The 72,089-nt window shown below is 44.4% G+C and overlaps 1 protein-coding gene across 1 annotated transcript; it reads left to right on the forward strand.

The window, feature by feature from the left end:
• Positions 1 to 13,954: 13,954 nt before the first annotated feature.
• LOC147879944 (uncharacterized) lies at positions 13,955 to 58,783 on the forward strand. The gene is made up of 4 exons (XM_087371755.1): positions 13,955 to 14,170; positions 38,913 to 39,085; positions 57,714 to 57,915; positions 58,201 to 58,783. Exons 1-4 carry the CDS (start codon positions 14,050 to 14,052, stop codon positions 58,431 to 58,433), a joined length of 729 nt encoding a protein of 242 aa, XP_087227881.1. The 5' UTR covers positions 13,955 to 14,049; the 3' UTR covers positions 58,434 to 58,783.
• Positions 58,784 to 72,089: the final 13,306 nt, after the last annotated feature.

Raw genomic sequence — 72,089 nt, forward strand, 5'->3', positions numbered from 1 at the left:
ATGAGAGAAGCTTATGCTTCTCTCATTCTCTATTTCCGCATAAGCTCCTTCTCTTTTTCCGCATAAGCTCCTCTTTCTCTTTTTATGCATAAGCTCCTTCTCTTTTTCCGCATGAGCATAAGCATGAGCTTATGCTTATGCTATGCATAAGCATAAGCTCATGCTTATGCTCATTTATGAGCATGAGCTTATGCTTAAGTTTTCGCATGAGCTTATGCTTATGCGTGAGCTTATGCAGAAATAGAGAATCAGAGAAGCTTATGCTTCTCTCATTCTCTATTTCCGCATAAGCTCCTTCTCTTTTTCCGCATAAGCTCCTCTTTCTCTTTTTATGCATAAGCTCCTTCTCTTTTTCCGCATGAGCATAAGCTCGTGCTTATGCTCATGCATGAGCATGAGCTATTGCTTAAGTTTCCGCATAAGCTATGCTTATGCATGAGCTTATGCGGAAATAGAGAATGAGAGAAGCTTATGCTTCTCTCATTCTCTATTTCCGCATAAGCTCCTTCTCTTTTTCCGCATAAGCTCCTCTTTCTCTTTTTATGCATAAGCTCCTTTTCTTTTCCGCATGAGCATAAGCAAGAGCTTATGCTTATGCTATGCATAAGCATAAGCATAAGCATAAGCTCATGCTTATGCTCATGCATGAGCATGAGCTTATGCTTAAGTTTCCGCATAAGCTCATGCTTATGCTCATGCATGAGCATGAGCTTATGCTTAAGTTTCCGCATGAGCTTATGCTTAAGTTTCCGCATAAGCTTATGCATGAGCTTATGCGAAAATAGAGAATGAGAGAAGCTTATGCTTCTCTCATTCTCTATGCATAAGCTCCTTCTCTTTTTCCGCATAAGCTCCTCTACGTAACCCCAGCCACCTAGAGGACTCAGGGTTGGAAGACCGTGAGTAGCAAGAATTTCGGATGTATAGGGAGGTGTCTGCACAATTAGCCACCAACACACTCATCCCACACACTATCCCCCCCCAAACACTCCAAATGTACTTCGATGTGCTCATGCACACAAGCTCATTTTCCACCTCGACCTCACTACCTCACTCCCTCCTAATGCCCTCCAAACCATCCTCCATCGTAATCTCGATCATTGCCACCCCATTCTTGCCATGTCTTATTTCTCATTACACCTTCAACCATCTAGCCTCTCTATCCTTCGCCCCTCTGGCCTCCAAACTCTTGCCACCCATCTCATTTCCGCATGAGCATAAGCATGAGCTTATGCTTATGCTATGCTATGCATAAGCATAAGCTCATGCTTATGCTCATGCATGAGCATGAGCTTATGCTTAAGTTTCCGCATGAGCTTATGCTTATGCGTGAGCTTATGCGGAAATAGAGTTTGAGAGAAGCATAAGCTTCTCTCATTCTCTATTTCCGCATAAGCTCCTTCTCTTTTTCCGCATAAGCTCCTCTTTCTCTTTTTATGCATAAGCTCCTTCTCTTTTTCCGCATGAGCATAAGCTCGTGCTTATGCTCATGCATGAGCATGAGCTATTGCTTAAGTTTCCGCATAAGCTCATGCTTATGTGTGAGCTTATGCGGAAATAGAGAATGAGAGAAGCATAAGCTTCTCTCATTCTCTATTTCCGCATAAGCTCACGCATAAGCATGAGCTTATGCGGAAACATGAGCATGAGCTTCTCTTTTTCCGCATAAGCTCACGCATAAGCATGAGCTTCTCTTTTTCCGCAAAAGCTCCTTCTCTTTTTCCGCATGAGCATAAGCATGAGCTTATGCTTATGCTCATATATAAGCATGAGCTTATGCTTATGCTCATACATAAGCATCCGCATAAGCTCATGCTTATGCTCATACATGAGCATGAGCTTATGCAGAAATAGAGAATGAGAGAAGCTTATGCGGAAACTCATTCTCTATTTCCGCATAAGCTCCTTCTCTTTTTCCGCATGAGCTTATGCTTATGCTCATGAGTGAGCATGAGCTTATGCTCATGTTTCCGCATAAGCTCATGCTTATGCGTGAGCTTATGCGGAAATAGAGAATGAGAGAAGCATAAGCTCATTCTCTATTTCCGCATAAGCTCCTTCTCTATTGCCGATGCCTATGCTTTCCGCATAAGCATAAGCATAAGCTCATGCTTATGCTCATGCATGAGCTCAAGCTTATGCTCAAGTTTCCGCATAAGCTCATGCTTATGCATGAGCTTATGCGGAAATAGAGAATGAGAGAAGCTTATGCGGAAACTCATTCTCTATTTCCGCATAAGCTCCTTCTCTTTTTTCGCATGAGCTTATGCTTATGCTCATGAGTGAGCATGAGCTTATGCTCATGTTTCCGCATAAGCTCATGCTTATGCGTGAGCTTATGCGGAAATAGAGAATGAGAGAAGCATAAGCTCATTCTCTATTTTCGCATAAGCTCCTCTTTTTCCGATGCCTATGCTTTCCGCATAAGCATAAGCATAAGCTCATGCTTATGCTCATGCATGAGCTCAAGCTTATGCTCAAGTTTCCGCATAAGCTCATGCTTATGCATGAGCTTATGCGGAAATAGAGAATGAGAGAAGCTTATGCGGAAACTCATTCTCTTTTTCCGCATGAGCTTATGCTTATGCTCATGAGTGAGCATGAGCTTATGCTCATGTTTCCGCATTAGCTCATGCTTATGCGTGAGCTTATGCGGAAATAGAGAATGAGAGAAGCATAAGCTCATTCTCTATTTCCGCATAAGCTCCTTCTCTATTTCCGATGCCTATGCTTTCCGCATAAGCATAAGCATAAGCTCATGCTTATGCTCATGCTTGAGCATGAGCTTATGCTCAAGTTTCCGCATAAGCTCATGCTTATGCATGAGCTTATGCGAAAATAGAGAATGAGAGAAGCTTATGCGGAAACTCATTCTCTATTTCCACATAAGCTCCTCATTCTCTATTTCTTGCTGCTTATGCTCATGCATGAGCATGAGCTTATGCTTAAGTTTCCGCATAAGCTCATGCTTATGCGTGAGCTTATGCGGAAATAGAGAATGAGAGCCGCATAAGCTCATTCTCTATTTCCGCATAAGCTCATTCTCTATTTCCCACTCTATTTCCCCCTTCTCTCATTTCCCCCTTCTCTCCTTCTCTATTTTCCCTCATCTCTTTCCCCTTCTCTATTTCCCCCTTCTCTCATTCTCTATTTCCTCATTCTCATTCTTTTCTTTCCTTTCCATCTTCTTTCCCTCTTTCCTTTCCCTCTTCTTTCCCTCTTTCCTTTCCCTCTTCTTTCCTTTCCCTCTTCTTTCTTCTTGCCTATGCCTATGCCTATGAGAATGCTTACGTTTGTTTTTTGTTTTCTGTTTTCGTGTTTGTGTCTATGTTAGACATGGGATCACGTCGCTCATCCGACGAGTACGGACAGCCTCGCAGGAGGAGAGCTCACGATCTATATGCTCCAGAGGACTTTGATTCCTCTCAGGCGACTACCCCGAGGACTACCCCTGGTCTGACTCCTCTCGGTCCTAGCACTGCGACTACCCCTGGTCCGACCCCTCTTCCACGTAGCACTGCGACTACCCCTCGGGGAACTCCTTTGCTAGCCGCGCATGGCTTTGTCGGGACTCCCGACGAGTTTGTAGCGCAGATGAGTGATGAGGAGGCAGCGAGATTCTTCTCTCTGCTCTCTCAGAGGACCTCCGCAATTCCTTCCCCTACACTGACGGGTGGACGTACTGCCCAGCCATCCCCTCGCGCCCCTTCGACCGCGGGATCATCACCTGCGCATGCCTCCCGCAAGGGAAGGAAGAGTAGGAGGGGCGGCTCATGTTGTGCTGACTCAGGAGATGTAGACGAGTCAGCACACTCACGCTCCTTTAGGTCTCCACTTGGTCCGGAGACACAGTATCAGTCAGGTCCCTTTCCCTCTCCTACTCCCACTGCTACTCCTCGATCCGGAAGCGGTCATGCAGCTTCCACTCCTTCAGACTCTGCTACCGTCAGTCCCCCTTACTCATCAGGGGATCTCTCCTATCAAATCACATCTGCCGGAGAGATAATAGAAGACAAAAAGGGCAAAGCAGTGATGGCCGCCATGAGGAGGTTGATGAGTCATCACTTCAAGAGCGGCATAAATACCGATTGGCGGTATCAAGATGCCCAAAAGAAGCAGGCGGTGATCGATGAGTTAAAACAAAGATACCCTAATCCGCCAAATGTGGAGTTTTAATGACAATTATATGCTCGAGCGCATGGGTTTGGTCCTAAAGCATCGTAGATCAACCTTGCGTACTTCCATTACAAAGGGGTTGGCTAAACCCAGCTGGGCAGACAAAGCTGATTTGAAGTACTTCAAGAAGCAACATAGGGACCATCCCGAAATGTTCGAGGGTCAGAGGAGGGCTGCGAAGAGACGGCTGGACGTCGTAGGTACTTCGCACTTTGGTGCAGGCGGACGGTATGCGTTCGAGGCAATCGTGGTAAGTCTACTTCTTTCCATTTAATGTATTGTTCTATTTGTTTTACTTATATATTACATGCACTTTAGCTAACTCTAACTCTCGTAAATTGGATCCACAGCAAGCTGCGATGGGTCGTCTTCCTACAGATGCAGAGACGCGGCGCGCATTTCGGATAAGAACAAAGCCTTGGTTCATTGAGCAAGAGGCAATGGGAGCGACAGTCGATTGGGCTGAGGTGGCTGCTCGCACGGTATAAGTTTACTCCTACTTGTAATCTCACTTTTTAATTTAAGTTCCAATCTAATTTTCGATTTATATGGTTCACTCGTAGGGTCAAAGCTCAAGCGTCCCATCATCGGAGGCAAGCGATCAACAGGGGCAAGGATCGGACGCAGGTGCCGAGGACGAGGGAACTGTATCGCCCTTTCACAGGGCAATTTTGTTACAAACACTGTTGTATATGTATATGCATTTTTTCCTCATCATTTCACAAGAACAATTTTGTATTACCCTGCAAGCAAGGGAAATTTTGTTATAAAAAACTTTCTTTTTGTAATTACAAAAAAAAAAAAAGATTAGTGGGGCTAAAAAGAGCTAAAAAGCGACGGTTTATAGCGACGCTCCTTTTCCGACGCTTTTAGCGACTTTTATAGCGACCTTTGCGCCCGTGAAAAAAAAAAAATTAATGTAAAAAGCGTCGGTATTTCCGTCGGAAAATGGCCTATGCCTTGTAGTGAGTCTCCTAATAAGTAGTATTGAATCTTCTCTATGCTGGGCTATCATATTCTAATAATATTTAGGAATTCAACATATGCAGGATCTTTGAGATGACGTATGGACGTTTGTAGAAATGAGAAGCTAGCAATTGTCCAAAAGCCAGAGTCACAGATGTGGCACTTTCGACAGTACTAATTCTCTTGAATTTTGCACTTGCACATGAGTGGTAGTTGTGCCATGCCTCCAAACAAGAGCCTTTTTTTTTGTCGAATGGTTGTAGCAATGTTTGATTACAAGCCTTGCACGACTGTTTGACAACCATGTTTAGCATTTGGCAAGTCATCATCAAGATTTCATCAATGATGATGAGGTTTGTAGATTTTAGTCTTGATAGCATAATTTGCACAAGCATGATAGTGCTGCCTTTGTTGGTGATGTTGGCTTTCATAAAATGCATGCAAATATAATTTTCAAACTTCAAAGGATCTAGATTCTCAAGTCCGAGGAGCTTTGCATCCTCTGTTCAAGTTCATTTGTCCCATTGGCTCTATTTTCATAGCATACTTTAAGAGGTAGTATGCTAGGCATGTATTTGTTATTCTTTGAATGTTCACGTGTGCTTGCCAACAATAGTATGCTAGCATGATATGGGACAACGTTTCGATGCTCAAGGGATGGGCAATAATAGAGCCATCTATGTGTAAGAGGATCCAATGTCAGTCTAGTTTCTAAATGAATACCAAATGGAAATCCATATTTGCATCTGTGAGTTTTCAACCATTGCCATTAGAATTTTTAAGTTTCTATGATGCCATAAGGGGATCCAGGTATCGACCCTAGTACTTGATCACCTGTTTCATTATCTCATGTTTAGATACTCTTGGATCCAGTTGTCTTTGTTGATCAATATCTCTTTGTAGCATTGTCATTTGTGTTGAATTTGCAATAATGATTGCTTGTCGAATTTGGTACATCAGTAGCAAGTACGGCTTGTTGAGTGTGAATACTGAGGATAATGAACCTATTTCAAGTACACATTTAAGAATAGCTTACCATCATGGCTACCATGTCCAAAAGGGTACATAAATGGAAATGACGTCGTCTCAATTGTTAATCCTTGAGAATTATATAATCTTGTGTTTGAAACTGATGGGTTGCAGGCACTACATCTACATGCTCCAATAATCACAAACAATTGTCCTCATGTGCAACTCTCATAAGATTGAATGGAGAATCTGTAGAGTCTCTCTCTAGAATGTCAACAATAGCTTTTGAGGAAATGATACTATCCCAAGTTTTGGATGGGACCTTTCATACGTTGACAAGTTTTTTTTTAGGATAGGATTTGTTCTCGAGTTGAAAGCTCGTATTTGCTCAGTTGTTGGATTTTTGCAAATCCGTTGTTGTTGATCCCAACATAATAATGGATTTTCAAGTATTGATCTTTTTTGCAACGTTCCTATTGCTAATTATTTAAATGCTTTTGAAATATTGAAAGATACATCAATGACTGACAACATTTGCATTTGAAATATGTCTGTAATTAGCATATTTCGTATGTAGTCTCGATCATATGGAACTGAGTACATTTTTCTAAAAGGAGACTTTATACAAGCCTCACAAATCATTCTTGTTCTATTTTCTTGAGAAATATCATTCTTGTTCTCAGTATATACACCTCATACACACTGAGAAAAGTATTTGATAGGTCATATGGTACAACCTCAAAATCTAGTATAGATGGTATCACTCGTAATTTTGAGAAGGAATTTGTGGCAAATTCAACTCTACCACAAATTTAGAGCACATGTTTTGCCATTCTTCTAAATGTGTATCGAAGAATGGCCATGATGGAATATTGGGGTGTAATCGTCTTTCTTATTTTGAATACTATTATGATAAGCACATGCTCTCTTTTTAGTAAATGTTCACTTCATTTCTATGAATGACACCAAATATATTATTAAAGTACTTGGTCTTTAGATGTGCTTGTAGATGATTGCTCGTATCAATTGCTCAGGCATGTCAATTGATGATAAGTCACGTCTTCACTCTACATTGCAAATGTAAAGATATATCACGAAAGTGTACAATAAACAAAACACAATTGAAAATGCATGATAAATCTTAGTTTTATTGTTATATATAATTACATAGCATTGTTCAAATCTTGCATATAACCACACATTGATGTGGATAGAAAGTTTGTAGTGTATATGTGAAAGCATGATCATCTTAGCACAAATTTCATAATATATATAACCACATGTTCGTGTAACTATACGTTCATGTGGGGGGAGAGTTGGCATAGTTTCTCTCCAAAAATTATAAGACCAAGGAATGTGCCGTTCCTTGGGATCTTGTATCCTATATTTTGCAAATTGCATAATGTGGAATGTGCTGTTCCTTGGGACCTTGCATTTTGTATTTTGTAAATCGCATAATGTATTTTGCATATTGCATATGTATCTTTCTTTAAAGAATTTTTTGGTTGTTTTTATTTTGATAAAGAAGGTTATAGGAAATAGAATGTACCTGTTTAATGAACGTTCTTGTATGGAATAATGTTTATCACAATCAGTCGCAATACTTCCAGTGTAAATATCTAGAAATGTTACAAATTTATAATATGTACCAAAATTGCTAAGAAATCTCCTTGCCTAAATAATGTGTCAATCTGAAAGCTAAACCTGACAAGTTAAATGCCAAAGCAATTGAGATCTTCGTAAGGTTTTTAATGATCGAATATTGGAATGGAAAAATAAGAGCAGCCTAGCCTACTATAATAGATGTATACGTAGGACTACTATGAGATCTGCATTGAAGTTTGAGAGAAGATAGGAGAAGAAGGAGGCGAAGGAGGCACGCATGGATCAATCACAAGTTGTAACCGAATACATAGAGGTGGGCTAATGAATGGTACATTGCTTCTAAGCAGTTATAATGATGCACAGATTACATGCAACTATACTAATCGAAATCTTTCATCTTACATTCGTTGTCTAGTCAAAATCTTTCATCTCATGTTAGTTGACTAATCCAACCTAGCTTGCATGCGTGTGAACTTTGAAAACCAACTCCGGGGTTCGTTATATGCCATCAAATTCTATCTTTTCGAATTTAGAATTGCTTGCAGCACTATTCAACAGCCATGGCAGATAGTGCCTTTCGCCTTTATGGCATGGGCCCTCTTGCACTGCCTGCTTCCCACTCTACTTGCATCAGATTCCCCTCAAATCTCCTGGGTTGCCACCATAGTGCCCACTTGGCTCGCCAATGCGCATCCGTTTTAAGTAATGCTATCACTCTTAAGCAGGAGCACAAGCAAAGAATAAGCAGCTGCATGAAGATGCTTCAGAAGGTGTTACTCCTCGAAGCAAGGATTTTAATATGTGGTACTCATTTATGGCTAGTAGAGGGTTTGCAAGTGGTACTCATTTATGGCTAGTAGAGGGTTTGCAACAAATACTACAAATGAATGGTACATCGCTTCTAAGCAGCTATAATGATGCACAGATTGAGGCGAAGGAGGCACGCATGGATCAATCACAAGTTGTAACCGAATACATAGAGGTGGGCTAATGAATGGTACATTGCTTCTAAGCAGCTATAATGATGCACAGATTGCATGCAACTATACTAATCGAAATCTTTCATCTTACATTCGTTGTCTAGTCAAAATCTTTCATCTCATGTTAGTTGACTAATCCAACCTAGCTTGCATGCGTGTGAACTTTGAAAACCAACTCCGGGGTTCGTTATATGCCATCAAATTCTATCTTTTCGAATTTAGAATTGCTTGCAGCACTATTCAACAGCCATGGCAGATAGTGCCTTTCGCCTTTATGGCATGGGCCCTCTTGCACTGCCTGCTTCCCACTCTACTTGCATCAGATTCCCCTCAAATCTCCTGGGTTGCCACCATAGTGCCCACTTGGCTCGCCAATGCGCATCCGTTTTAAGTAATGCTATCACTCTTAAGCAGGAGCACAAGCAAAGAATAAGGAGCTGCATGAAGATGCTTCAGAAGGTGTTACTCCTCGAAGCAAGGATTTTAATATGTGGTACTCATTTATGGCTAGTAGAGGGTTTGCAACAAATACTACGTCTGAGTAGCTCACGAACTAGAAGAAGCATTTCCAAAACAATATCTGCACCTGAATTGTCAACAAAGACAAGAGCCCGGCTGTGTGGTTTGGGGGGTGTGAGGTCCTCACAACCTAACCACCTATTGCGGAAAGCATCAAAGTTATCAACTCGCCAAGGCTGATACATTTTGTTGCGAGTGATACGATATACCTCAATGATCACCCCATTGTAGTATAGCTCTACACAAGCTCGAAGCTCCACCCTTGAAGGCTGATGAACATCTTTCCTTCCTCTCGTCCATGACAATCTGCTAATATCAGCATTTGATAGAGTAGAAGTCCCGATCACTTCCGTATAAATCAAACAATCCAAGACCATCATCAGACAAACTCAAGAAGCTTCGATGAAAGAGAAGTATTTCCGTGAGATTGCAATCAGGCAATTCGGCCAAGAGAATAATCACTTCTTGCAAATACTAAACAAGATTCAAATCGACGCACAAACCACGAAAGACCTTCAAATACTAAATAGCCTATTCTTGAGATCACTGAATTGTGTTGTAGGATTGAATGAGATGACTGAATTTGTTGTAGGATTGAATGAGATGGCTGAATTATAGGTAGAAACTGGGCAATCCGATGAGCCACATGATAGCTGTACATGTAGATGTCCTTCCCCGGGCCTAGCCCGCGCTTGCAAAAGAAGCAAAAGGATTTTACTCGCTTGGAAGGATCGAAGCTTACAAAGACATCATCACAGAGCTCCTTGCCGTTGTGACATGAAAGTAGACATGAGCATGACTGCGTTGCCAAAATACCCGGGCAGAAGCTCCTGGCTAAGCCGGCTCCCCATGTTGGCGAGCACACTGAATTTCACTGGAGCTGCATGGGAGCTGCATTCTCCAGCTCACGGGCCCTCGTGATGCGCCACCTCACTGCAATTCAATGCTGGAGACGCAGTCGAGAAGATGGATTCCTGAGTTTCCATCTCCTCATCATCTACACCCACGTTTGCCTTCTTGTTTATGAGCCCTTCAACCCTAATTACCGCACCTCTATGTGCTCCTCCTTGTGCTTCGCTTTCCTCAGCTGAAGCTCCTTACTCCCGTAACAATTTGGTTGCAGCTGAATTTGCTCAATTGAAATGGGTGGCTCTATGTTGGAGAGCGAGTTGAGTAGCATTTCACTGGGGTAACCTGACAAACGAGGCATGGGTGTGCCGATATCATTGGGGAGAGTTTGATTGCAATCACGATGATAGACAGAGTGAGTGCATTCAATGTCATCCTTGCGTTGGGAAACCAATACATGTGCTTCCTTATGCCTTGAACGATATCGGCGACGAAGAAGAGCACAACCCGTGCCTTCACAGCATCTTCCTCCTCTACATCAATTGCAGCAACGACGATCCCAAGACCAGTGACTTTGCTTCCTTTCCTATCACAGGGACAACGCGAGCTCACCAACAAGCTCTCTAACCCCGATCTTGGTTACCTGGGAGACCTCGCTTGCTTCTCTTGCAAAGACACCTTGATAATTCTAGACAAATCCCTCGGGTCCAACACAGACTGCGGACTCTCGATAGAATCCGGGTCCTTATTGATAGTGATTCCAGACAAAGCCCTCGGGTCCAACACAGACCGTAGAATCTTGACAAAATTTGGGCTCATACAGACAGGATTGAAGCCGATCACTTGGCGTGGCGTCCCAAAAGAAAGACTGGGACGCTTCGGTTTCTCGTTCGAATCAAAGGGGTCACCAGGCATGAGCTGTGATCTGTTGGCAGTCCACTGCAGGGGGGCAAGTGCGTTTGCCCATCATATCTCCCATAGTGGGGAAGCAGAAGAAGATCTCGTTGTCGTGTAGCTACGGCTATGGCGAAAAGATCTGAGCTCTGACTATAGCAATTCACAAGCTCTGGGCCTAAAAATGGGCAACGCGAAGAAGATGAAGAAGAACGAGAGAGTAGCAGTGTAGCATGCTAGGCTGAAGATGACAAACTAAAGAACTGAAGAGCTGGAGCGCCTTGGAGCTGAAGACGCAGTAGGCTGAAGACTCTGAAGATGGAGCTGAAGACGCAGTATATTATTAGACAGGCAAAAAGCAAAGCGTCTTTATTAAAGAATCTCAAAATAGCGGGACACATGGCTCGTGGCTCAACCAGAATAGCGTGACACATGGCTTCACTAGAGCTTGAATTTTATATTGATTGCACTATGCTGCCAGCCTAATAATGGTGTTAGCATTATTTCTTAAGTCAAATTAAAGTACTACATACATCGCCTAACACTAGGTAGTTTCCCCCCTTCCCCCCTTTCCCCTTTCTCCCCTTTCTCCCCCTTCCCCCCTTTCCGGCTTCCTATCCCCCCATTTCCCCATTCCCCTCCCCCCTTTCCACCCTTTCCCCTCCCCCCCCTTTACCCTCCCACCTTTCTCCTTTTCCCCCCTCCCCCCCCCCCCCTTTTTACCCTCCGCCCCTCCCTTTCCCCTTCAAGTTTAGCTAATATTTCAAACTTGAAATTTGATAAATTCGCCCAAAAATTAATATAACTTCCTCGTATGAGACCCAAATTTAGGCCTCCAAGTACTTAAATTGATCAGCATAAGCCATCTAGAGCCATCTATATGGTTAGAATTTTCAAATTCCAGCTTATAGAAAATGTGTGGCAAGAAGCTAACCTAAGGGTAGTAGAAGACTTAATCATTAACATTCTTCACTGCCTCAGGTTATTTGCTACAAGCACCTGTCGAAGTCCTGAAAGCAACTCATCTCATCGCTTAAATTCTCAACTCTCAGGCAGCATGTCGCCACAAACGAGACCTACATCGTCATGCTGGTTGAAAGGGGCAAAGTTACTTCTTGTATACACCTCACATGCGACTCACAAACATTGCTGGAAAAGAGCCACAAAAATACATTTACGGATGGAGAACACTATAAGAGCTTAGGAATTTCATGGACAACAATCAACAGGACGTAAACCAATGGAAATGGGGACAAAGACATGAGGGATGATGGTAAATATTATTATCTTTGCTTTTACAAATTCAAATTTCCTTTCCTGTTCCAAAACTCAATACAAGAATGATGCAGGGCTAACAAAGTACTCGATTCGAAAGATCACAAATAAGGACTATCTCATTACTCCAATGGCGTTGAGTATTAATAGAAGCACGAGTTGTAATAGATCAACATTCAGAAGGGATTTCAACTTACTGCCTTGAAGATCTCCAATTTGGCTACAATGCTAGCTTGGACGAGCTCCTCAAAATAGATCGAAAGACTGGAATATGATACTTGTAGAGTTCAACAACATGTTCCAAACTGATCAAGCAAAAAAAGGAAAGGAGTTACTGATTACAATAGAATGTGTGACTCTCATTGTTGATTTCAATTTCACAAAACAAGCATACGGCGTACATTTTGAATTCTTCCTAACTCCACCAAAGACCACGTAATACTGCCACCTACAGGTACGAAACATGCTACCTTCAATTTCATGTACTCATGAAATAGCTCATAGTTCTTCAATATCCTATTACACATAGGAAATGGCGATGAAGACAAAGAAGAAGGCACAGAGGGCCCTTATTACGTATACTGTATTCAATGCATTCCTACAACTAGTGACCTTCACAAATGGCTTGCACAACATAAAACTAACCCTCCTTTGAAAATGAAATATGATGTCAACAGGTACAAACCATTCCACAAGAATTTCAAAGCAGAAGTCCTAGCGACAATAGACAAAAAAAGCAAGGTAGATACACTCGAAGAAAAATCCATAAAAGATTTCAACACAACTGACTCGACACATGGCTATAACAATCTCTGTGGAAATCCGTCATCTACAAAAAAATACTACTTCCTCAAAAACAGGGACATAGTCTAGAGTACTTGCATAAAAGTCCATTTTTGATACATGGACAGGACTTCCAAGTTTGAACTGCTGTTAAGTCATACCTTTGCAGGAGAATTTTGTATTCATTAAATCAGGACCGCTTCTTTTTTTGTATTCATGAACAACATTATTACTATTAAAAGTCCACTTCAATGTAGATCAAGTATTTTTATATTATTGTGCGCCTTAGGACTACTGAATTTTGACACAATAAACTCCTTTTTACATGCTCAAATCATTGGCTCTTTTTGGCACGAATGAGCTTTATGACCATTTGAACGCTTCTTCGTTGTATTCATGAAACTTTGACGAGTTTTGTTGCTCTTATAATATTGCTCCAATATTAATACTATTGAAACTCCACTTCAATGTTGATCATGTATTCCAACTGTTATTGTGCACTTCAAAATTTCAACCTTACTACTTCTCAAGTTCACAAACATCGTACTGCTATGCAACACCGACAAGCATCCACTCATCATTTACTTCCTCTACATAACAGTTGCCTGCCCGGATCTAGTTATTAGATAGTTAAGGTCATGATCCCTAGCCACAATTGCACTTCAGAATGATGAACCTAATAATTCCACTGTTTTTAAAAAAATTATTTTACTCACCTCCCCCCCCCTCCTTTACACCCGTGTGAGCCTATCTAGGGGGCACCCGCCCTGACTCTACCCTGCAAGCACGAGGTCTTGAACATGGGTCGCTGCCCGTAGACAAAATTGGGCTGCGGCTTCTGCAAGTATTCCAAATATTTACACACCTTCTCCATGGATGAACTTGAGGATGGTGACCTCACGCTTGGGTGGGAGACACTTGGTCAAAATGGTTAAGGCAAGGCCTATAGCCGCCTCGTTGCTGACTTGTAGACGTATACGTCCTTAGTGCCATTCTTTTGGCAAGGCCTATGGTGCAGTCTATCACTTTGTAAATGGCTCCTTCGATTTATTATGATGAAGCTTCGTCCATGAATATTGGTTCCCGACACAACCCTTCGACGTCCCGGCGATGTCTCTTACTGATCCTCAGCTCAATGCTTATGTCTCTACCAGGTGCCCATCTGGATCCGTTTGTTACTTGTCCAGTCTCTGCCTTCAAATTTTTCTTGCTTTATGGGACGCCCTCGACACTTGAATTGTTTTGGGAGACACGAAGAGCGAGGGAAAGGTTAAGAACGGAACGAGCCGTTAACTCGTGCAACTAAGCGGATGGCTGTGGCTACCAATTTGGCGACTTGAAATGAGATTGCGAGCTCAGTTAATATTCTTTAACAGGAGAATTTAGACCGCCTCAACTGAAGTTCAGATGCGTTTGCTCTCATGACACTGGTTGCGTTCCCCCCACAATAACTTGAATTGCCACACGCTCCTTTAGGGATTAGACCATTTCCATCACGTTGACCAGCCACTAGGCTAACAAGCTAATAGTGATACTCTCCGCTGCCACGTGTACACACACACACTTTTTTGTGTGGGGTGAAACTATGAACATTATATTATGAAATAACCATTTTAACACACACACACACACACACACACACACACACACACACACACACGTGTGTGTGTGATATTACCGCACGATTTTGCAACAAGAGGACTGATCCCATACAGGGCATCCCAAAAGCTGGAGGCAAAGGCCACATCCTCTGCTGATGGCTGTGTGTGTATACAATACATATTGATAATGTTAGAGCCTGGTTGGAAACAGGACGTAATGAACCAAGCAATTTTGGTTGAGTGGATGTTTTTGAACAATAGAGTCACATGAAATTTTCTTCTGATTGAAATAGGACCGTCTACTCTCTTTGCAATAAGCAAGATAAAAGCCACGTGAAGATTTCAATTTCCTGAAACTCCATGTTTCTGAGCTTTTGCTTTTTGATATTAGCCCTGGATAAACGCGATTTAGTGATATTGAAACCCTCACGTGCCTGACCAATTTTGTCATGTCAGTCATAGAATGGGTAATATGTGCTCAAGCAAAAGAGTGGAGAATCTCCTTTCAATCTCCCGTTGGGCCACTTAGAGATGTTCCAATCCAGCTTAGCCAGCACTGCCTTAATCCATGGCTGCCTGTATATGGAATGCAGATGTACATGAGAGTGGGCCATCTCTCCGTGTCTCCTTATTTTTAGAAGGAAAGGGACAAGCATCTCTGATGCAGAAAACAGGGTGGCAGAGAGAGAGAGAGAGAGAGAGAGAGAGAGAGAGAGAGAGAGGAGAAGGGGTGGGGGAGGGAACAACGTGAAGAGAGAGAATGTCCAGTGACACTAACTTTCCTTGGCCTCTATATGAGTTGCACTATTTCTGCTATTTTCCCTGCAAGCCAATGCTGCTTTTGGTTGCAAGGCTGATTTAGCAGGCTGACGGCCAACACCAGCCAAGGTATGGCAGATTGGCTCAGTCGGTTTGATGCCCTACTGGCTGCCCATTTAGATCCCATCTCCAGCCAGGTTTAACAGATTAGCTCGTGGACTTAATTCCCTACTGGCTGCCCACGTAGCCCTCATCTCCCCAGGCACTTTACATAAGGGCTGAGGCCACTCCGAGATCAGCTCATATACAGTTTTATTGAAGGTTGTGGTTATTCTTTTCTACACATCTTCTTCTGCTGTGTTTTCTGCATCACTCATATTGATAAGCTTTTATTCCAAGATCTTACTTTTGGGAAATCTGCTCCTTCTCGGCTAATTGGGGCTCAGTTCAGCATTGTTGACCTGCTTATGAGGACATTTCACTGGCTGCATCATCTTTTCTTCAACTTGGGGCATACATGACCCATTTTTGATTGAGGTGTACTTGCTTTTGGGCTGGTACTGCTTCTGCCATGAGTGATATATAGTTTCAGCACTTGGATATTGGAGGGATATTCTCCAAGCCAGATTTAGAAGACATGAAGTACATGAAGACAGATTTTATTGCTGGACCTTTTGTAATGGCTTTATCACTTGGGTTCACAACTTGAGTCAAAGCATATATATTTCATCTGAAGGCCCCATGCAAATCTCAAATACTTTTTAAGACTTGTTGCAGAAGAACCTTAAGGGTTTAGACACTGTTTTCCAAAGCTGAAAGTGAACAATTTTGAAAATGGACTGCAGGCATCGAAGGTTTTGCCAGTTGTCCCACATGAGGAGAATTCAGACTCAAAAGTGAGCTGCTAGAATTCACCTCCTGGCACCACCTCCTTCAGTCACCTTCCTGCCTTTGAACTTGAGCAATCCAGCTGTCACGTTCTTCCAGTTGTCCCCCTCATAATGAGTGACCAACTTGGAGTCTTTCAGGCACCATGCTCTGAGGGTCTGTTTCAACCCGTCCTTCCTTTGGCAAGGTCTGCAACAAAAGTACATCTCCAGATAACCTGGACTGCGAACTTTAAACGCACCTGGCTGAACCTGAGTCACCCTCCTTCTCGCAGGGGCACAATCCTCCAGTCGTGGAAGTCGATTCCCAAGAGCTTCTGAATCAGGGTCGTCCTTTAGCAAGGTCCCTGCCTTCAGGTTTCCACACCTGTGAGCCTCCTACTTGGGCTCTGATACCATGTTAGAAATTACCCAACAGAAAGTAGGCACAGCGGAAGACTGATAGTAATGCCCAGGAGCTTACACAGTGTGTGTGGGGGATGTGGAATCACAAACTTCTTAACTTATGTGCATAAAATAGATGTGCAGACTCATCAATAGACAATGAACCAACCAGATAGAGAAACCACCAAAATAATATATTTCCGTCCAAAACTATGGACACAATACAAAAGAGAGAGATCCAGAGTCCCACCAATGGTGTGGTCCTCTGATCTGACCACAAGGTCCTTCTCCTATCTGCCAGTTATCTCTAGACTCGAGCCCGTGTGCTCCTTGTCGAGCGTCTGTAGACTTTCTGTCCAGACTTGATCTCTACACCTTGCTGCCCTGGATGTCAGCCTAGGTGTGGAGCCCTAACTCAGCTTGTCTGCACCTCTTCAGCCTCCTATACACCTCTTGGATGTAGGCCCTATAGGTACTGATCTGTTGCTCCAGTGTGCTGAGGCTCTGCTGCTCCAGATGATCCGATGATCACAACACCTTGCTGCCCTAGAAGACAGCCAAGGTCCAGCCTCTAGGGAACTCAGTCTGCAGCACACCTTCCACTCTCTTTCCTCCCCAGTGTGAGGCCCAAGGGAGTGGCTTCTGGCTGCTCCTGCTCTGGCTGAATGTTGGATATGAAATGAGGCCTAGGGCCTCTCCTTTTATAGGGCTCAAGGCCCCCTTGAACCAACCGACCAGCCAGCCCTAATTGGGCCGACTGGCTGGTTTGTAGCAGCCCTAACCAACCGACTGGTCGGTTGGCTGGTTGGCTGCCTATCCAGCCCTATTTAGGGCCATTTGCTGGTCCTTTGTTCCATGCAGGGCCCAGACCCTTAGGACTGCTTACCCTGCCACCTGCCAGCCCTGCTTGCAGGCCATAGACCTGCCCATATACCTGCTGCAACAGTGCGACTCCATGCTGCTACTGTTCCGCCTCTGTTCAGCCCTTGTCCGGACCCTGGCGCACCCTGCACACCTTCCGTACACTGCCCTGCAGCAGCCTGTACTGATCCGTACAGTGGCTGTCCCCTTTCTCTGGGCAAACCTTGCCCTAGGTCTCCCTCCCCCATGCTCTCCTCATTTGGGGGTTTACAGATGGGGAGGTGACCTTTCCAACACTCACATGTGGGGAAGTGGACAGTATCAAGATGCTCCATCAACTCCAGCTCTTTGGAACAAGTCGGTCTTCGAATCTACAGCTCGTGTTCAGCTCCACCAGCTAAGCCATCCTGGAACACAGGTATAATCCAGGTAGCACCCATCATCCATGGTACCACCATCCTTGATCACAAACACACTTGTGTACTCGAGCAATCCAGGTACAAACATCAGGCACATCCAGCTGTCCCCCAGGACAGCTTGGTTCTTGCCAAGAACCATGCTCCCAACATCTGTTTCAACGTGTCACCACTCTAGCACTATCCGCAACCAAGTACTCCACCTGAACAATGAAACCTCTATGGCTGATCCACATAGATGCCCATGGCCAAGTGTCTCTCTAGAAATCTTGGACCATAAGTTCTAGATGAGCTCACAACTGAGTAACCCTCCGGCAACAATTTACTCTTTAGATCATTAGATGTCCCTGTCTCCACCATAAAGGCTTCAACAGCTTCACCTTGTTCTGCTTCCAGTATTCTGCAAAGAAGCCTTCAAAACTCCTATCCCTCTCAGAGAGTCATGCTTCTCAAAGCAATCATCACTGCTTTCTGACTAAAGTCACACAGTAGGCATTGATGTCCTGTGCAACAAGACTTCCCTCTTTGGCTGCCAGAAAGTCTTTCACCCTCCCATCTCCTTAATGTCTCAGAAACACAAGGCAAACACTTTGCCCAAAGCATGCTATTGAAGTCTGAATGTATGCACAAAGCATATACATACGTTGGATCCACCCATTTGATTGTTTGCCTTGAAAACAAACTAGGTACTTCCCGGGATACCTGCAACATCCATGTGTAATCATGTGCTGCCATCTCAGTATTCTTGTACGCCTTTGTCTCTAATTCTGGAAGTCTCCCCAAAGACATCTCCCTTGTGCAGGGGGTGTGAGCCTTGTTCTGAGAAACAATAAACCGAGCAACCATTGCTGTCCACCTTCACAAAGGCCTATTGTCCCTTTGGCTCATTAGACCATCTCCCAATGTTGGACATAAGACCATGTCACGTAAATCAGCATACCTAATCTCAGCGACACTCTTGAGTTTTCACCAGGAAGAGCTCTCTAGTTTCCGTCACCAGATTTGCCGTTGGTTTTGACTCCTTCGATTGTTGCCTGAACTCCGTCCTCTTCTTTTGATCAACCTTCTTTTTGCAACTTCCCTTGTTCCAAGGTTCCTGCCTCTTCCAGGCTCCTTCAGCCTCCTCTTCTCTAGGCTCTTGCCTCCTCAGTTCAGGCTCCTCTAGCCTCTTCACTCCAGGCCCCTGCCTCTTCGTTTCAGGCTTCTCCTGCCTCCGTGCTCTTAGGCTTCAGCTTTCTTGTTTCCTCCACTAAAAGAAATAATCAGATTTGTGGTCTCTCTTCTTGTTGGGCTTGCCGTTGCCATGCTTGCCCTTTCCTGTGCCCTTATGCTTGCCTTGCGCAATGAAGGCTTTGTCATTTCCACTCTCCCCATCATACATCTGTGCCAATATGGCCCCCATCTCCTCAAAGGTGTGCGGCCTTGACCTTTGTGAAGTTGTAATGCTAGTTACAAAAAGTCTTGAAGCTTCTTGGCAACATGTTGAGCATGAGCATCGGCATTTGTACCGGGTTCCTTATGACTAACGGCACCGACTTGATCCACTTTCCTGAGGCAATCTTCTAGGTGTCACCGTCCTCCATTCTCATGGTGAACAATTTGTTCTAGAGGTTGAGGATCCTTGACGTATTGTTCGTTTCATTTAGTTCCTTCAGGTTGTCCCATGCTTCTTGTAGCGAATACTCCTATAGCGGAAGATTGTGTACAAGGAAAAACATAGTGCTTAATTCAAATCTCACGTCTTTCCTTTTGCGCACACATATGTAGATATAGATAGATGCAGATACAGACAATGAACCCTGCACAAGAGAGTAGAAAGAATACACATGTATTGCTCCAAAGATGCTCAATATTCCACAATCTAGCACATAAGGTACTGCCTAGATCTAGATCCCTGGCACCTCAAAACTGTCTTCTACCTCCTCTTGGCACCTCCAAAACTCTATCAACATGTTTACTCCTATGGAGCTTCAGTGGGCTTCTGCGATATTGCTCCGTTAGACCTCTTGTTGCTCTGCAATGTAGCCTAGTGAGGTATTGATTTTGTACTATGAAATTCGATATCAAAGAAGACTAGGCAAGGCCCACCAAACTGTTTGAACAACAGCAAGAGACTTGCATGAGCTTCGAGCAGCTACACACGAGTAGGCGCCACCAAACAGGCACCTTCAAAAATGTACACGAACAACTGCTGCAACCTTGGAGCTTCAAAGTGGTTTGCGAGTCTTGGGCAAGTGCTTCATGGGTCCATATGACACAGAGATCATGCTCCCATGATACAGAGATGAGACCGTGAGACCCAATAGGAGTCAGAGAGTGATTCTTGTTTTTTTTCAGTCAGATAGTGTGGCCAGCATTTCTCAGGGAGACTACACAACTAAGACCTAGAGAGAGAGAGAGACATGATAGTTCCGCCAGCGTGTTGACACACGTATGAGGCTAGGAGACCTTCCCTCCATGTTCGCTGCTCCATGGGTGGGCACAGCCGATGGGAGTTACAGTGGCAGTTGACTAACGTGTTGGGGAGTTATAGTGGCACTTGACTGATGGAGTCACGTTTTGCAGGCTGCAATGACGCGTTCGGAGCCCCATGAGAGACGAGTTCACCTTTTAGCCGGATGAACTTTGAAGTTACTCGACCCGTCTAGGTTCCTCTCCCTCCCCCTTCTCTCTCTCTCTCCCCTTGCTTTCTCTCTCCCTCCCCCATTCTCTCTATTAGTCGAACTTACAATGCCCCCTCCCCCCCCACCACTTCCCTTCCCTCTTGAAGACTACTCACTAAAGTTAGTCGACCCCTTCTCTCTTCCTCCCTTTGAACTTTGTCTTTGTTTGTGTGTGTGTGTGTGTAGACAACGAGGAGATAGCTGGCATGAGGGTAGCATGGATCAGTGGGAAGAAACGGCACGGAGCAGTAGAGCAGCGAAAGACACAGAGTCCACGTACAATGCAAGTGGTGACCAAGGTACGAACGATGGAGGTCCAGCCCCTCCCAGCTTTACTCAGAGGTGATCGCCCAAGCCGAGGTGTCACTCTCGATATGGCCCACCGGATACAGAGATCATGGAGAAACCCCCCCCCACACACACACACAAACTGGGCCACAGTGAGAGACGATTCCACAGACTCAAATATGTGACATTTCGTGGCCCCGGAGAGCCACCATGGCACCTGAGTATGTTTTCCCACCATTAGTTTTGAGCACTTGAGTTTTTGAGTTTCGAGGTTTTGAGCAGAGCACTCAACAAGGGCCTTAGCATGCCCTTTGCCTCAGCCCATAGTGGCTTGTATGAGTTATCTTTTTTAATTGTACTTTGTCTCATAGGCCCGATAGGCTCCCCGAAGATGTTGATACATCTTTCTCACTTTCTCTTCTCTACTTTGGCAATCACTCCCATCCATCCTCCATCCCTCCAACCACTTGCACATATATCTAGTGAATGCCCAAACTCATCCTCTAAAAACAAAAAAATGCAGCCTTACAAACGGGAAATCATCCCGATGGACAGCTATGCAATGCATAAATATCTTGGGGAGGACATCTCAATTTCAAAAGGCATTTAAACTGCAAGCTAAGAACCAGCTCACATGATCTAGAAGTGGAGAAGGATAGATGGATGCGGCCTAGGATTTCAAGAGAGGCAAGGTTATGCAAAATCTGCCCTACAAAGGAGGTAGAAGATGAGAAGCACGTGCTCTTAAAATGTCAAGCATACACACACATCAGGGAGAATCATGGGAACAATAGATGTAAGCTGAAGAATCTATTGGAACAGCCAGCCCACGAGTTTGGAAGCTACCTAAAAGGAATATTGCAACACCGCAGCAAAGTTCTCGGACTAGCACAAAAAAAAACCCAGCAAATACTCACAATGTAGAAAAATTTGTGAGAATTTTATTTCAATGGTTGTAATTGACCACTATTTAGTCTAATAGTGATCATCAGTCCCATTGATCCTTAGGGTCTCAAGAGGACTTCAATATTATATCATATCATATCATTCTCTCTCTCTCTCTCTCTCTCTCCCCCCCCCCCCCCCCCCTCCCTGCCTCCCTCTCTCTCCGCTCAGCCTCTCCATTCCCCTAGCCTCTCCCTCCGCCTCCGCTCAGCCTCTCCCTCCCACTGGTAAGGGAAAAAAAAAAGAAAGACAACCAGGAATTATGTACTTCACCACGTCAGATAGCTGAGACTTCATAGGGATCAGCTGCAATGTGGGCTCGTAGATGATGAGCTTATGAACCGGATTCTAGAGTATGTGTCTTTGTAATAGGCACCGAGACAAACCCCCACAAAAGAAAAACTGACTTAACATGGATCACACAGACTCAAAGAGAGACAAAAGACTACACAGCCCGAAACAGACTGAACTTAGAACCGAACTTCCCCCCAAAACTCAGAAAACAGTCAGCCTCAGAATACTATGAACCCACAGCCCACACTCCTAAGCTTCCATTCAAGAACAACAGTTCATAATTCCTGCAAGCTGCAACAGCGCCTCCTAATCTCCCTCTCTATCAGTATTCAGAAATCTCCCACAATCAAATCAACATAAGATCACAACCATGTCAAAGAGGCTTTCGATTCCTTTAGGATAACTTCTGTTCCCTCACAAAGCAGAAGATCAGTGATTGACGAACATCTGCAGCAAGCATCAATTGCCTAACTCCTTCAGAGCAACCATCATCGATGCAGGTCACGATCCATTGCACCTTAGCCTGCAATTCCTTGGTCCCTCTATCTCTTTGCATACAGAGTTCATGGAGTCTCTGTCGCTCAAAATCCTTCAGCTAGCAGACAACGAACACAGCTATGCCTTAATCTGTGTTAATCCATAGATCATCACCAACTATGCACAAACCCAACGGAAGACACTTCCAGCAATAGCCCTGCTGCCTTCATTTCTCACGGAGAGACTAGCTCACATTTATAGCGTCACCCGCACAGCCATGTAGCTTCCTCAATCAGAAAAAAACAGAGCCCTTCCATATGATCTCAGCCAGACCACGATTCTCTGCATCAGCTCACGTGCAAACAACGACTGTCCTACCTACGCAGTAGCTATGCTCAGCCAATGAACAACAGCTCGTAATCTCTGGAGATCCCTAGCGCCCAGGTCTTCTCAGCGCACACACCCTCTTTCATCTACGAGAGCCCCCTTCATTTTTCGTCGTTCAGCCTCCTCTTCTATATAAGATTTGCATTTCTTCAGAGATATCCTCATCCATGAGGTCTTCCGGCTTGTCTGGTTTTATCACAGTAGGTCCACAGCTGCCTACACTCATGATCCTATGAAAGTATTTCTTTAGTCTGAAGCCATTGACTCTATTCTTATGCTGCTGACCATCCAAATCCTCAAGTTGATATGATCCATTTTTGAATTTCTTCATCACACGAAAAGGTCCATCCCATTTGGTCACAAATTTCTTCTTGAAGGTAGAATCGAGACTACTGTTGTATCTCAAAACTAGATCACCCTCCTTGATTTTCTTATCCCTGAATTTCCTGTTTGCTCTCTTCTGATTCTCCTCTTGAATTAAAGCATAATGTTCCACTGCCTGCAAATCCAATAAGCGGTTATGGAAAGTAGAATTTGAATCCTCGTTTATCTTCATTAACATCTGTAATGCAGGAATTTCTACTTCCAAGGGTAATGGAGCTTCTTTCCCGTAAACAAGATGAAATGGTGAAAACTGGGTGCCTTCTTTTATTGCAACTCTGTAAGCCCATAAGCCCAGTGCAAAGCAAGATCCCACTCCTTCTCATAGGTTCTCATGATCTTTCCCATGATATTAGTACACACACCATTAAATTTTTCATTCATCCCATTACATTGAGGGTAATAGGGACTTGCATATCTGTGTTTAATCTTCAGCTTTCTACATAATAAATCCATCAGTTCACTCTTGAAACCTGGACCTCTATCAGAAAGCAACTCCAGTGGCACACCAAATCTACAGCAAATATCCTCATACACAAATTTACATACAGATTTCGCATTGACAGCCCGTACTGCTCGTGCTTCAGCCCATCTCGTCAAATAATCCACAGCTGTCAGCATATAACAATTTCCCCTGGCTGTCATGGGTAGAGGACCGATGGCATCTATTCCCCATTTCTAAAAAATATTATAAGCAAGCATGATAAGTTCTGGATGTAAGATCCTGTTACTCATTTGCTGACACTGTAGGCATGACGTGCACCAATGTCTTATGTCTCTTTGGAGGGATGGCCACACATATCCTTCTATAAGTATTTTCCTCAGCATGATTTTGAAAGCAAAATGTCCTCCACATACTCCCTCATGATTAGCTTGTAGAATATGAAAAACTTCCTCATGCCAGGGAATTCTTTTGAGCACTAGATCAGCCCCTTTCAATTTTTCTTGCGCAAAAAGTAGTGCTAGTTATATTGCTTGAAAACGAGAGTACAAGAGGGCCTAAAGGCCAGCGGGCTGTAATCACAAAACGGATACAGCCCGTGGTAACAAAATAATAATTACAAGCCTCTCAGGGCATAATCATCGGAGTGTGGACAAACAGCCACGGTGGGGGGGAGTAATGCCACTGAAGACTCTGAGCAAAGTGCTGGAAGAACAGCTCTTGATGGTCTTAGTCGCGAAGGAAGCGCCGTTTCTTCTCCTTCCCTGCCCGGGACTCCCTTTGAATCCGATCCCACTGACCCTTGAGTGTGTGAATGATCGTGCTCTAAATGTCTGCTAGGGTCTGGGTAGCAGAAGAAGCTTGATCTCCTAAGGTCTGCGCGCATCTGGAAGTCCAGATATGCCAGCCTACAATACTCCCTATGATCTCCCAAACTGGGTGCCGAGTCATCGCTCCTGCATCTGTCTCTGTCAGATGCCAAGGGAAGCTGTCCATGTATGCCCAGGTGGCCTGAGCGTGATGAAGAAAACTGGATCCTGCCTAGAGAACTCATAAGCCAACTGATGTCCCATCTCGGTGCTGCACCAGCAAACGGCTCCCCAAGTGACCGGTCCTAGCTCGGGTGCAGCCCTCGCTAAGATCCCCATGACTCCGTTCCATGCTGTCTGAGCATGCGAGCAGCTCCAAAGGCAGTGCTTCAGGGACGACTCCTCCTGAAAACACATCTGGCAGTGCCCCTCCTGCCCCATCTGCCTCAGCCATCTGCCAACTGGTAGCCCCTTGTGGGCCACCATCCAAAGAAAGTAAGAGATCTTCCTTGGCCGCCAGCTTGCCCAAAGAGTCTTCAAGAATGTGCGAAGAAAAACCAGAGATATCCCTTGGGCATACCAACTATGTGCCTGTGTGGGTAGCTTGCGCTTGAGAGCCCCAAGAGCACGCCTACCAGTACGCGCACTGTATGAGAAGAAGGGGGTAGGGTTCTCTGAGGTCTCCAGTAGTGGCCAGCGTCACTCCCCTGGGTCCCACTCCACCTTTGTCAAGGAGTGGCCCTCCCAAATCCAGAGTCTCTAGTCGTGGTCCTGCATAATCAGGGGGTCTATATGCCACGTTTTCCTTTGCATCCCTATGATGCGAAGGCGCTGCCAGGGAAGCTGGGGGTCGATCACGGCCTCTCTGCTCTGGAGACGGCTATCATCGGCGACGGAGAAGAAGTGAATCGAGGAGTCTGAGAAAAGGCCTGCAACCGCCAAAGGAATGCCATGGGGTGTGAACTGCCCTAGCCACCCTCATCTCCCGGGAGGAGCTGTCTGGTGATCATGGGAATCCTCCAACCTGCAGGAATAGTAGCATCGATCTCCGCTCGCTGAGCCTGGATCCCACGTGCCGTACCTACTGCTGTTGCCAGCTCGCTTGGGTTCAACTGGCTATAGACGTCCCTCCAAACCCGGAGCGAGCGCGCAGGCCCACGCGCCCAGAGCGCCCATGGGATATGGGATCTCTCTCCAAGCTGGCGACTTGTATCATCTATCACGTGGCTGCTCCAGATCAGGGGTTGTCTGTCTATCTCCTCTCGGTAGCTGGGGGGAACCTGAGAGAGGTTGTGCCGCAACTTCCTCTAGACCGAGATGAGGCCACATAGGAAGGGGGAACGGGGCCGAGTCAGTGGGGCTGAAGTGAAAATCCACTAGATAGACGGGTGCCAATCACCCCCTCTCTGGGGGATACACGCGCTGAGACCATGCTGAAGCAAGAGCTTCCACGTCTGCCCTCCCGGGGTCAGACCGCGGATGACTAACTTGCCAAGTAATGCCTGACTCTACAGTTCTGGATCTATGATGCCAAGACCGCCCTCTGTCTGGGGGAGAATGACCGTCCGCCAGGCGACCCGGGCTCTGGTGGTGTCGGAACCATCTGAGCCAGACCAAAGAAAGTTCCGCACCAGTCTCCTCAGCTGGGCTACACACGATCTCGAGAAACACCAGCAAGATGCCGCGTACCAAGCAGTGGCAAGAAAGACCTGATTGACCACAAGGGCCCTGCCTGCCAAAGATAGCCGAGCTGTGCTCCAGAAGGCTAGCTTTCGTCGTATGGAGACTAGGACCGGTAAGAACAGCTGAGCCGGCGTGATATCCAGACCTACCTGGAATCCCAGGTAACGTGTCGTCTGTCCTCTAGGGATCCAGCGAAACCCCAGGAAAATACCCCACTGTGAGCTGGCTCCCGGATCGGTAAGAAAACCAACTGACTTATGCCAGTTGATTTTCGCCCCAGCAGCTAGGCAAAAAACCTCTAAAGACAGTCTCACTCGCTCCAGTGACTCGATATCATCCTGCACATACAGGGCCGTGTCGTGTGCATACTCGGAGTCGTGAAGTTCTGCATCGTCCCGAATAGGGAGGCGCATCCCTCGAAGACCAGTGGTACAGGCTCGTAGGAAGTGAGTCATGGCCTCCGCAAAAAATAGGAAGAGGTAGGGCGCAAGCGGGCAGCCCTGACGCACCGAGCGCTGGAGGGTGAATCTCTCCCCCATCCTGCCGCTGATGATAACCCGGCTGGAGGTCGATCTGTAGAGACTAGCAATACCTCTGATCCACTCGTCCGGGAAACCGAACCGAGAGAGTGTACCTTCCAAGAAGGATCACTCTACCCTATCGTACGCCTTCTCAAAGTCAAGGAGGAGTATGGCAAGGTGCTGGCCACTATGCTGGGCCCACTCCGTCGCCTCTGAGAATGTGAAAATGTTGTCCAAAATGCTGCGATCTTGGACAAAACCAGTCTGGGTGTCATGGATCAAGTCATTTTGAATCTTTAAAAAATTTATTTTCTGTGCAGAATTTGATGATTCTGACACCGCAGACGCGTCCGGAACGGCCCAAAACCCCAAGAACGGCACTGGAAACGCTGGAATCGGACATCCGGAGGCCCGGAAACGGCCAAAAAAGGCCGAAAAACGCGATTTGCAGCAAAATGCGATATGGCACTTTTGAAATTTCAAAAGGTGCCAGATCGCATTTTGCTGCAAATCCCACTTTTCGACCTTTTTTGGCCGTTTTCGGGCCTCCGGATGTGCGATTCCAGCGTTTCCAGTGCCGTTCTTGGGGTTTTGGGCCGTTCCGATCGCGTTTGCGGTGTCAGAATCACCAAATTTTGCACAGAAAAGTGTTGCTCTTATATGAACATTGAATGTAAAGCATGTGAAAGAATATATTTATTCCTTTTCACACTGACATTTCTCACGCAAGTATCCATATTTTCTTGCTTTTGTAGAGAGAGAAAAGAGAAAATAGTGAATTTCTTACAGGGCCCCAAAATGAGCTCCCTTTTTTCCTAATGCTCCCACAGGTCCACTATCCTGCTGCGAACCGCTGCTTTGGAGTAGATGGAGTCTGGGATCCGGCACAAGCGTGGAGGTAAGGAGTGAGAGGCTGAGTCCAGGACTAGGATGACTGGGGCATGGTCAGAGAGGGTCGTCCCTAAAACCACTCCTGACTCTCCACCTCTGCCTAGCGCCCAATCGCTGACATTGAAACGGTCCAACCGCTCCATAAGTCTGCCTCCCTCCCTCCTGTAACCCCAAGAGAAGTCCAGACTCCCTGTCCATCTGCAAAAGGAAGGATCCCTCCAACTATCCCGACCTCCCACAGCGAACAAGGAGTCCCAATCCGCCTGCTCTGCCTGAGCTATACCGAGGAACTTTGGGCCCCGTCCCTACTGATCCTCTAAAGTCTCAAGGTTATTGAAGTCCTCTCCTATAATCCAAGAATCCATGTCTGGCAATAAGTCAGTCAAAGAGCTCCAGAAAGTGGCTCTCCGTCTGAGGTCGGTCGGGGCATAGATATTGAGGATGCCGATGCGGGATCCCTCAATATTCAAGCCCACCCAAAGCGCTCGTCCTGGGATCAAGGTGCCAAAACCACACACATGCTGAACTAGAGAAGCGTCGATGGAGGTACAGACACCCCCGCTCCTCCCCTGCTTGCCAATCGAAGGTTCCTAGTAGGTGTGGGAGCGTCCTGTGAGGACCTTCCCACACTTACTGGTTTGAGAAGCCGAAAGCTTGTGTTCTTGCAATAGGAGCACATCTACCCTTCCCACCAAGGTTGGCTGGAGCTCTTGCTTGAGCACCATCTTCCTGGGGCCGCGGGTTCCTGATGAGTGGAACCCGTTGACGTTCCAAGAGATAATGCGTATACTCATGAAGAGGGGAGATGGGCCACAAACAGCTGTCTGCTTGCGGTCGATGTCGAGGTGGTCGGAGGATGTTCAGTGTGCAGACGAAGGCGCTTCTGTGAGGGTTTCGAAGGAGAGGCCGGATCATTGGACCCATCCTCTAAAACCTTCAACAGAGGGGAGAGGCCCTTCGTCCCATGGTGGTAAGCTCTCTCTAGCCAACTCGAAGCCTTCGCCAGGGAAATACTGTAGAAGCCCGCTACCTCTGAGGTCCTCCAAGGGCGGAGCCCTTCCGTGTAGATCCACTCTAGAGGCGGTCGAATGATGACCAAAAGGCGGAATCGTTTGGCGCTGTGGTGCCATCTCAGGCGAACGTCACCCTCCTTCCACTGCTGCTGAAGAAGCTCCGCTGCTCTGCTACCGATCCAGTCCTGCACTTGCTCCTGGGACTGATCTTGAATCGTCTCCCAAACATTTTCATTCGTCCATTGCTCATTCCCGTCACTGGTGATAGTTCCCGCTTCCACCTTCCTTTGAACTTTCAAATGTTGTGCCGCCTTTCGTGCGAAAGGTCTACCATGCGGGGGGAGGAGAGGTGGTGGAGTGGGGAGCGAATGGCGAAGGGGGGAAGGAAAGGAGGAGGGAGGGGGAGGGCAGCGCAGCGCAGGGCGGGGAAGAGGAGGGAGGGGAGGGGAGGGTGTGGCAACACAGCGCGAGGGGGGGCGGGGAAGAAAGGAGAGGAGGGAGGGAGGGGGGGGGGTGGCAGCGTTGCGCAACGGTGGGGAAGGGGAGGAAGGGGGCGGGGGGGTGGTAGCGCAACGCGAGGGGGGGGAGGCGAGGAGAGGACGGAGGGGCGGAGAAGGAAGGAGAGGGGGGGGGGGATGGCGGGCGGAGAAGGAGGAGAGGGGGACGGAGGAGGCGTGGCAGCTGCGAGCTGGGAGGCGGCGGAGAGAGAGGAGGGGGAGGGGAGAGGGGGCCGCGCAGCGCGAGGGGGGGGTAGACGGGAGCAGGGGAGGGGTGGGAGCATTCGCAAGAGCGATCTTTTGAGTGATCAGCCCCTTTCATGTAAAGAACATCATCTATCAGACAATAATAAGTACAGCTTTTAATAAATCTGTATTTTCTTTGTTTCGGAACTTCTTTAGGCACTTTACCAGTTAACAGGAAGCTTTCCTTACAAGCTAATGTCTCCCTTCCTTTGTAAGGGCTCCTGCACTCCTACTGCATCAACATAAGCTGCTGTAATTTCTTGCGCAGCATCATGTGCATTGACATTCTTACCTCTTTCAATATGCTGGAGTGTCCAGGCATCCAATCGATTTAACAGTTTCTTCACCACACTTATCCATCTCTTCAAATGAACATGCTTAACCTTCCAGACACCTAAAATTTGCTTCACAACCAACAGAGCATCTCCCTTAATCATGAGTCTCTTAATACCCAGACTAATGCATACTTTCAAACCTTCGAAGAGGGCTGCATATTCAGCTTCATTATTACTGCTGGCTTCAAGCTAAATTCTCATTTTCCGAATCTCATTTCCTCCAGGATCATAAATGACAATTCCTCCTGTACTTTTATTTAAAACTTTTTTGTAAGATCCATCAAATTGTAAAACAAATGCATCCTCCAGTACTTTTTCTTCATTCATGTCAGTGTTCTTCTCCACATCTTCAACTAAAATAGGTCCTTCCTTATAGGTGAGGAGATCAGCCAAGGAAGCTCTGGTAGAGTTCTCAACCAAGAAGGTAAAAGAGTACTCCTGTAACTCTACTATCCATTTAATCATGCTCCTGGAGATGTTTGTACTATTCAACATATGAGACAGTAGTGAACATGAGGTGAGAACCACAAAAGCCCTGGACAATAGATAAGACCGAAATCTCCTACAAGCATACAAGAGGCTAGCCAGGACCAATTCAGCCACTGAATACTTCCTTTCTACTTCACTCTTCATCCTATTGGCATAATAGACTGGCCTCATATATCTGGAACCCTCTCCCTGCTGCAAAAGAATAGCACCAATAGCATCTGGTCCTATAGACGGATTCACATAAAAAGTGTTGGAATAATCTGGTGGCTTTACACTTGAAATACTTGAAATATGAGTCAAGGATTCCTTAACTGCCTCAAACACCTCTTCACTCTCTGTCGTCCATTTCAGAGGCTCAGATTTTACCACCTGCTGAAGAGGATACAAAATCTGAGATAACATATGAATAAATCTCGACAGATACTTCACCTTCTGGAGAAAGGTATGCAACTGCTTGGTATTCTCAGGAGAGGACAGCATAACTAAAGCTTTTACTTTACCTGGATTTGGCTCAATCCCATTCTCAGATACAATATGCCCCAATATTTTAATGCTGGTCTGAGCTAACTGAGTCTTCTTAGGATTTTAATTGACCACCATTATTATCAATCTCATAGAATATCTGATCCAGCTTTCCACAGTGCTCCCTTCTTCCACTGTACACACAGATGTCATCAATAAACACTTTACAAAATTTATCCAGGAAAGGTGATAAAATCAGATCTGAATTCTCCTGATAGTGCGAGGGGCCGTTGGTAACTCCAAAAGGCATTTTCGTGTAACAAAAACAGCCCCAGGGGGTAATGAAGGTAGTCTTGATTTGATCTTCTTGGGCTATGGCTATCTGGAAGTACCCTGAATATCCGTCACACAAGCTGTACATTTCATGACCCGCCACTTTATCAAGAATATCATCCAGAAAAGGCAGAGGATAGTGGTTTCTCTTTGTCACTGCATTCAGAGGTTTGTAATCAACACAAACTCTCCATTTGTCTACACCTTTTGGCACTATGGCCACAGGACTTATCCAATCAGAGTGAACTATAGGATAAATTATTCTTGCCTTGAGAAGCTTATCTACCTCTTCCTTCAGCACATCTCTCTGTTCCAGGCTTAATCTCCTTATTTTCTGAAAAACAGGTTTGGCACCTTCCTTCAGCTCAATCCTCAGAGGCTTCCCTTTAAATCCCCTGATCTCCTCATAAGAGGTGATAAACAAATTGGGGTATTTCTGCAACATTTTCAAATATTCTTCTTTCTCCTCAACATTGAGATCATGATTCAATGATTGCTCAATCAACACCTGGGTTGATTCTTGAGAACATTTGGGCTGCATTAAATCCTCGATAACCTCAAACCTATCCACCTCTTCCTCACCGAACCCTGCTGCCCCCAAAAAAATCCACCTGTGAATCCTCATCTACCAAATCCACCAATGCTATTGTTCCTTCATCACTTTCTGAAGTCACCGAACTCTTATCCTCACTGCTGGTTTCGCTTCTCTCTTCCTCTTCACTTGCTGAATCTGAAACTTTAGCCCTGCTTACCATATCGAAATTCAATTTCTTCCCATTCATATGTAGAGAAAAGATTCCTTTCCTCCAATTCTGAATTGCACCTACCTTCCTCAACCACGGCCTTCCAAGAATCAAAGGATAGGCTCCCAACCCCGCAGGCATCACATGACAATCCACTCGACATGAAACACTGAATGCCTCAACCTCCAGACCAGGTACTATCCCTAAAGTCTTCACCTTGGAGTGGTTTGCCATTCTGATGCGATAACTAGAGGAGCGGGATATTTTCAGTCCTAATCTCTCCACACAAGCCTGAGTAATCACACAAATCTATGGCACCCCCATCTATATAGGCCTCTCCAAAACCCTTTCCTTTATGCCAGGCTTCTACAGCAGGTAAAAGATCCGGCAACTCTGAGACAGACATCAGCTTAATCGTACCTTTATGAGAGTTCTTCTTTGCTGGATTTACAGCCCGCCTCCATTCTTTTTTAAGCTTTGGGCATAGACCAATCATTTGAGCAAATGTAATGTCCGGTTTCCTCGCTGAAAGATCTTCCACCAAATCATAATCTCCTTGCTCCTTCCCCATGGGATAATCTGCAGTTCTGTACTTCCTTCTGGGCTTCCTGCTCTTCTTCTTTCGATAGGTCATCATCTCCTCAGACTGCTTCCCCTTCTTTGCACTCGGACCAATCTCCTCTTCTCTATCTCTCTTCCCTAATGGCATGACATCTTTAACTTCCTCCAACTAGATAAGTCGGGTTTCTGTGAGCATCCTGATCATCACGCATCCTTGCAGAGAAAGTCTGCAGCCAAGTTCTCGCTTCTCCCAACAGACAAAAGGATAGAATCTATCTTAACAATCTCACTGATCCAACACACGATAACCTTTCAAGAATCGGCTGATTAATGAAAGATTGAGTTGGATAAGTATCCTAGTCCATTCGCCGTATATATTTCGTAATCTCCCAAGAATCGGCTGATTAATGGAAGATTAGAATTGGACGAGGATACAAATTCACTCATTGAGCTCAGATACAGTGACCTCTTCAAAAATCGGTTGATTAATGAGAGGTTGAGTTGGATTACCAAGTAGCATTTCAATAAAAGTAGAGAGACAATAACTAGGCTAAATCATGATTGTATGGTACTAGCCCGACCAAAGGCTAGTAGGGAAAGCGAATGTGTGTGTGTGTGTGTTTACATTTAAAACTGGAGCATTCCTGTCTTTAATAAGAGCTGTGAACTCCAAACACTCCAAAAACCTCTCTGGGTCTTCATTGGGCAACCCGTGAAATCGAGGAAATTCATGAGCCATCTCTCCTCTTGACTAACTTATCTCAAACACACTTCCAACCAGAAATACCACCCAACCTCTTATGGGAAGAAAACAAAAATAATCACTCTATTGAAGAAAACTTACCCTGCATCTGACTGACATTCTTCTTCCTAAGACCAATCACCTTCAAAGCCTTTTGAACCTTAGCATGGAGACGTATCACCCGAAGTTCAACATCAAGGCATCTCTCTCTCCTGTGTCCACACTCCCCACATAACTCACAATGAATCACTCTCATGCGAGGCTTTGTCTTCATAGTTTCAATCCCTAACCACACAGAAATTCAAGCAACATTCCCTAGCCAATTCTTCTGGGCCGTTTTGTCTTGAGTACCCAATCTCAATTCAAAACTCCTCCTGTCCCCAGCGGGATCGTCAAAAAAGATGGTAAGGAAAAAAAAAAGAAAGACCAGGAATTATGTACTTCACCACGTCAGATAGTTGAGACTTCATAATGATCAGCTGCAATGTGGGCTCGTAGATGATGAGCTTATGAACCAGATTCCAGAGTATGTGTCTTTGTAATAGGCACCGAGACAAACCCCCACAAAAAAAAAACTGACTGAACATGGATCACACAGACTCAAAGAGAGACAAAAGACTACACAGCCCGAAACAGACTGAACTTAGAACTGAACTTCCCCCCAAAACTCAGAAAACAGTCAGCCTCAGAATACTATGAACCCAGAGCCCACACTCCTAAGCTTCCATTCAAGAACAACAGTTCATAATTCCTGCAAAGCTGCAACAGCGCCTCCTCCTCTCCCTCTCTATCATTATTCAGAAATCTCCCGCAATCAAATCAACATAAGATCACAACCATGTCAAAGATCCGATTCCTTTAGGATAACTTCTCTTCCCTCACAAAGCAGAAGATCAGTGATTGACGAACATCTGCAGCAAGCATCAATTGCCTAACTCCTTCAGAACAACCATCATCGATGCAGGTCACGATCCATTGCGCCTTAGCCTGCAATTCCTTGGTCCCTCTATCTCTTTGCATACAGAGTTCATGGAGTCTCTGTCGCCCAAAATCCTTCAGCTAGCAGACAACGATACACATCTATGCCTTAAGCTGTGTTAATCCATAGATCATCACCAACTATGCACAGACCCAACGGAAGACACTTCCAGCAATAGCCCTGCTGCCTTCATTTCTCACACGGAGAGACTAGCTCACATTTATAGCGTCACCCGCACAGCCACGTAGCTTCCTCAATCAGAAAAAAACAAAGCCCTTCCATATGATCTCAGCCAGACCACGATTCTTTGCATCAGCTCACGTGCAAACGACGACTGTCCTACCTACGTAGTAGCTATGCTCAGCCAACGAACAACAGCTCATAATCTTTGGAGATCCCCAGCGCCCAGGTCTTCTCAGCGCACACACCCTCTTTCATCTACGAGAGCCCCCTTCATTTTTCGTCGTTCAGCCTCCTCTTCTCGGAGCCCCCCTTGCATCGTAGATCCTTCCAGCGTAAAACTGAATCAGATCCCAGCCGCCATCGCCACGTAGCTCCAGCTCACAGCCTAGAAGCTCCCCTTCATCCATCACGTAGCCACCTTTGCATGAGCAGGATGCCTTCCCAATCAGTCCAGCCACCTCAGCCTAATTTGCCACCTCATTAGTGACATTTTACCACTCTCAAGACATTTCCCCCAAGGCAATGTGGTTGTACCAGACTTCCAGAGCAAGGGTGTCTAGTGTGTGATCAAGCGAAATGTTTTTGGGGTCATGTAAAGTCAAGTCATGCAGGGTTTTTTTATATTTTCCTGAGTCAATGTGCACTTGCATGTTACAGGACTTTCACATGTTTTGGTGCTTTATTGTCTCAGAAAACTATACATCAGTCCATCATGCTTGTGAAAGAAAAATCCACAAATGCCAAAAGCCCACACCTACCCTAGATGTGTACAGCTATGTGCCTACCCACAGCTATATACAGCGCTCAAAAACTTGATACAGGTTTTGTCCTATCACCGCTAACTTCTCCCGCTAGCCTCTGTGTGTGTGTGTGTAACCCCTCCGTACAGCCCGTTGTACAGCTCTCCGCTTGTCGTACATTCCCCATACAAGTCGTCGTACAACACCGTACAGTTCTCTGTACCCTTTTCGTACATCCCGTACCAGTCCATCGTACTTTCCTGTACCTTCTCGTAGCACAGCTCCTAGGGTTTCTAACCCCAAGTTGGGCTAAACTCCCAGCCCAACTCAGGGGTTAGGTTGAGCTAGGGAGTTCTAAGAAATAGCCACTATGGATTGGCCTACCCTGTCCTCCGAATCCCCCTGAACTCCATCAACCTCAACTATCGGGACTCGGTACTCTAGAGTTGCAGCCATGACACCCTCTCCATATGCACATAATTACCAGCAAGAAGGGTCCAAACGACCTATCATTGGACAACATGAACAAATTTATTATTTGCAGCAAGCAGTCGGAGAGTTAAGGCTTGAGTAAAAGCTCGACTTCAAGCTCTAGAGGGACCTGGGGCAAGCATGTAGTAATTGCTGAGGTTGTGGACTCATGTAAGAATTCTCCTCCTACTCCTCAACTAGTCTCTACAGTCAAAGATATGGTCCATACTGAAGTACAATCAATCAAGAAAGAAGTGATTGAGGAGTTTGACACAAAGGCAAACAAGATTGATATCCAAGAAGAGATCAAGGAACATGCGAACGAGCATTTTCTAAGCGAAATCTTCCGAGCATCCGAGCGAAGGGAAATAAAAGCTTCCAACTATGCAAAAATATGGCAAAAATGGACTGGAAGAAAATATAGTTTCACTTAGAAATATGCAAAGTATTATAACAATGCCTAGTTTATACACAAATATTTACGTGAATCTTTGGGAATGGTGAGAACATAATGGGATGGCTTTTGAAGAAACCAACATGTAGAGTTAGACTTCTCTATGAAAATTCCCTTATGAAAAGGTTTCTCCAAAGAAAACTCATTGAAGCAAACCATCAAGGTAGTTTCGCCAGTGAAACCCCTTTGAAGTAGGTCTTCTAAGGTAGTTTCGTTGGCAAAACTACCTTGGACAGCACTTTTGAAAGTGACATAACTTTCACATCCAATGTCCAAATATAGTCGTTCAACCACTCAAATTGAACGGAAAACCCCATTTGAGCACATCTGTGAGGTTATATTTTGAAAAATCTTGCATATATAGTATTAAATATTACATGTAATTTATGAGAGTGATATATAAGCCCAAGTTAATACTTATTTATAGTAATTTAAACTTCTTTAAAAACATGTCCATAAATGAATGAGTGACTAGTCTACATTGGATGAATGAATGAGTGACTAGTCTATATATTTTTATGATAAAGGGATCTAGTTCTAGTGAAATAAAAGTGTAAAAACCATGTTTCCTAAAGAAATACGATTTTTTAAATCTCTTGAAAAACATGCTTGGATAAACTTGCTCATAGGTTTTTGCTTGTAAAATTGACGCATCCAAGGAACACGAAGCGGGACGTGATAATGCATTGAAGATAGGCAACGGAATTAGCGTAAGTCAAGGCTGCTAGGAAGGATGGAAAATGGGCAGTTTATCGTGAAGGCATAGAACTTGCTACTAATCAAAGAGTTTAAATCAAACCCAAAAGACTCTCAGTCTTAAAATGATGTATGGCTGATTACTTCTTCAGACTATGATGTAGGTATTCTAAATAATTGGGGTTGCTTTTGCACTCCCTGGGAGCTGCCATGTGCCCTTCCTAAAGCAGATGTACGAGACGGTTTTTTGCTGTCTTATAGACCTGTTGGTCTCCAGTGGACATTAATAGAATTTCTTTCTTTCTCTCTCATTTCAACTATAGTAAATATTACAGTGTCTCTGATTGCATTAGTGTTTGAGCAATTCAATTGCAATGTCTCTCTTCTGATGAAGCGATATCAATTTTGTGTGTTGAGTTGCATAGATGGGAAGAATGCGTGGCACAGAATGGGAATTTGTGGAAACAGTGAAGCCTTTGGGAAAGGGACAATACACTTGTAAATGGATGTAGTGCTCTCATACTTGGGATGGAGGACCGCTCTGCATAAGGGCACACATGGGGCTTGGGGGCTAAGTACACCATACGTGTTGTAGACTCTAGAGTCTAACCTCAAAGCTCTTTACTATTTGAGGCCTCAAATTTTGCACTATATAAGCTGCATGACATAAGAGCTTAGGCTTGAAGTTTGTGTTTTTAAAAATTCATTTAAAAAACCAATAGTAGGTCATAGTTACAAAAAGATTGTTGTTTATGCTTTGTCCCATCCATGGTATGTCACTTTTTTTTGAATCGTGTATGGAAATCTGCCAAGCTCTTTATGGATGGATTTTTATCTGGAGATTGTGCTACATGTGTGTCTCACATATACTCAGAGGGGTCATATTTTTTATGGACACTCGGTTGTCCACACATGCACATAGTTGTGGATTTGCTTTCTCTCAAGCCACCTCACTAAGGAGAGAGAGGTATGTGAAGCCATCAAATGTGGGAGACATTTTGGCATTTCAATTTGAGCTTATGAGCTTGTGCACTGGATATTTTTTGCAATTAAGCAGTGAGCATTGTTTTTGAGTTCAGAGTACTATATTCAATTAGCATTTCTAAATTTTTGATTTGGCTTTTGAACTAAAGTTTCAACCTTGAGTACTGTCTTGCTTCCTTTGCTCCATTCCATTTCTGAGCTAGGGCTTGTAAGTAGAATCATTCATACGAAGGAGCACAAACCAATTTAAGAGATTGGTGTATTGTGGGACCAGTTTACAACTTCTGCATAAATTCAATGTGCCAAAATAGGATTCATGTAGTAACTTGTAAGCTGTTTGGCATGTGCATGTAGCACATATAAGCTAGAAATTGGAACTTGAATCAAGATTCGATGTGCTTATCCTTTGATGCAAACTAGAAGTTGGAACTTGAATCTTATCTTCAAAACTATTTAAGACTTAATTGTGCTTTAGTGGGACCCACCGACTATTTCTCTTCTAGTAGTGACTGATAAAGAGCAGAGATATGTTCAATGTCATTTGGTGGTTGTGGATAGGCTACAGACACATACTCATGCTCGTCTTGGGATTGGCATACATGGTGTATTTGTTGGTGCTAAGGTAGAGGTGGTAGGGGAGCTCCTAAGATGTGAGAGAGGATGAGGGTGAGGCCATGTACGTGTGGAGTCCTTGCTATTGTGATATATAGGTGTCAAGGTTCCAATGCCAGTGATGACCATGATGAGGATGAGGATGAGCATGAGCTACCTTGAGCCCTTGCCATGGGACATGTTGCTAGAGAAGGCTGTGGAGAGAGAGCCCAATTACAATGATGAGAGCAACCTCCTCATTGATGGAGATTATGGCTCCGTGTCGTGCTCTTGATGGGTGGATATCTGTCGTGGTCTATATTTGCTATGCTTGCTTGTAACATTTGAATTGGTGTATTTAATTTTGGATGCTTCCATTTTAGACTTCTCATGATTTGGTTCTTTGCAAGCAACGATTTTGAGTGCCCTTTTATAGTAACTTTGGAAGTGTGTATTTTAGAGATTTAATGGTCTTGCTCGTTTAGTAGATTTTCCTATGAAATCTTGTTCTTTGATTTTAAAAAGCATGTGAGCTACACTACTAAGCCTATTTCATATGAATCCTTGAGTATTAAGAGATGCCTTTGCAGGCATCTCATTGTCATGACTTTCAAGAGAGGCTGATAGCACTAGTAAGATCTACAAGAAACTTTCACTTTGTGATTTACTATTTGCCTTATGTTTACAGGTGTCCTGGCAAGTGGTAATGTGACAATTGAGTCAATTCTAATATTCCGCACACATGAATGGTTGGGAAAACCCACTGTATACTTCAGATGCCAAGGAGAAAAGAAAGTTTATCTGCCTGATGTTGTTGAGAAAGACCATCACTATAGATTTATTGGTGAAGAGTCCTGGCAGGTATGTGACACTCTTCTTTAATAAACAAATGTATTTTTGTCCAGCATGTTTTAGGATAACACTTATATGCTTGTTGAAGTCTTTTTTGGTTTCTTCACATGTTTGTCTGCCACCCTTTTTGCTAGGTAATGGTGTAACTATAAATGTGATGTCAACATCTACGGAAGATGCATTAAGAAGCTTAGAGAACAGTGCACGTAGGCTAAGCACTCATCAATTCTAGATACACAATTGGAAGTAACTGTGGCAATAAAAATACATATTGTTTATGTGTTAGGAAAAAGAGATATGCACATTTGCAAACATAGCCGCCATGAATTTGGAAAGGGAGTGTTTGTAAATATGTTTCTAAAATTCTGAGAAAGTTCAAGATGGACTTGGTCTTGAAAATTTTGAAACCTGTCTTCTACACATTTGTATGTTCTACAGTCAATAAATGTCATAGATGTTGGAATGGTCACCTTCCCATCTGTAAGCCCCCATATGAGGAGAGCATGGGGGGGTGAACCTAGGGTTTGACGGAGTACCACATGGGTAGCATCCTGGCTGCCATGTGGGTGCTATTCAGAAAGAGAGGGGGCTGCCACATGTACAGCACACAGGCTGCCATGTGGGCAGCAAGCAAAGGGAACACACCTATAGTCAAGGTGGCTGCAACAGATGGCGCCAACAACAGGAGCAGATGACGAGGCATTCAGCATCAGGATCTGGCCTGGAAGAGGTGGATCTGGAACAGCAGACATGGCGGGGTGTCCGAGGTAAGAGGCGCGATGACATCAGCAATAGTACAGATGTGTACGGGCAGGACATGGAGCCGGCAAAGGGCTTCAGCATGGCGGGGGTCTGTGGGCAGGTGTACAGCCTACAAGAGGGTCTCCAACAGCAACAAAGGGAAGCCTAGCAGCAGCCCAAAAGGGCTTGGCTAGGGCCCTTAGATAGGGCTGGTTGAGCCAGCCAACCAAGTCGGCCAGAGGAGGTTGGTTCATCCCCCTGCTGGGTCGGCTATTTGACAGGGCCCTTGGGCCTATAAAAGGAGGCCATTGTGCCTCATACAAACATCCAACTATTCAGCAGGAAAGGAGCAGACGGGAGCAGCCATAAGCCACTCCCTTGGGCCTCACACTGGAGGTGAAGGAGAGTGGAAGGTGTGTTGCAGACTGAGTTCCCTAGAGGCTGGACCTTGGCTGTCTTTGTTATGCTCTAGCCGAGATAGCATGACCTGGGAAAGATCGGTGGGCATTTTCTCTTAGATGACCGACTTTTGTAATATTTAATGTGCATAAATTAAATGGTCAAAGGGAAGTAACTGCCAAGGTCCTAGGTGAGGGTGTATTGGCATCGACTAGGTGGTTCTGAGTGCTCAGGCCTAGGTGCACCTAAATGTGTAAAACTGCTAAGGGGCAAATGGTTTTAATTGTGCCCCAAGAGAGGGGTAAATGGTGTACCAAGCTAAAGGTCTAAAAGATGACATGTGGCAGGGGGAACCCTCTAGGGAATTGTGGGCTTGTGGATAGGCATGGAGAAATGAAATTACGTATCTTGTGTGGACATGCAATCCACAAGGAGGCTGGGAGGATATTTGGGATGCCAACGCCTGAGAATTTCATCCGTGAATCGACAGAAAGAACGTGAGACCAGTTGTGAATGTATCATTTTGGTATCAGAGCCTAGGCTCATATCCTTTCAAGGCTGTGACGATTCTAGTGAAGGAAGCAAGACGTCGAACAGCGGGAATATGCCTTTTTCGTAAGGTTGTAAGAAACCGCATGGCGGAAAACTAAGGCCTGAATCACAAGCGTGGGCGTGTAACACAGGCGGGCAATTCTCCTTCATCCCTTGCCTCCTGGATAATTCATTGCTTGCAAACCTTACACCAAACGATGGCGAATTCCTTAATAGTGGTGTGCGAGGTGCTGATGAAGCCTAGGGCGCATGACCCAAACCAAAGCATGCACTGCCAGATGAAAGAGGTGCACGGCGGTGCGACTGACGGAAGCCTTGGGTGATAGTGATCTCCCAGCGTAGAGCCGCTGACGAGAAAGGGAACCTTACGCTCCTGCGACAATTGATAAGCCATGCATTTTTTGGTTCGGTCGACGAAAAAGCAAGAGAGAGAGATAAGGAAGCGTATCATTCGGAGCACCCGCTTGAAAATATTTGTACAGAATGTAACTCAAAGAATGTGATGGTGGCTACTCAAACGAGTTGTATGAAGGGAAAATTGTTTCAAAAGAGAGTGTCTTCAGTCTGGATGACGTGCGATCCTTTTGTCAGCTTTGAAAAAAACACAAATCCAATCCACTTCCAACCTACGAGTGCGAAAGCCTTAGGATTCTCAGATTCTATAGTACCTGAATTGCTATACGCTGGACGACGAGATTAGAAGGGAGCGTTTGTGGTCACGTAGATAACCCGTGGGCTAAGGCTGATTTCGAAACAGAGAGCAGGCTGGAGAAGCGAATAGCTTGGATTTTTGAGACTTGTAAAGGCTTTGGCACAGGAGGGAAGTTCGGATTCACCAGAGGAATTTGTCGGTGGCAGAGTACACTGACAAGTTCAGGGAATGTGTTATGAAGATAACAGACCTTCTCCCTATGTCGGTTCAGTTGAAAGACTATATCTATGGACTGAACGACAAGAATAAAATGGAAGTTTGGGCTAAATATGTGACTACATTAGATGAATCTATTGCAGTAGCCCTGAACTACGAGGATGCCAGAGGCAGACCTAGTGGGTTTATGCAGGCAGGGACTCAACATGAGTACCCGAGAAAAGGGGGATTTCAGAGGAAATGGACTTCAAAGACAAGTGTCTCGCAGCCAAGTGGCCAAACCAAGCAGGTGAAGCCGGTTGAGAGACAAGTAGAGACAAGTACCACCGTTGGGGTAAAAAGGAAAGTAACTCCAATGGCAGTCCGGGCTTGGTCAAAGTCCTCGTTGACCCCTGAGCAAAAAGAAAAAGCTAGAAAAGAAGGATTGTGCTTCGGCTGCCTTCAGGGACATCAGTGGAAAGATTGTCCACTAAACAAAGACCGTCGCACGACCCTTATGATAATATCTGAATGCGACGTGGAAATGCAGGAGAGTCCCAATGCGGAACATATGCAGATGCAATTGGCGGGACCTTCTTAGAGGTTAGTACCTGTGTTGTTAAGTGTGTCTGTTACTAAGTTAGTAAGCGGTGCACCTGATAACATCCTTTCAAAGCCCGCAGCAACGGGGTATACGATTTTCAATGAGCCCGAGTTGATTAAAATGAAAGGGCAAGTAGCCAATCATGATGTGATTGTGTTGTTTGACTCAGCGTCAACACACAATGTAATTAACTTGAAGCTTATTAAGAGGCTCAAGTTGAAAACTAGTCCCGTCTGACTATGCTTATACAGTCAGGATGGCGGACGGAAGTTCAACTGAAGTATGGGACCAGAGGGTTACCCAGTTGGAACTTCGAATTCAGGACTATGTTGAGAAGCTGGACTTTGAGTTGACCAGGCTTGCTCACGCAGATATAGCCCTAGGCATGGCTTGGCATTTTTCGAAAAATCCAGCCATTGATTGGAAAAAGCATATTTACCAGTTCAAGATGAACGGCGTAGAATATGTTTTGCGTGGTGAAAAGGATTTACCTCGAGGACCATTGATTTCAGCCATGGAAATTCGGAAGACTCCGAAAGAGTTTCTATGTCTGTGTATAGCATCGGTAGAGTCGATTGATGATGCATCGACTAGCACTGAGGCTACCCAAGATGGGGAAATGGCCGAGTTGGCTAAAGAGATATCGGAGAAGTTCTCTGATTGTTTTAGGGATGAGTTACCTTATGGGTTACCTCCAGAGCGGAATGTTCAGCATAAAATTGAGCTTATCCCGAGGGCAGAACCTGTAAATAGACCTCCCTATAGATTAAGCTTTACAGAAGAAGCTGAGGTGCGAAGACAACTGGAAGAATACCTCAAGCTGGGGCAGATTGAACCCAGTTTTTCACCTTTTGCTTCGCTAGTGATATTAAAGAGGAAGAAAGATGATACTTTTCGTCTCTGTATAGATTACAGAGCGTTGAATAATAACACCATAAAACAAGCTGTGGTCACAGGACCGGTGTTAAAAATAGTTGATCCCCAGAAACCGTTGTTCCTGGAAACCGATGCAAGTGGCATTGTGGTAGGAGCAGTTCTCCTCCAAGAGGGAAGGCCAGTAGCCTTTGAAAGCAAGAAGCTTTCTCCCTCTCAAAGGAATTGGCCAACTCATGAATTGGAGTTATATGTTGTTGTCCATGCTTTGAAAACATGGCGATATTATTTGTATGGATCAGAGTTTTAAGTGGATGTTGATCATGATACTCTTAAACATTTTTATAAACAACCTGACTTGAGAGGCCGCCAAGCTAGGTGGGCAGAACTCATGCAGGAGTTTAACTTGACGATTCGGTACCGAAGAGGAAAAGATAATAAAGTTGCTGATGCGTTGTCACACATTATGCATAACATGAGTTTCACGGTATTAGAGAGTGCATTAATGGCCGAGATTAGAGAAACTCAAAAGGTGGACGAGTTTGTCCAGAGCCTATGGCCTAAGGTTCATATGTTAAAACCCGGGGAAAAGGATGACCTGGCATCCAGAAAAGGCCAAACTTATGCAAGATATGCCATAAGGGATGGTATGCTGAAAAGAAATGGCAAGGTAGTAGTACCTAATTAGAATGATCTCAGGCTGAGAGTCATTCGACAGTGCCATGATAGCCCATGTGCGGGACATCCAGGAGTCGAGAAGACATATGATCTTGTGAAGTGAGATTTCTTTTGGCCAAAGATGAAAAAGCATTTTCATGAATATGTGACACGTTGTTTTTCGTGTCAGGTAAGTAAGGCAGAACGGGTGAAGCCACCCGGCCTTTTACAGCCCTTGGAGATACCACTAAGTAAGTGGGAGAGCATTTCTATGGACTTTATTGTAGGGCTGCCTACGACACAAGGTGGATATGATTCTATCCTTGTGGTGGTTGATCGTCTTACCAAGATGGCTCACTTCATTCCAACTAGAGAATCTGTTAGTGCCCCGCAAGTGGCGGATTTGTTTATTAGACATATATTTCGTCTGCATGGATTACCCAAATCCATAGTGTCAGACAGGGATGTCAAATTTACCGGTCATTTTTTGACCGCGGTATTTGAGACACTAAGGACTGAGTTGGGAATGAGTAGTGGGGATCATCCAGAAATGGATGGTCAGACAGAAAGAATCAACCAAATTTTAGAGGATATGCTTAGAGCATATGTGTCATTGAGGCAGCATACATGGGGCAAGTGGTTGCCATTGTTGGAGTTTGCCTACAATGATAGAAAACATTTCTCTACAGGGTTCAGTCCGTTTGAACTGAACTATGGTGATAGACCAGCGAATCCAACTATAGTTGGAATACCTCAGAAAGTGCCTAGTGCCGCGAACTTTGTGGTTCAGATGCGGGAGATGCTAGCACTTGCGAGAGCTAACATTCGGCAAGCTATGGATAGAGCTCAGGCGTATGCGGATGAAAACCGATCCGCTAGAGAATTTAAGGAAGGAGAAAAAGTTTTTCTCAGAGTTCCTTCGCACTCTTAAGTCTTTGACTGCAGGAGAGTGTGCTAAGCTATCACCTCGATATTGTGGGCCATGGTTAATTTTAAAAAGAATAGGCAAGGTAGCCTATAAATTAGAATTACCACCAGGGTGTAAGGTGCACCCAGTGTTTCATGTTTCTCGTTTAAAGAAATTTTTGCATACTGGTGACTCACTTATTGAAGGTGTTGTTTTGTTTCAAGAGATAGAGGATAATGCAAGACGCAAACCAGCAAGAATCCTGGACCGAGGAACAATGCAAGTGCGCAATCCGAAGATACCCACGGTGTTGGTTGCATGGCATGGTCTACCTTTATCGGAAGCTACCTGGGAATCCGTATACCAGTTACGGAGAGTGTTCCCAGATTTCATCATCGAGGACGCTGATGCTTGAAGAGGGAAGGAATGTTATGCTCTAGCCGAGATAGCATGACGTTGGAAAGATGGGTGGGCATTTTCTCTTAGATGACCGACTTTTGCAATATTGAATGTGCGTGAATTAAATGGTCAAAGGGAAGTAACTGCCAAGGTCCTGGCATCGACTAGGTGGTTCTGAGTGCTCAGGCCTAGGTGCACCTAAATGTGTAAAAATGCCAAGGGGCAAATGGTTTTAATTGTGCCCCAAGAGAGGGGTAAATGGTGTACCAAGCTAAAGGTCTAAAACGATGACATGTGGCGAGGGGAACCATCTAGGGAATTGTAGGCTTGTGGATAGGCATGGAGAAATGAAATTATGTATCTTGTGTGGACATGCAATCCGCAAGGAGGCTGGGAGGATATTTGGGATGCCAACGCCTGAGAATTTCATCCGTGAATCGACAGAAAGAACGTGAGACCAGTTGTGAATGTATCAGTCTTCTAGGGCAATTGTGATCATCTTTTGGAGCAGCAAAAGACAGGCAGAGAGGAGCAGCAGCAGACCTACTCTTGGAGCCTATTCCCGGAGGACCAAGAGAGAAAGAAGAGCTGTAGACTGAGCTTGGAGGGCTGCCTACCTAGGCTGACGTTCAGGGCAGCAAGGTTGAGAAGAATACTCTAGATAGAGAGTCTACATATGCTTGAGGTGGAGCACGCGGGCTCAGAGATCTAGAAGTTCTTGACATCTAATATGCGCATTAAGTGAAGAAGTGTGTGATTCCACACCCTATGCCACATTGTGTGAGCTCTTGGGCAATACTATCAGTCTTACGCTGTGCGTACCCTCTGTTGGGTAATTTCTAACATGGTATCAAAGCCCAAGTAGGAGGCTCACAGGTGTGGGAGCCTGAAGGCAGGGACCTTGCTGAAGGACGACTCTGATTCAAAAGCTCTTGGGAATCGACTTCCACGACTGGAGGACAATACCCTTGCGAGAAGGACGGCGACTCAGGTTCAGTCAGGTGCGTTTAGTTGTTATCTGGAGATGTTATTTTGTTGCGGACCTTGCCAAAGGAAGGACGGGTTGAAATAGTCCCTCATAGCATGGTGCCTGGAAGACTCCAGGTTGTTCACTCATTATGAGCGGGACAATTGGAAGATCGTGACGGTTGGATTGCTCGAGTTCGAAGGCAGGATCGTGACTGAAGGAGGTGGTGCCAGGAGGTGCTACCAAAGATGGACCTGTGTACCAGGATGGTGTGCCGAAGCGGAACTAGACGTGGTGGAGTAGGAGCCACTGGCTGAAAAGCCAGGAAAATATTTCGACATCGAAAAGTTCCAGAGGACTACGACCAGGGAGTTACTGGAGCATCATCATCGACATGTTGGCATTGGGCCTGGACGTGTCGGTGAGAGGGGTGTTGGAATGGTCACCTCCCCATCTGTAAGCTCCCATATGAGGCTCTAGAGCATGGGGGGGGTGAACCTAGGGTTTGAGGGAGTACCACATGGGCAGCATCCTGGCTGCCATGTGGGTGCTATTCAGAAAGAGATTGGGCTGCCACATGGGCAGCACACAGGTTGCCATGTGGGCAGCAAGCAAAGGGAACACACCTATAGTCAAGGTGGCTGCAATAGATGGCGCCAACAACAGGAGCAAATGGCGAGGCATTCAGCATCAGGATCTGGCCTGGAAGAGGTGGATCTGGAACAGCAGACATGGCGGGGTGTCCCACTTAAGAGGTGCCATGATGTCAGCAATAGTACAGATGTGTACGGGCAGGACATGGAGCCGACAAAAGGCTGCCGCATGGTGGGGGTCTATGGGCAGGTGTACAGCCTACAAGAGGGTCTCGAACAGCAACAAAGCGAAGCCTAGCAGCAGCCCAAAAGGGCCTGGCTAGGGCCCTTATATAGGGCTGGTTGAGCCAGCCAACCAGGCCGACCAGCAGGTCGGCTGGTTAGGGTTGGGCGAGCCAACCAAGTCGGCGAGAGGGGGTCGGTTCATCCCCCTGCTGGGTCGGCTATTTGACAGGGCCCTTGGGCCTATAAAAGGAGGCCATTATGCCTCATACAAACATCCAACTATTCAGCAGGAAAGGAGCAGACAGGAGCAGCCAGAAGCCACTCCCTTGGGCCTCACACTAGAGGTGAAGGAGAGTGGAAGGTGTGCTGTAGACTGAGTTCCCTAGAGGCTGGACCTGCGCTGTCTTCTAGGGCAGCAAGGTGTTGTGATCATCTTCCGGAGCAGCAAAAGATAGGCAGATAGGAGTAGCAGCAGACCTTTTCTTGGAGCCTAGTCCCAGAGGACCAAGATAGAAGGAAGAGCTGCAGACTGAGCTTGGAGGGCTGCCTACCTAGGCTGACATTCAGGGTAGCAAGGTTGAGAAGAATACTCTAGATAGAGAGTCTACATATGCTCGAGGTGGAACAGGCTCAAAGACTAGAAGTGCTTGACATCTAGTAGGAGAACCTTTTGGTATTGTATCCTGTCCTACTTTGTGGACGGATGGAAACATAAAGTGTTGCTTCTATATGTCTTTGAGCATTGTCTATTAATTGGCTTGCACATCTGTCCACATTAAGTTAAGAAGTCTGTGATTCCACACCCCACACCACACTGTGTGAGCTCCTGGGCAATACTATCAGTTTTCCGCTGTGCGTACCCTCTGTTGGGTAATTTCTAGCAATACATGCTATACTATAAGCATGAGAGAGTGCATCATCTTGATAGAAACATGTGCTTCAGCTTTCATATGGGAAGGCAACTTTTGAGGAGTTAAAGAAAGCATTCACTTTGCTACAATGTTGGTAATGTATCAAGAGCTAAGTAACTCTTGACTCTATGCCATGGTCTATGATCTATCATCAATGACCACAGTTTTATCACAAGCCTTGCTTCCAACTGCATTTCCAACAAATCATGATTTGCATGAATTTATCTTGGCTTTCTCAAGAAATGGTCAATGACTAGGATGCAAAGTTTATTTGGCAGGTATTATTTCCAGAATTGAGCACGATAAGTACACATACATATGTTTGAGAATGTAGACAAGTGGGTGGAGAAGTAACTTGAGGTACTCTGCCTTGCCACTAAATGATTTATACTCACAAAATTTTGTTATAATATCGCCAAGAATTTATCTATTGGCATGATGGCTATGCCAAAATAGGTGACATACCTCTATGACCTGCAAACGGAGGATTAGGGCATTCTTCTATAACTCTCCTCCGCAAGTTCGTGGTGGGGTAGATATGATTCTGTCACATGCACCCTTGCACTTGGGTGCAATGTGACACACGCTACATCGACAAGTGCATTATAGTTCCCTAATAGAGATTTTGTTGTATGTTGTGACCCCATTGTGAGCCCTTGTCCAGGGACAGTCAGGCACAAGCTACATAGGTCAGTCTCTCAGCATTAGGTCAAGTCAGATAGTTAGTCCTTGTTCACTGGTACCCACAGAACAATAGGTTAGTGCTTCCGTCTTGGATTCTAGGTAGGTCTAGGTCTCAGCCTAGGATAGTAGCCCAGAAGAGCCCCCTCAAGGCTGAAACAATGAGGAAGAATGGACTGGGGAAGGGCTGCCTTTATAGGCTGCCCTACACCCCTCCCTAGGCAGGCTTTTTTGGGACAAAGGGCCCAAATAGCCAGCCCAAACCAGCCGACTAAAAGTCGGCCAGTTTGGGGCTGGTTGGCTCAGGCCACAACCCCCTCTATAAAGGGGAGATCCAGCCTTCATTTCTCACTCAGCTTCCCTGCCTTCAGCCACTCCTACAGCTCCCTTCCAGCCCCCTCGTGCGGCCCCTGAATACTTCCAGAGTTGGCCCTGATCAGCTTCATCCCTTGGCCCTCAGTTCAGCCTTTCTAGAAGGTGTCTACGCAGCACAACAGTTGGGGATTTGGACCTGCAAACGGGGTAAGGTTTGGGTACTGTTTCAGCAGCTCTTTGAAGTTCTCTTTTGCAGTTTGCACAGCTCACTTCTCAGCTCTATCTCTCAGTCATCTCTCAGTCATATCTCAGCTCTCTCTCAGCTTCTATTACTCTCATCTTTCACTCTCTCACTCACGAAGTAACCCTGCATCCCGGTGGACAGCACAAGCCTCTTCCTTGCCTTGCCGAATTGCCATACATTGTCAGTGTGGACAGCATCAAGATCTTGGTATTGGTTGGAGTTGCCTCTCAGGTCGTTGGGTCTGCAATAATACGTGTGCACAGTGTACTCTTCAGAAGCATGTTTCCATGCTCTCTCGAAGAGTGTTATTTGTATCTTGTAGTTCTCAAAGTATTAAAGCAAATTCTCCCCTGATTGGGGGAGGGGGCCCTCAATTGGTACAGGGACCCAATCGGTTGTCGTCTCTATTGTCTCTCTACCCTCATCTCCTTTCTGTCTCTATGGTGCATAATGCTGTAAACAGTGCATCAAATCTAGTTGGTACGGGTTATAAACATGCCTACAAGAAGGACTGGAGTGAGGAAGTCAATCTAGGAAGCAGCGTATGGGAGACCTTGATCCCATCCCTAAGGATGATGGTGTAAGTGAAACTACAAGGTGGTTCCATTGAAGGAGTCCAATAAGGCAGCATGGACCATAATGATGATGCCCCTGGCAGTTGCAGAGATGGATCTACATATGGCACCTCACATGTGCAAGCATCTCAAGGCCAGGAGCAAAATATTAATGGCTATCTAGATCCTATATTGCAGGTGCTTAAAGAGATGACTATGGAGATTAAGTCTAGTGGACTAAGGATGCAGAATCCCTTTGAAAGTATGAACAGAGGGCTTGACCAGCTCAGAAGAAACCAAGTCCATGAGAAGGAGAAACCCATGGAACAGACCTGAGATGATGATTCAGGTTCAGGCTCTGACATCCTTGCTGACCCTACTGGTTTAATATCCTCTGCAAGGAAAGCATACCATACAGTGGTGTGACAGTTCATAGGAGCAGGGAACCACCAAGGGGCAATTTTTCCAAGGGGCAATGTTTCCAAGGGGCGAGTCCTGAAGTGGATGGACTATGCCAGATGTTCAATGAGTACAAGAGTCTTGTAGTAGATATCAGGTCAGTTATGCCCTTCCACTAGACTATGCCCATACTTGGTGGAGGCACCTCCAACAAGAAGGGAACCTTAGTAGCACATGGGATGACTTTAAGGAGCAGATTTTTCAGACTTTTGTCTCTCCCCTTGCTAAAGACAAGCTTGTTTGTGAATGGTATGAGTTGACTCAGCAAGGGACAGTGATAGACTACATCAAGAATTTCTTTTATGGCATTGATGACAGGAGCAAGCTGCTCAGTCTCATACATGGTCTTCATCCCAGCATAGTTGCTGATGTGTCAGCTCAAAGCCCCAGCACCCTTAAGGAGGCTATGAGACTTGCTGAACTCTATGAATCCAAATATAATTCAAAGGAGAGAGGTGTGGGTATTGGTCGCTTGGACAGCAGACCTGTGAGTAAGGTGAGCCTCAAGTGACTTCTAAGCAAAAGTGGTATCTTCTTCTACAGCCTCTCCTATTCCTAGGTGTCCCTCTGTTTATCGCAGCAATGTGGGATGGTTGAGGATGCAAAGGCTCTAATCAGGCCCAACCCTAAGGAAGAGCCTAATTATAGGAAGGATAAAGTGATGAAACAATTTTCTCAGGCCATGATTGAGGACAGAAAGAAAGAAAAATGATGTCATCTTTGTGGCAAAAAGTGGTCACCTGAGCATAGGTATGCTTGCAAAGCTAAGGCAAATGCAAAGTTGAGTATGATAATTGACCCTTTTTCAGATGACCTGCCAGCAGAGCCATAATTTCATGATTGTGAAAATGAAGGCTAGGATAATGTTGAGAATATTCATGGATCAAAAGGGAGCCCTCGTTTTCCATTTGACCCAGGGGGGTCTACCTTATGTGACACCATGATTAATGGTGACTTCAGTCCAGTTACACAAGGAAATGCCAACAATGAAGAGTTGAAATTATTGTTGAATTTATGGATGCTAGCAGAGATTCAGATGTGAACTCTTGTGTTGATGATGATGAACTGTTTTGGGACACTCAATCTGTCCTGTACAGTCTCTCTCTGGAGGCTTTTATGGAAGCTCAAAGTGCTCAAACTCTCAGACTTAAAGGGGCAATCATTGAAGTTCTATTCATATTTTGGTGATAGCGGGAGCACCCACAACTTCATTAATTCTAAATCTGTCCAGACAGTAAGGTTACACCTCACAGATATTGATTATGGCTTACAAGTTCAAGTGGTAATGGGGAGCATTCTCTGAGTAAGTACTGTTGTCAGGCCTCTCAGATTGAGCTGTCGTCAGATTATATTTGCCAGGGAGATCTATTTGCTTTGGAGATCGGGCTCATAGATGTTGTTTTGGGCCGTGAGTGGGTGAGGTTCCTTGGTGAGATCACCATGGACTTTAATCACATGTATTATGAGATTCCTGCATAAAGGTAAGGAGGTATTATTGAAGGGCTATGAATCACCTCAGTCTACTGTTATTTCTTCAAGAAAGTTGGCAAGAGATCTCAAAAGTGTTTGTGCAGCCTATGCTATGCATCTCTCCACATGTGAGAACACTAATGAAGTCGGGGTTGAGGATCAAGTGGTGCAGGAAGATGTATTTGCTGATCTTCCCTACCATCTCTTACCTCAAAGAGATATTAATCACTCCATCACTCTTGAACTGTGGTCGAACAGAGCACCATACCGGCTGTCAAGTGTAGAGAGGAGGTGGTGGTTAGGCAAGTGAAGGGGTTGCTGGATAGAGACTTTATCACACACAACCAATCTAAGGGAGCCAAGTACTTCACTAAGATAGACCTCCGATCAGGCTATCCTTAGATAGGATGAGGGAGAGGATGAGCAAAGACAGCTTTCAGAACTGAAAGGAGTTGTACCAATTTAGGGTGATGGCATATGGCCTCACCAATGCGCCAGCCAATTTCCAAGCCCTAATGAATAACATTCTACAACCTTACCTTTACAAGTTTGCTTCGGTATTCTTTGATGATATACTTATCTATAGCAAGACCTAAGGAGGATCATCTCTCTCATGTGAAGCATGTTTTGGAAGTTTTAAGAACCCGCCAGCTCTAGTCCAAGCCTAGTACATGTACTTTTATGGCAAGAGAAGTGGAGTATGGGGCACATTGTGGGCAGCAATGGAATCAGGGTGCATCCCAACAAAGTAATATATCATGGAATGTCCACAGCCTACCAATTACTCAGCTAAGAGGCTTTCTTGGTCTTGCTTCTCTCTATAGGTGATTCGTAAGGCACTTTGCCAAGATAGCTGCGCCACTTATTGATTTGCAAAAGGACTCTTTTGGGTGGACAGGAGATGCAGAAAAGAGCTTTTAACAATTGAAGATTGCCCTCTCTTGAGCAGCTATATTGGTATGCCCTGATTTCTCCCTACCCTTCATCATTGAAGCAGATGCTAGTGGGAGAGATATTGTAGCAGTCCTAAAACAGCCACATGCCTATGAAAGGGCCTTGGTTGTGGGTTTGCCAGCCACCTAGGCGAGGTATGGGTACTGCCCAGTCCTGAGGGATTGACTGTGGGGATGGGTGTACGGAGAAGTACAGACCTGGTTTCCTCCCGTCTTCATGTCCGTACCAGTGTTGCCGGGTAGTTCCAGGGCTGTTTCGCCTTCTTTGGGACCTATCTAGGGCTGCCACTAGGCCACCTTTCATGGTTGTAAGACACGTTAAGACACGCTTCAGACACGAGTGTCTAAAGTGTCTTAAAGATAAGACACGTAAGACACGCCATTGTGATTATAATAATAAATGTTTAATTAATATATGTATAAGTATACAAATGTACAACTTGCTATCGTAGCTCGCTGCTAGATTCTAGAAGTACAATAAGCTACACTTTAACAATGCAAGAAGTAACAAGGCACTTATACAATGTAGTTAAGAGTCAAGAATCGTCACTCAAGACTTAAAACTTAAAGTTAAGATTCGCGACTCAAGAGCTCGCAAGTTTTGAGTACTTAAAGGTTTAAACGGACAATTGAATCTTGTCACATGTGACATGAATGAAATCTGCATCTCGATACATATAATTGAAAGGAAACTTTTGACTCTCAAGACTCAAATCTTTGAAGATTCATCCTAATCCGAATCTACGAGGTCACTGCCACTGCTAGATCCAAATCACCATCGATGATAGCATGGCTAAGTCAAACTCAATGTTGTTGCTACCCCCCACCCACCCCAAAAAAAAAAAAAACACGAGTGTCTAAAGGTGTCTTAAGGTAAGACACGTGTCTTAAGTGTCTTATGATAAGACACGAGTGTCTTAACAACCATGCCGCCTTTATGGCACGTAGGAGGTGCCTTGGTTGGGGGGCCATTTATGCCCTAGGCCTTGCCATACCCACCAACCAGCCAGTCATCCAGACCCACCTTGAATCTGCTGTCCAGTCGGCCACCCCCTTCCCCTTCTAGTTTTTACCTAGGGCAGGGGGGGACCATATATACAGGGCCCCTCTCCCTCATTCTCTTCTTCTCAGTGTACAGCAACTGATCCACATCAGAGTTGAGTTTTTCCCCAGCAGTAGAGGGGTTTTCTCCTGAGATCCTTGTGCAAGTCTCCCTTGTCTTCTCTGTTTTCCAGTTCAGTCTTGTGAGTAGTTTGTTCTCTCTCTCTCTCTCTCTCTCTCTCTCTCTCTCTCTCTCTCTCCATTGTTGTTCAATTCTACTGCACTTCTCACGAGACCATATTCTCAGAAATAAATCCATTACATCAAAGTGGCGGGGTTTACCAAATGATGAGTCATCATGGCAGCCATCTTCAATAGTGGACCAAAATCCTTATCTGCTGAGTTGATGCTTTGGACGGATATGGCCATTATCCAGCTGTGTGGAACTACTGAAACTTCATCTATGCTACCTACTTCTCTACCATCATTGTTACTGCAGTTCCGCATGCACTAGTTGGGACTTTTGCCAGCTTTAGCAGAGAATATTCACTGGGTTCACTGTTATAAAAGTGATATGACCAGATAAGAGCTCATTTTTTCATTCTTTTGTTGTAATTCCTTTTTTTTTTTTTTCAAAAAAATTACTTCATTAAGTATGAATGAAAACCGCAAGAGCAAGCTCAAATGCGAGAGTACATCATGCAATGCATGAGGAAAAAACAGCTCAAAGTGAGCTAATAAAGAACCAAGGCGGAGGCTGAAAATGCCATCTTAAACCTGAAGGAAACTAAGAGAAGAAAGGAGATCCCCTCCAAACTCTGAAAAAAGTAACTCTCATGGTAGTGGCTGCTCTGGAGGATCCCTGCATGCTCACCCAAATGGCCATTAGAGTGTGTACTTTGTCAGTCGAAATATTGACCATAGTCTGGGAAGGGTGAACCTGGATATCCTCCATCGCCTCTGTACACCTGGCTCTCCACATATGCCAAGCTACAATGCTAGCCAAAATCTCCCAAGACGTGTCTACTGAGGCATGAGCAGCTCTGAAAGGAGTGAGGGGAACATCCTGGAGGGAACAAGACTCCACTGAATGTCGCTTTACAATGAAAGCTGGATCTGGATCATGTCCCTCGAAAAACACCTGTGGGCTAGTAAGAGATAACCAAGCCACTGAACCCCAGGTCATATAGAAAGGTGCTATATGAAAGATGCTGAACAACAATTTTCCAAATCGTCCTCGCTTGTCTGCACTCCCAAAGGCAATGCTGTACTAACTCAACTGCCATGTGACAACGAGGACAAGTAGGGTCAGCCCCAAACCTGGATCTTCACAGGTTCACTGCAATCCCTTCATGAATAGAAAGTCAAAAGAAAAGAGTGATCTTTCTATTCCTGAGGGATTTTTAGAGCGTACGCTAAAAGTTCTTCCGTACAGCTGTGAAAATCTGAAAACTATCCCAATGTGGCGCTCAAGAGGGCCTCCAACCTCTACTGCTTAGCTGAAATCTCCGGGCATTTCTAACTGTATAGCGAAAGAAGGGAAAGCTCTTCTCTCAGTGCTCCTCATCTTTCCATTCCCACTCCCCTGGGTCCCACTGCAAGAACCTAATAGGGGAACCAACATACAGCCAGAGTCTCTAAGACCCCAGCGCAAGGAGAATAGGCTTAGGGTTAAGATATCACTGTGAGGTTAAGATACCACTGTGAATCCCTACCCCACTCCATGAATCCTGCAATCCTGACAGGCTGAAATGCAACCTCCAAAATAATATCATCAGAAGATCTGATAAGTCTGCCTCCCGACTGAACATCAAAGCAAGGGTATCCTCATGTGCATCCTGCAATGCAATGGCCTGTAGCGGAATGCCCGTCCCTGAGAACGCTCCCCACACCAAGTGGACTCTGTAAGCGGCATGTCATCTGTGTCAATCCACTCTGGTGGAATGGTTGCCTGTATCTGCTGTATCCTGAGTGCACTCCCTCTGAGGTGGTCAACTACTAAAAATATCTGATCCTCTCAAAGTCTCATAAAGGCCTGCCAAGCGCCTACAGTAGAGGCAGGTTCCCTCTCCCATCTAGACCACTGCATATAATGTGGAGAGATGCCCAACCCAACCAGTCATCGCAGATATCTGACGAAGACTCCCCTCTTAATCCAAGTGAACCCTATGTCAATCCCCTAGATTGGAGTGTCCTCATCACTAATCCAAAAGCCATTGAATTTGTTCCAATTAATGTGTGCACCTACCGCAATGCAAAACAAATCCAATGCTGTCCTGAATGAATTCAGTGTCTGTGGAGTGGCATCTAAAAATACAGCCATGTCATCTGCCAACTCATTGTCTAAGAGCTCATCCTCCAGCCTCAGAGGAAGCCTGAGCCCTACGATTCCAGCTTGAGCTCTAATGTAATAGCTCATAGCCTTAGCCACAAAAAGGAATAAAAAGGGGGCTAGGGGGCAACCCTCATGGACTGATCTGGTAATCTCAAACCTGCCTCCCCTGACTCCACCAATAAGAACCTGGCTGTGGGCTGATCTGTAGAGGGCTGACACCCCTTTGATCTATGCATATGAGAAGCCAAAGCGAGTAAGTGTGCCCTCCAGAAAGCCCCAGTCTACCCTGTCATAAGCTTTCTCAAAGTCCAAGAGTAGACTGGCCAGCCTGTGGCCATTATGCATGGCCCACTCCGAAGCCTCCCAAAATGAGAAGATGTTATCAAAGATGCTCCTGCCATGCACAAAATCCGTCTGCGTATCATGGATAAGATCTGGTAGAAAGGGTTGCAGACAAAGGCTGATAGCTTTAGCTAGGATTTTGTACAAGGTACCCAGCAAGGTAATCGGTCTCTGCTGAGACAATAAATTCCTGGAACCCTCTTTCGGAATCAAATGAATGAGGCCCTCCGTAAGTGAGTCTGGCATCTCACTCAAGTGCCATACACCCTGCAGGGTTGAGGTAATATGATCCCTAATCTGATCCCAAAAAGTAATAAAAATTAAGGGGGTAAGTCCATCTGAACCAGGACACTTGCCCTTGTGAAGGGCAGAGAGAGCAATCCTGAACTCTACATTGGTGAAGGGTGCATCAAGTGAAACAGTCATATCCCTTGTCACCAACCCAGGTAAGTGTCGCCAAATAACCACTCTAGTATCATCTGTGGCCTGAGTGTCTGGATCTGCTATAAGAAGGGAGGCATAGAAATCGCTGTGGCCTGAAAGAAGCTTACCCGACTTGGAACAATCCCTGGCATCCAATTTGTGTTCCTGAATCATCAGAATGTCTATGGGACCCCTAGTAACCTTGTTACAGCACCATTGCAAATTTTAAGTCAAATTTCCTTTGGGCAGGGTGGACTGTAGCAAAGGCCAATTTACTTAGTAGTTTTTAGTTTTTAAATGGCTTTGTAATAGTAGTACTTTTAGTAGGATGACCTAATGTTACGTGAGCATAGTGGTAATTTGTGCCCGTGCTCATTCGTATTCCTATAAAATGGGCTTTGCTGTACCTTGTACTCATAACGAATCTACATCCTAGCTTGTTGCTTGTGCAGCCCCTCACAAGCCATGGATGCCCATTGGTTTCGTGGTGCTCTCATTGTGATCATTCCTTTGGATACTCATGATTGCATGCTGTTCTGTCCTTTTATACCTAGCTGCTATCCCTAGGCTTTTCTGGCTAGTGGTTTAGGGAAGATTTACCAGGCCTGTTAGCTGGCCTATGCTACACGCTATGTGACCAAGAAAATGTATCTCTGACAGAAAGAATTCACTTTTCTTTGCATTAATGAATAACTGGTTTTGCTTTAAGAGATCAGTCCTCACTGAAAAATATGACATTATCGAAGAAAGTTCCAAAAAAGGATCTCTATCTTTGAATTATGTGACTCTTCGTCGGATTGGAAGTCGTAAGAGCAGTACTCAATCTGAAAGAAAAGCTAACCAAAGTTTCTGAAGTAGCTACCTCACTTTTGATTTTGTGCCTTGAGCATCTTGTATGTCCATTCATTTGGTCAATGCATGCTTAGGTAGGAGTGTTTAGCTAAGTCACATGGAGTTGTCACATCAAAGTCCTTTCAATATTTTCTTGTGAATGCACTTTCTTCTTTGTCCATTGAAATATCAAATTCCTTGCTAAGTTTCAGCATCAGTGCATATTTGTACAAATCTTTTTAAATTGGAGTGTTAAAAACATAAGTAAATTAGATGATGCTTCAAATTCATTGAGCTAATGTTCTCTTGTGAAGCCATTAACAAGCCTGGAGGGATCAAAATGCAAGCGTTGTGGTCTCTATGAGGAAGACATACTGAAGCAGGATGATACCTTTGACGAATGGGAACTTTGCCCAATTGACTTTAGTCTAGAACCCGAGGGCCGTTGCAATCATTTCAAGGAAAAAGAGCTCAACATCACATTCATGTGTCCTCATTGCCATCCATCAGATTCAAGTATGATTCCTTTTCCTTTGCTGATTGTGTTCAAGTCTGTGCAACTGCGTTTTGGTTGTAATGTGTCACTATTGGTTTGGAAAGTCAATTTGTTGACATTTTTAAATGTTTTTCTTCATTCAGAACGTTTTGGTTGTAATGTGTCACTATTGGTTTGGAAAGTCAATTTGTTGACATTTTTAAATGTTTTTCTTCATTCAGAACATTTTTGTTTTGCAGTAATATCCACTAGAAGAGAATTTACTCTTTCTCATGGAGCTTATATTTTACTTTTGTTTTTTGCAGATCCAGCTAATGAACCAGCAGGTGCTAGCAACGATGCAGATGAAAAACTGGGCAAAAAACAGGTTTTAGTCATCTTGCTGACGATTGTTGGTTTTGTGCTCCTAATAGCAATAACTTCGATTGGTTATATGAAGTGGCAAAAAAAGAAAAGAGAAGAGCAGCAGGCTCGTTTTATCAAGCTTTTTGAAGATGACGATGATCTTGAGGCGGAACTTGGATTGAGAGACTTATAATATCATACAAAATATGAGGGTACCATATTCTTTAGCTTGCTAGAGGACAGCAAGTATGGAGTGCTTGTACAAAAGGGATTTCAGGACTGCGCTGTTGCATAGAGTAATATCCAAAAAGTTCCTATATGGGTTCAGAAATCTGGTTGAGTTGATGTAAACGAGCTTCAAACACTCCAAACAGGCTGCGGATTTCATGAGAACCACAATGGATGTTTCTGTTACATATAAAATCTATCAACCTAGGGGTTCTGAAGTGATAGACAGAGTTCATAAGAGGTAATTGAGGGGATTAATATTTTACAATGGAGAACAACTCGCCCAACTTGTAATTTTGTTGAATAAAGTAACAAGATGAATTACATTCATTGGGCCTGCCCGTTCCAATGTAAAGGAATGAAAATGGTGTTTTTATATTCTTGGGAGTGGTGTGTACATGAAGGAGTGATCAGACCAATAGGGAATGTATCCTTGGTGAATCTCCTCTTGTTTGTGTCGATTGTTTTTGTTGTCATGATAATATAAGTCATGCCACTCGTCATTTGTGCATGGTTCCTCACCACTGCTAAATGGCATGTATAGCAGGCATAGCTCCCTGTAGTGATTTTTTGGGTGTCTTCTTTTATTGTAATTGTTGAAGCGCACAATCTTTGCTCATTTTTGCTTCTTTGTAGTGCGAGTAGTTGCATTGTACGTACTTGCATACTTTGCTAGGCACAAGTTGCTGAGCTCGCTTGGTCTATTTTTGTACGTGCGAATTATGTCAAGGAAGAAAACATCGGTGCTTTGCGGATCCATCTTCTCAAGCTAGAAGCGTCGTTTAAGGAGCATGGTGCACTCCTTGAGGGGCATGTGTTATAGAAAAATTCTCTCGTGTTGCTTGTCAATGGCAAAGACAATGACAAGTATGTTGCTTGTTGCTGCAAGCTAAGGTATCATGTGTTTAAGATTGAGTTGCCAATTTCTCAAATCCGCTCATTCGCTAGTGCGTTTGATTGCAAGCATTGGTGAAAAGATTCTTTGACTGCTTCGGATGTGGCACAATCAACCTTTGGATTTCCATGCTTGGCGCGTTTTCCCTGCTTGGCGCGTTTTTAATCCACAGCAAGCCATGATCGTGTTGGCTCCCTCTGTTTTGGAACTTAGTCACGACGAAGAAGTCAAGGATTTTCCCCATGATTGTGCTATCTTGCTTGAGGACACATTTCATTATGTTCATCTCTTGTGCAATGTCCCTTGCGTGTATTATTTGGCTACGTAATTGTCCTTTTTGCATGTGGACCCATGACGAGGATAGCCCGGGTGGGACCAACACTTTCATTGTCTTGAAAAACAAGTTCTCTATCAACATTGCAAGCCGTCTGTCTTTGTTGGAGAGCTCCTAACAAGCAATGTCTTGGTAAGAAGTGCAATCAGGCAAATTGTACTTTCTAGGGTGTCCATAGAAAATCATCTTAAAAGCAAGTTCGTCACAGTATTTGTCTTTGAAAATACTCAAAGGTGTGAATCCTTCAAATGGCGCAATGTTGATTGTCGTGTTCTCAAAGTCAACCACTTGCTATGTCCTACAAATACCATGGACTAGTGTGTTGGTTGGGATGTCATCCTCTGAGAGTCTCCTTTAATCACATATTGGATTTCGTGACTTTGCATGCTTGCACACATCGACTAACTACAAGCATAAGCTCAAGAAAAACCTTTTTGCATGGTGCCTTTTTCTTAAAGTTTTTCAACTGTAGAGAAAAATTGGGATCCCTTGCTGCGTTGTTTGCAGAAGGTTAGAACAACATTTGCAACAAGCGTGACACCATCGGATGTTGACAACTTGCATGACCTTGTGCGACAAATTGCAAGATACTACATGCACAAATTTCAAGCAACTTGTTGTGTTTCATGTTGCTCTGCTTGCATTGAAATAGCTTCATTTCTTGTTGCTCTGATGTGTTCGGCCCACAAGCCATTTAGTGTCACATTGCATTCTTTGTACAAAGGCGTGGCTAAGAGCTCTTCAAGTGCTTTGAGAGTGAGTGTGGGACATACAAGACCACTCATGTAATTGTGTGCATACTCTAGTTTTTTCTTTAATGCAACCACCATGACCATTGAATTGTCCCTTAGGAAGTGTGGAAGAATCAACATTGGCAGAAAAATTCAGAATTGCACGATGTAGCCCAAATTGACCTTTGTATGATAGTTCATGATTTGGGTAGAGGGTATTCTGATTGCAATAAATCTTGCTTCCAAGGTATTTATCATTTTCACATATATTGTGTGTGGCTGCAATAGCATGCTTTTTAATGCATATTTTGAAAATTTTCCCTACGCACGTAAGTGTGGCATAATGCACACAAAAAATCAGCCGACCTGTGTTTCGTTACAAGATCATGATTATGCAATGCATCTTTTCTTAGAGCTCAAGAATTCCGCAACAAACACAAGGGAATGAAGGCATATCTTCAATGGTTCTGAGGGACCTTCTGATGGCACTAGAATGCATTGTAGAGCGTAAGGGCAGATAGTGGCCAGAGCATTCTTGTCTACAACGGGTTATGGTTGGGGTAGCGCTATCGAGGAATGCATTTTCATCTGCCGATTCCTTCCTCTTTCTGTACGTTCTCTTGATAAATAGTGTGCATTAAGTGTTTGGATTGTGGAAATCTCTTTAAGTATGTAATCGCTAAGTCTTTGCAGTTGCATGCGGCACCAAAGAAAGGAAGTAACTCTCGGTCTTTGTATCCCAAAGAACATAGGGGTGTTTTTGGCATTTCTTGTGAAGTGGTGCTATCGTCCTAATAAGTGATGATTGAGACAAGACTCAGAAGTTTTGAACCAAGAAATACCCGATTTCCATTTGGGTAAGCAAAGTGTGCACAACTGTAGGGTTTCTACCCACCTCGAAGACAATGCGTGCTTCGAAAGTGTCTTTGCGAATAACCTAGAATGAGCACTGGAACACACACTTAGCGAAGGCAATCATGGATCAATACACGTGAGTTTGAAGTGTTTTGAAGTATGAGGACCATCCATTCAAGCCTTGTAGTGTTTGGATGGATTTCTAACGCTTTCACAAGCAATTCTTTCCAAAGTGCCTTGATGGATGATGACTGCACGAAGATAGAATCATACATCATTTGTTCAAACATTGCGTGTGTGTAGGATGGGGAGAAATCAAGCAAACATTAAAGCAAGGCAAGGTTATGTGGGTGGACCTTTCTGAATGTGTCGTATTTGTTAGTGTCAAATGCTCCTATGTTTACGTGTTTGCCCATTTTTGTGAGTGCATAGAAAGAACACGAATGTAGCAACAGTATGAAGCAATTCAACACACCGATTTTTACGAGGCAACAAATAAACATATCATATTCCAAAAAAATACAAGGGGAGCATTGAAGGTTCTCATGCATTTGGCTCGAAGACCACTAGGTGCCTAGAGCTATTGATTGTAAAGCTAACGCTTGGCTTTATGCTAAGAAGCATGGGGTGAACGTGCAAAACACTTTCAGTGTACAAGTCCAAGAAATATGTTTCAGAGCAAGCAATGTGTCCACATGTGCGCCACAGATTGTCACCGACAAGTCTGAGCCGTCATGAAGGTAGATGCATCCTTTCAGCAAGGAAACCTTGGCAATGAACTAGATTGCCACATAAGTGTAGCAGCAGTAAGGCTATGTTGGATCACGACTACATGTGTTCCGCCACAAGTACCACATTGAAACTCCACTAGCTGTGTGTTAAGGTTGGTGAAGTACAGCTTGCCTCTGTGACCTGAAGAAAAAGATGGTTTGTTGTTAGAACCAATCATATGTGAAATGAAACATAATGGCAAAAAGGGCTCACGCTTTGGCCGTAGCCAACAAGTCTAGACACTTGAGCCATGAACACTTGTTGAAGCTCTACTTTCTTTTGACCATCTGGAATCTCTGCAAGGATGCTAAAGTTGTAGAACCCCAAGGCATTCTTAGTCATGTAGGAGACATTTTTCAAAGTGTATATGACAACTCCATCATCATTGTATTCTTGCACCAAACGCGTGAGCACGTTCTTGTGGTCGGAGACAAAGGAAAGCTGCAAAATAGAGACATGTGAGAACTTTACAAACATGCATTAATCAAAAGACAAAGAAAGAGACACACATAGTTGCACGGTCTTGAATATTCGTGGGCCATTGGCAACAATTATCTGGTCCACCGCACCAACTTCGTTGTTGACTTTTATCACGACGACGCTCATAGTGGCCAACAGTAGAGATTGTGCCTTGTTTCATTCATATCGCCCAAGCTGTAAAAGGTGCAAAGTCAGCTATTGATATTTTCAAGGCAAAGTGAACGTTGCCCTCAAACTCCTCACTTTTCACCACCAAGGTTGTTGCATCAACATGCAACAAATCGTAGCAACTACCTTTGTTGCTTGGACCTTTCTTGCACGGCACTTCTCCCTCAAGTCTATAGAAATAATCTAGCACCATCACATCCTTAATTGTTGGATAATTAAAGTAATGGTCTCGCAATTGTGACGATTAGTGAGATCAACACAAGCGTGTTGTGTATGTTGCTTTTTTATCATTGTAATTGCCATACTTCATCTTTCAAAAGAGAACCTATGCATGACGGCATCTATGATTTGGCTGATATAAATCAAAGGCAAGCTATTCCCTCCACTAATCAATTTGCTAAGAGCGAGTGCTAGGGCCTTGTGACTTCTAACAACTATATGGTTTCTACGAGTTGATATGCACACTATGGGAAAGGCTTTCTTCAAGAAAATGTAGTGTGCACATGAAATTAGTAGCTCTATTGGTTTGCAGTGAATGTTTCGTTGGGTTGAGGCTTAATGTGCTTTATTGATTGGGGGTTTTTGCCAAACAAATTACTTGCAAATCATAAGCACATGGAATCTTAATTGGTTAGACATCCACATGGTTGCATGACAACACTAAGCTTCCCTCACTTGCAAACATCCAATTACTTTTGAAGGGACAATAGAGATTTAAAGAGACACACCTCAAAATATAAGAATAAAGAAGACGTTAGCTCATTCTTTCAAAAGGATTTTATTAAATTTGATTGTACCATATATGGCACACGAGGAAAAAACTATGAATGAATTCAACGTTAGAGCAGTAAGGCCAAAAGCGACTGCGATGTAATTAAAAGGGGAAAAAAAAAGAAAATTAGGAAATAGCACACGATCTGAATGCCAAAGAAATCAACAATAACCGAATATGCATAGCCTACACGGACCCCTTTGAAATGTATTGTTTTCTGTGTCCATGGACTCTACAAAGCCTTCCCGTCCAGCATTTTGGTATCTCACTATCACGAGTACAGTCTCCCACAACCTCATGCTCAGCCACGTCAACATCGAGGGAAACAGCAAACAAGACTTCGAACATGAGTTGTCCACCACGATGCTTCGTTCTTTTATAGAGAAAACCAGTCACACACACCTTCCTAGCAAAATCCTTCCATGCGGATTGAATCTCTTCACTTAATTACAACGCCATCAATGATTGCAGGCACCATCATCAACGATTCTCTCCAGGCACCACAAGGGGGCGGAATGTTGTAGCGTTATTAAGAAGAAGAACATCGCAATCAACCAAAATCAGATGCGATTCTGCCATCCACATTTGCTCCATGACTATACTTAGAGAAGTGCAAGTGACGATGGACTCATATTCATTGGACGATGCAAATGGGCCAATCATGCATTTCTTGCATAAGAAAACGACCAAAAAACATTTTTCCCATCTTCGAACGCAAATCTTTACTAAGGCCTACCCATGGTAGGCCAATAATGTGTTTGAACTACAATTTTGCCAAAAAGTTGCTTTATTCCAATTGAGCTCTCGAATGAAATGCTTGTTGCTTGTAACTCAAATATAAATATATTTGGTCATGCATTATTTGGGGTGGTTGTTGATAGGAGCAAAAGTGCATTGAAAGCATGTACTTAAAGGTAGAATTAGGGTGTTTACACACTTGCCCGCCCGTGGGCACGCCGAAGGCTCATGGACGGGCAAGATTGCCTGCCCAAAACCTGCCCACGGTTCACATGCATTTATTGCATCTTGGGTGCCCATAGTGTGTAAACACCCTTAGCTTGATAGGGCTTGATAGTCTATGCAAGACCCATGCATGCATAAACCTTTTTCCTAAAATGAAGGAGAATAAACATGGGATAAGGCTATGTTAGTGGAAGCTGCTTTGGTATCCTCTAACCTGAAGACAAAACAATGGGGAATGTTAAAGTGTTGAGGTGCCTTTAAATTTATCATTTTTGGCCTGCCCTCGTAGGGGAAGGTCATAGTAATGAATCCAGTCCATGAATAGAAAATGCGCTATGGATTTTATTTATTTTCTATTTTATTGGGTGTCACCATGCCATTGGTTATTCGTGGAGATGTGGTCCAACTATGCATGTGATGCCCTGTTCTGAATTGGAGTTCCTGTTGCGTGGGGCAGTTCACAAGCAGTCCATTTTTGTGAAGCCTGAGTTCGCATCCATGCAAGTCATGTTTGTCAAATCTATATATTACTTGCCTACTTGGTTCATTGTTTCACATACTCGTTGGAGCTGTACTCTCATTTTTGTGCAAGTTGTAGCCTGCAAATGTCTAGAGCTGACAGCGCTATCGAATCGGTGGACACTGGAAGCGGAACCTTCGTCCGAGGTACAAGAATTTGACTTTGCGACATTTTGTGCTTTCAGAATTCCGAAATTGTTTATCCATTCGTCACTGTCTTCTTTGATGCTTTGCCTCCATTTTTGAACCTAAAGAGCTTTGCATGCATTTTCGAGCCCAAAGATTAACCTTGTTTTTGTAGAAGCTATAGCATATTCCTTGATTAATTTGCATAGGATTATTCGTTCGGTGAGATTGAATGTAACAAGAACCATTTTGTTGGTCTGTTTGTGGTGCGCTACGAGTTGATGTTGGTTCCACTTTCCAACCAATCCCACACCATTTAGGCATCCATAAAACGCGTCAATTTGTGCCCCCGTGTGGGTCCCTTTTTTGCACTAATTCGTGCTTAAGATTATGCCAAGACGTCTGATTGACAATCCGTCTGCACCCGCACATTTTCCCACTCATGTGGAATAATCCCAAGCATGTTTTTAACACGACGGTCCCTACAACACTAACACGTCCCTAACCCCCCTAACAATTATGACTCCTTTTTTGGGAGCCCATATCACGGTTGTTTAAAGGCCAAATTGCACCCAAATTGAACCCAGATTTCACGCATGTAAAGATCTATTGTAAATGAAGTTTTTTGAAGTGTTTAACCATCAATTTTGGGCTCCGGTAGTCACCTCACGTAGGCACTGATTTTGACCTGCCACTTGCTTATTTTTGACCATTTTCGGGTCCACCAATGTCGAAATCATAATTGGACTTCAGAGTCATATGCACCCACCTGAAAGTCAAAATAGGACTTGTTTATGCACCTGAGATTAGGAAAAAGACTAGAAACTGCCTACTTACGGGATCTTTGTTCGACCCTCGCCACTCTTCAAGAATTCAACCTCTTACCATTGATAAGCAGCATGGAGGACATAACAATTAAAGAAGTAATAAGTAGTAATGATCAAAGTCCTTCAGAACACCTTAAACAACAATGCAACTGCAACAAAAACAACAATGGTAGACGACACTTTGGTAAATTGGAAATGCCAAAGTACAATGGACGAGGGGACCCCGCCAGGTCCCTTCAACTCTTTGACGCCCGCTTGGTTCCCGATGGGTCCCTAACTGATGAGGGTTTGGAATGGTACCTCGACCTTCTCGTAGAGGAGAGAGCCACATGGGCACTACTATCTGACCAGTTCAGAAGAAAATTCCAAACTGAAAGGCTGCAAGATGACCCCGCATTACAACTCGGCAATATAGATATGCGCAAGAAAGAAAAGGTCATAACATACCTGGGAAGAATGAAAAGATTAATAGCAAAATGTGATCCCCGTCCGAGTGACAAGTACCTCACAACGTGGTTCATCTTTGGCAAAAAAAAATCCATTCGCAAGGACATGAAAAAAGTAAGCAGCTATGCACATTTCAGCGACGCTCATGAAGTTGCGATTGACATTGAGGACAGCATGACCAATTTTGACAACGACAATGATGGCTATAAATCATGTCATCGCGATAAGAAATTTTTAAAGAAGGGAAGCACTTCCCACAAAGATCGCACCACCTAGGGCAGAGTGGAAGCCATGGTCCTAAGAGTAAAAGATGAAATGATGCAGGCCATCAAGCAAAATTTGCGTGTCTTTCAACCACCACAGTACCCACAGAGAGAAAATGTTTGGTTTCCACACTGTATGGCCAACCATATAGGCAATGAATGCCCAATCTTAAGGAATAGACTAAGCCCACTAGAAGTAGCTCAGCCCCCACACTTATGATGCCCCATTTGCAATGCTGTAGGGCATGATGTAAATACTTTTTTCTACAATGTGAGGGTAGCACAACCTTGGCCCCAACAATACCAACAGATTCTGCAAATCCCACTGTACAGACAATCGAGATTGGCACCTAATGCACAAGTGCCACATCTCAACCCACTCCTGGTGAGAACACAAGTGCCTCAACTAATGAGGAATCCCAATCCTCCACAATATCCATGGGCTCCCAATCTTGCTCCAGTAGTTCCGGTGCAACAACTCTAACCTGAAGAGCTGGAACCTCACTATGAGTATGAAACATAATACCCTATGTACTACATGGATGGTGCTGAAGGACTCATCCCGGTGTATGCAAATCAAGTAAGACCCACCACATATCAAACACCCATCAAGTGTTTTGGTTGTGGAGAAAACCACTACATAGTAGAATGCCCACACAAGGGTAACCCCATTTCATTCCAACCTGTGTGTAGGGAATGCGGAGTTGGGCATGCTTGCATGGATTGCCCACTAAGAACAAAGCCTCAACCAACCACGAAAGTAAAACTTGATGTACCCCTTGGGATGATAAGTATGGAAAATCACAGTGTGGCATCATAGCCAGTCTTGATCACAATAGAAAGAAGCGGCACGGTAAAAACTCCTTTCCACTCAAAAAGCAAAGAGCCCTCTGGCAAAACAAGCCATGCCAATCCCACAACACAGTGAGACCATGCCTAGCACATCCACGGAAAGTGCCACCCAAGGAGCCAAGGAAGCATACCCCAATGTTGAAACTGAAAAGACGCGCTACCAAGCCTTGAAGCAATGGGTTCAATAAGAACAAGAAAAATTTGAGGCAGATAGGAGGGCAATAGCAGAGGTCAGAGCACCATCAGCACCCATCATTGACACAATGATTGATGCCAACAACTTCCAAGAGGTAATAGAGCAACATGCAAAACATCCCCAATTGGATGGCACTGCACTAGCAAGCTTGATAAGCTACCCAGTCACAATGCCAACTGGGACCTTACTAAGAAATTGCCCTACAATGTGGGAAAGTTTCAAGGGATGGATCGAATCTTCACAATACTTCCCCCCACCTAAAGAAGAGGAAAAGGTAATTTTGGTAAAATTCGGTGCTCAAGGTGACAGAAAATGTAACCATCCCGCTGGAGCATAAAGCCTTTGGTCAATACCCGGCAATAGTGGATGGCGGAGCCAAAGTAAAAATTCTAGCAAGAGAGCTATATGAAGCATGGGGCCTACCCCCAATGCAGAAGGCCACATTTAACATCCGCCTAGCTGACCACACAAAAATGAAGCCATTGGGTATCATTAAAAATGTGTCAACAAAAATTGCTGGAGTAAGATTCACACTCCAGTTTATTATCTTGGAGCTTCCCAAGGGCGCCACATCATACCAAATATTGTTGGGAAGACCATGGCTTCAAGAAGCGTCGGTACTCCATGATTGGGGCACCGATAGGATCACTATCCAAAATAGAGAAACCACTGTCAAGATAAATCTGGGAACAGTGGAAATCAAACCCACTATTCCTAGAAATGTTGAAGACACTTCTTCCACTATAGCCACCAGTCATGCATCCCCTATACGTACCAATGCATTAAAGTCCATAGAAGGGGATACACAAAGTGACATCAACAATTGGATACAGATGTTGGCTACAATAGACAATTGTAAAACAACACATCTAATGTTGCCAGATGTGGATGCCCAAATGATACAACTAGAAGCACCAATCTGAGACAAGGAATCAGAAGCAGTGGAAATGGCAATCTTCATGACAGGCGTCGAATGGGACAGTGACCCTAAAGAGTCCATAATAGAAGGCTACGGTGCCAACATAGGGTGGGATCTAGAAACAGAAGCTGATAATGCAACCTTGGAAGGCCAAGTATTTGACAATGACTTGGCAATCCTATAGGCACTCATAGCCATTGAATATCCCAAGATCGACCCTCCAGCACAATCCAATAGCAATCGGTCCAGGAAAAAGGAGGGTGTACAGTGCCAAAAGGCCAAGATAGAGCACTTCAACAAATTTGAAAGAACCCAGAACAGAGTGGTTGAATTGTACTTATCTAAGCCCACAAAAGCACCTGAGTCCCCAAATTTTAAATGGGATCCTAAAGGGCTTGAAGGTGTTTGTATGGCCAAAGAACCACTCCTTGGGAGTGAGACTCCTATTAAAAATCCATCACTAGTTTCACAAAGCAAAAAGCTTGGAAAGTTCAAACCCAATGTGAGAATGAAGAGTGAAATGATGAATAGTAACAAAAAAGAAGAACAAGGGAACATTGAATTGGACCAAATATCTTCCAGTGGAGCTAGCAGCCAAGCAAGCACCTCAAAGTGCCATGAAGACCTAAGAGAAGTTCTCGATTACTTCAAAAACTACACCAGAGGAGAAGCAACAATAGCAATGCATAGGCCAGTTAGGGAATCAGAGCTCAAAGAAACAGAGAATATTGAGGATACCCTAGTTTATGAAGGACCAGCCAAGACAAGGAAACTGAATCTTGGAAGAAGAAAAGCCTATGTACATTGGTGAATAGCTCACTCTAGAAGAAGAAAATGAATTGAAAGCATTGCTAATGGAATATAGAGATTGCATGGCTTGGTTCTACAAAGAAATGAAATGGATTTCCCCAAAAGTTGCAGTACATACCATACCAATAGGGGAAGGATCCAAACCAAAGGTATGTGGACCTTATAGGTCAAATCCCAAGTATGGCACCCATGTCTTGGATGGGTTCAACGGGTACAACCAAGTACAAATTGCACAAAGATAGTGTTTGCCACAGAATGGGGCATTTTTCCATACAGAGTCATGCCATTTGGCTAATGCAATGCTCCATCTACTTTTCAAAGGGTAATGTACACTGCGTTCAAGGAATTTCTCAACAAGTTCCTACAAGTCTTCCTCGATAACTTGTGTGTACACTGAGGAAAAAAGGATCACTTGAAATGCCTTGAAGAAGTGCTTAAAAAATGCAGGGAGTAAGGAATCTCTTTGAATCCTGTGAAATGCCAATTCTTGGTCACACACAGAGTAGTCTTGGGACACAGTCTCTCGACATGGGATTGCAACTGACATGGACAAAATAAAGATCATCATGGAACTTCCCCCCTCGCTAAATGCCAATGGAATTCAAGTCTTCATGGGACATGCCGGATACTATAGAAGATTCATACTGAGGTATGCCATGATTGCAAGGCCCCTATACAAGCTCCTAGTCAACTTCATCTAGATAGACAAAAATGAACAAGCATTCGAAACCCTCAAGTGGAGATTGATCACACCCCCTATTCTAATGGCACCAAATTGAGACATAGACTTTCATGTACATACTGATGACTCGAATTATGCAGTAGGGAGTGTGTTATGTCAACCTGGCAAACACAACAAAGACTACCCAGTATACTTTGCAAAAGAAGACAGCTAAATGATGCGGAGGTGAATCACACCACAACAAAAAGAGAAGCCTTGGCGATGATCTATAGTGTGAAGAAATTTTAACACTATTTATTGGCTACTGACTTTATCTTCTACACAGATCATCAAGCCTTATTATATCTTGTGATCAGCCATGTACCATAGGACGGATCACTCGATGGCTTCTACTGTTACAAGAATTCAATTTCAAAATCATGGTGAGAAAAGGAGCTCAACATTTCATTGCCCGATCACATGTCATGATTGGGGACAGGAGAAGAGCTGAAAGGAATAGAAGATGACCTACCAGATGCTGCATTATTTCAAATAGATGCTTTGCCTGATTGGTGTGCAGACATCATTGGGTACTTAATGGCAGGAAGACCACCTCCTGAAATGAAAGCAATGGATGCTAGGAGACTAATTCTAAAAGTTGCACCCTATTAACTCATTGCAGGACAACTATACCAGATGGGCAAGGACCAGGTTTTAAGGGGATGTGTGATGCCACATGAGATCATGCCAATCCTCAGTGAAGCACATGAAGGCATTGCAAGTGGATATTTCCAAGGGGAAGAAATAGCAAGAAAAGTCTTTCTTGCAGGATACTAGTGGCCAACACTTTGGTCAGATGCCTATGAATACTTTAAAAGCTGTGATGTATGCCAACAAACTTCTAAACCACAACATAAAATCTTAAGTCCCCTAACAACAGTCGTTGCACAAAAACCCTTTGAAAAATGGGAGATTGATTTTTTGGGACCCATCCATCCAGCAACAAAAGGAACACAAGCACGCTACATCATTATGGCCACATATTACTTTAAAAAGTGGGTTGAAGCTAAAGCCGTTAGAAAGGCATATGCCAGAAGCACAGTAAGGTTCTTGTATAAGAATGTGATCACCCAATTTGGATTTGTGTCAGATAGAGGCACACATTTTGTCAATGAGGTCATCCAAGAACTCTTGTTTGGCTTTATGGTGATCCATGGAAAGATCACACCTTACTACCCCCAAGGGAATGGACAAGCCGAATCCACCAACAAAATTCTATGTATTGTCCTCACCAAGGTAATAGAACCAAAGCGTTCTGATTGGGCAAAGAAACTAAATGCAACTTTATGGGCATATAGAACCACACTCAAGGTCAGTATAGGAAATACACCTTTTCAATTGGTGTACGGCCTTGAAGCTATGGTCCCACTGGAATTTGTAATACCTAGTCTATGCATAGCAGTACAAGAACGTATGGGAGATCATGCATCATTGAAAGAAAGACTCTACCAATTAGAGAAGCATACAGAGATTAGATTAGTTGCCTACCATGCCATGACAACATAAAAACGAAAAAGGAAGGCATGGTTTGATAGAAACCTCAAAGACAAAGACATCACAGAAGGTGACCTAGTTCTACTGTACAATACCAAAGTCCATAAGGGCAAGCTCAAATTTCTAGGTCAAGGATCCTATAGAGTCCAAAAAATGAATCCCATTGGAGCTGTGCTGTTAGAAACAAGTGATGTTGAAGAGAGGGGTTGATACAAGTGATGGGGTAGTAGCAAGGCAGAGGGGGAAATGGCCTACATATAGAGATGTAATCATGTGAGAGACGGTAGAAAGGGAAGCGAGAGCTGCGAAAAACACATGACGGTGTTGGGCATACGAGATAGGGACACATGACTGCTTGAGTATGATGTTTGGAATTGTAATGGCACCCTTTGGTCGGATCCAGGAGAACCTACACAGACAAAGATGTCATCTTCTATTTTGAGACACATGAGAGTCTAGAGAGAGGACTACCCATTGT

Source organism: Dipteris shenzhenensis, chromosome 33, assembly GCF_047967505.1.
Source record: "Dipteris shenzhenensis isolate YYH24624 ecotype China chromosome 33, Dip_SZ_1.0, whole genome shotgun sequence".
NCBI classification, from domain to species: Eukaryota; Viridiplantae; Streptophyta; class Polypodiopsida; order Gleicheniales; family Dipteridaceae; genus Dipteris; species Dipteris shenzhenensis.

What these genes read in the sequence shown, in the direction of transcription:
- LOC147879944 (XM_087371755.1), top strand. Translation starts at nt 14,050, where the DNA reads ATGGCTCCTTCGATTTATTATGATGAAGCTTCGTCCATGAATATTGGT. An exon ending in AATGCTTATGTCTCTACCAG is followed by an intron (nt 14,171 to 38,912) that starts GTGCCCATCTGG and finishes TTATGTTTACAG; the next exon opens with GTGTCCTGGCAAGTGGTAAT. An exon ending in TTGCCATCCATCAGATTCAA is followed by an intron (nt 57,916 to 58,200) that starts GTATGATTCCTT and finishes TGTTTTTTGCAG; the next exon opens with ATCCAGCTAATGAACCAGCA.